Source organism: Talpa occidentalis, unplaced genomic scaffold, assembly GCF_014898055.3.
Source record: "Talpa occidentalis isolate TD23 unplaced genomic scaffold, MPIMG_talOcc4v2.1 talOcc4.12, whole genome shotgun sequence".
NCBI lineage: Eukaryota > Metazoa > Chordata > Mammalia > Eulipotyphla > Talpidae > Talpa > Talpa occidentalis.
The window spans coordinates 4,026,259-4,098,347 of record NW_023601212.1 but is presented as its reverse complement, the minus strand read 5'-3'; the positions used below and the strand labels follow the sequence as shown (position 1 = coordinate 4,098,347).

At 43.0% G+C, this 72,089-nt stretch overlaps 5 protein-coding genes and 2 pseudogenes across 5 annotated transcripts in view; all 7 read left to right on the top strand.

Moving 5' to 3' along the window:
• The window catches only part of LOC119240308 (olfactory receptor 7A10-like), an 8,526-nt gene extending 7,633 nt beyond the window's left edge, over window positions 1–893 (top strand). The window contains exon 3 of the mRNA XM_037504664.2: window positions 1–893. This exon is cut by the window's left edge and continues 41 nt beyond it. Within this exon, the coding sequence (XP_037360561.1) occupies window positions 1–893 (893 nt within the window).
• Window positions 894–5,592: 4,699 nt separating this feature from the next.
• On the top strand, window positions 5,593–11,449 carry LOC119240307 (olfactory receptor 7A17-like; the record flags this gene model as incomplete). Its single annotated transcript, XM_037504663.1, has 2 exons — window positions 5,593–5,624; window positions 10,531–11,449. Coding segments are annotated over exons 1-2 (951 nt in total), but the record flags the coding sequence as incomplete, so codon positions are not given.
• A 7,713-nt stretch (window positions 11,450–19,162) lies between these two features.
• On the top strand, window positions 19,163–20,094 carry LOC129145435 (olfactory receptor 7A5-like; annotated as a pseudogene).
• A 9,306-nt stretch (window positions 20,095–29,400) lies between these two features.
• LOC119239806 (olfactory receptor 7A10-like) lies at window positions 29,401–30,253 on the top strand. The gene is made up of 2 exons (XM_037504199.2): window positions 29,401–29,761; window positions 30,047–30,253. Exons 1-2 carry the CDS (start codon window positions 29,414–29,416, stop codon window positions 30,251–30,253), a joined length of 555 nt encoding a protein of 184 aa, XP_037360096.1. The 5' UTR covers window positions 29,401–29,413.
• A 7,611-nt stretch (window positions 30,254–37,864) lies between these two features.
• On the top strand, window positions 37,865–44,524 carry LOC119240306 (olfactory receptor 7A17-like). The gene is made up of 2 exons (XM_054692924.1): window positions 37,865–37,896; window positions 43,573–44,524. The coding sequence occupies exons 1-2, from the start codon at window positions 37,865–37,867 to the stop codon at window positions 44,522–44,524; spliced, it is 984 nt and encodes a 327-aa protein (XP_054548899.1).
• A 4,630-nt stretch (window positions 44,525–49,154) lies between these two features.
• LOC119240305 (olfactory receptor 7A10-like) lies at window positions 49,155–55,555 on the top strand. Its single transcript, XM_037504660.1, has 2 exons — window positions 49,155–49,186; window positions 54,573–55,555. Exons 1-2 carry the CDS (start codon window positions 49,155–49,157, stop codon window positions 55,522–55,524), a joined length of 984 nt encoding a protein of 327 aa, XP_037360557.1. The 3' UTR covers window positions 55,525–55,555.
• A 7,392-nt stretch (window positions 55,556–62,947) lies between these two features.
• LOC119240304 (olfactory receptor 7A17-like) lies at window positions 62,948–66,469 on the top strand (annotated as a pseudogene).
• Window positions 66,470–72,089: the final 5,620 nt, after the last annotated feature.

The window sequence follows — 72,089 nt, the reverse complement described above, 5'->3', positions numbered from 1 at the left end:
CAGCGTTCACCCTTCTGGGGCTCTCAGAAGAGGCCTCGCTGCAGCCCCTCCTCTTCTGGGCATTCTTGGCCATGTACTTGGTCACGGTCACTGGGAATCTCCTCATCATCCTGGCCATCGTCACGGACCCCCGCCTGCACACCCCCATGTACTTCTTCCTTGCCAACCTGTCCTTTGCCGACATCGGCTTCACCTCCACCACCGTCCCCAAGATGCTGCTGAATATCCAGACGCTGAACAAAGCCATAACCTACGCGGGCTGTCTCAGCCAGATGTTTTTCTTCTTACTCTTTGGAGGAGTGGACAACTTGCTCTTGACAGCCATGGCCTATGACCGGTTTGTGGCCATCTGCCATCCCCTGCACTACATGGTCATCATGAACCCCAAGTTCTGTGGCCTCCTGCTTCTTGCATCCTGGGTGTTAATTCTTCTGGATTCTCTATTACACAGCTTACTGGTTTTGCGACTGTCCTTCTGCTCACAGCTGCAAATCCCTCACTTCTTCTGTGAACTGGACCAGGTGGTCCAGCTTGCCTGTTCTGACACCTTCCTCAATGAGCTGGTGATGTATTTAGCAGTGGGGGTTGTGGGGATGATTCCTCTCAGTGGCATCCTTTTCTCCTACTCTAAGATTGTATCCTCTGTTTTGAAAATCTCCTCAGCGAGCGGCAGGTACAAAGCCTTCTCCACCTGTGGGTCTCACCTCTGCGTGGTCTCCCTGTTCTACGGGACGGCGCTCGGCGTGTACCTCAGCTCTGCTGCTACCCACGACTCCAGGGACAGTGCAATAGCCTCGGTGATGTACACGGTGGTCACCCCCATGCTGAACCCCTTCATCTACAGTCTCAGAAACAAGGACATAAAGCAGGCCCTGGGGAGACTCTTCAGCTGAAGAGCAACCCCAACGTGACGGGGGCCGCTTCCTCAGATTGCCTGGTCGGGAGCAGCGGGGCTCACAGTACTTCCTGGTTATTTGTGCTTATTTTACTCTTTAGGTTGGAAAATTCTCAGGTATGATTTTATTGAAATGTGTCCCTCCTTCTCTCTTCACTTTCTGGATTATCCACTGTCGTTATGTGTCCACTTCTCACCGAGGCTGGGATTTTTGGCAGCATTTCCTTATTTTTCCAGTGTCTGTGTCTATTTCTCTCTGTTTTCCTTATTGGGTGATTTATAGAACTGGATCCTCATTTCCAAATTTATTTTGTTTGCATTTTAATTCTATTTAAAACACTTTCTATATCCGTCTTTGTGAACATGCAGAGACTCTTTTTTGTTCTCTCAATACTGTCCATCTCTTTGGTGAGGCGCTCCCATGTTCTTTTATCTTCTTGCTACTGCCTCGCTGCTGCCTGTCTGCCCTGAGTCACGTCCCATAACTCACCGGTGTATTTAATATTGTTTCATTGACTTCGCGGAGACTCCTCTGCTTCTCTCTGCTGTCTTTATGAAACAGACCTTCTGTTCTACTACTTATTTTATCTTTCTTGTGCTCAAATGTTCCTTGATATTTAACTATTTATGTCATCTCATTTCCAGGTGTATAGCTGGGGTGCTGTGGGTTAGGTTGATTGTTTCTCTTTTAGATTTCCTTGGCTTGAGGTGGAGGCAGTTGTGGGTCTGAGAACTAAATGTTGTCTCAGTTTGTTGAGAAGTGAACTCTGTGACCTCCACCCTCCACCCTCACAGAAACTCCAATTGGTCTTCAGTTGTCCTCAACTCCCTCCCCACCTCCTTCTGGTCACTCCCGCCATGGATTGAGTCTTCTGGTGACTAGAGCTGGGTCTAGTCCACAGGGTTCCATCTTGGACTCAGCTGGTGTGGATATGAAGGGGGCACCTGTGGGCTCAGTGTGCCCATTATACAGCTGTAGCCACAGGCAATGACCACAACACAGCCCCTAGCCCTGCTGTCCATTGAGGGTCCTGGGTTGCAAATGCTGCAAGTCTGCTTCAAACTTTACAAGGAGAGGTTTGTTCTCTCTCACACTGTCCTTTCCTCTGCTCTGGGATCCATTATGAAGCCATCTGGGCTCCGCTGAAAACTCTGATCTCCTCACTCTGGTAGAGGGTGGAGATTTCCTTTCATGTCCTGGTCACTGAGCTCACAGGGGCCCCAACGGAAGAGGAAACACTTATGTTGGTGGAAGGGAAACTTGTGCATCTGTTATGGAAGTAATATGGAAATCCCTCAAAATTTAAGAATATAAGTTCCCTGTGATCCAATTGTCTCATTGTGAGCTTTTAGCTGGAAAATACCCCCATAAACACTTATTCAAAGAGTTGTGTGTCACCCGTGTTCACTGCAATGGTATTTATAATAGCCAAGAGGTAGAATGAATCCAACTGATCAACAACTGGACAAAAGATATGGTTTATGTAGATAATGGAATACTATTTGGATATTAAAAAGATGAAATTGCACCATTTGCAACAACAGAAGGGAAACAACAGAATTATCTTTACTGAAATAAGCCAAGCAGACAGAGTCAAATACCATATGATTTCACTCATATGTGATAAAGAAAACAAACGAACAGATCATGTCCATAAAACAAAGTATACTTTTGGACTATATAAGAAAAATTAGTGGCTAAAAGAAATATTGGGGAAGAGAGTTAGTTAAATCAGAAACAGAGGACAAGGGTATCATGAAAGATAAATTTGAACTTTTAGCAGTGAACTAAATGTTGCATATACTCATGTGGATTAATAATCATGTATACCAGAAATACATATAAGGTTTTAATGCAACATTACTTCAATTTAACAATTAAAAACTAAACTCAAAAGAAATGGAAAGAATTTAATGGGAGTGTCTCCTTTAATTAACAGCTTTGTATTACAATTAATTTACATTTCAAAGTGAATAATGAGGCTATGATACATTTTTAAATATAATGCAAAATTACTGATTTAGAGTAGCAATAAGAAATTCAGCATACATGCGGCATGGGTCCCTTTATACAGAATACACAGGAGATTAGCGAGATTCAACTGCTTTCTTAAATTATGTTTTAAAAAGAAGGCCTTACGTCTGTTTTCTTGCATATAGAATTGTGGGAATAACAAACCAATATTCAGATGGATGTTTTCAGAAATAAATGCCTGTAAATAGTGTTCATTATTTTAGGATGAGTTCCATTTATGTCCAGTTTTTAGGGTTTTCAGGATACGTGGATGTCGGCTCTCACTGAAACAATCAGCCCATTCAGTTAATGTGGCAGGACATAAACACAAACATATCAGCTGCCTTCCTATATATACACAATAGTTAGAGGATAAAAAAGTTAGAAAATGATCCAATTTACAACCACACCAAACAAATGAAAGTTAAATACCTAGTTAGTAAACTTAACAAAGGATGTGAAGGGCCTGAACTAAGAAAACTATAAGATTCTGTCAAAGAAATAATAATGACACATAGAAATGGAAAGTTATTTCTTGCGAATGGATTGGAAGAATCAATGTGGCCACAATGAACATCCTCCACAAAGCAGTCTACAGAGTCAACACATTCACCTGAATTTTTCAATGGCACATTTTAAGAAATAAAACATACATTACAGAACTTTATATATAACCACAAAAGACCCTGGATAGCAAAGCAACTCTGACAAAAAAAGATCAAATGTCTCTACTACAATCACAGACTGCAAACTATACTATAAAGTTATGATAATTAAAACAATACTGGATAAATAAAATGGTCAGAAACTATAACAGACACAGAGACCAATGGTGGGGATAGAATCAAGACCCCAGAAATAAACCAGACTTATAGGAACTGTTAATCTACAAATTTGAGCCAAGAACATACACCAGAGCAAGGAGCCTCTTCAATAAATGGTATTGGGAAAACTGGGCACACACGCAGAAGAGTGAAACTAGATGACTCTCTCTCAAAACACAGAATAATCAATTCAAAATGAACAAAATTTTGATGTAACATCCTAACACATATGAGAAAACTTAGGGAAACTCTCTGCAATAAAAATTTCAGATGTGTTTGTGGATTCATCTCCAGCAGCAAGGGAAACAAAGGAGAATATAAATACTTGGGACTATATCAGCCAAAATGCTCCGTACAGTAAAAGAAAACAGCACTGCAACACTAAGACTGCGTACGTAAGGGAAGGTTATATCTGTACATCATCATTCTGACCATTAAAGAAATAAATAGTAACTGGGATGTTGAGTGTCTTCCTCTCCTGTTCCACACCCACAGAGACATGTCAAGTCCAACGTGAGGTGCCCAGCTGGTTAGGGGACATCTGGTGGACGGAGAGAGGCTGTTACTCCAAGCCCAGAGAGCCATTAGGTGGCCTGATGTAACACTGAGTTATTTCCCAGAATGCACCTAACTTGCATAGACCTGGTACCTGGTACGGGTGTGAGAACATCCCTGTTGAGTTGTGTGGCCACACAGTGGACATTAAAGACAGGAAAGTTAAGGAAAGTTGATCGTCTCCTGAAGAAATTTCAGTACTAAGACGAGTCCATCACAGGTCACTACAAGCCCTTCTCTGGCTGCTGGAAACCAACCGGGACCCTCACTTGGACATCCTTGTCATGCCTACTCTGCCTCCTCATGGACCATGCATTGGCTGTCATGGACCCTGCATTGGCTGTGAAATACGGGCATGATTTAGAGGTTCCTCAGACATCTGAAAACTGCAGGTGGGGATGAGGATGGTGACCTGAGAGGACGGTGATGCCCGTGACAGGAGAGGACTTCTGTTGGAGCTGCCCCCGAGCTGGCAGCGGTGTGGGGTATTAGCACTTCCCGGTGCTGCTAACTTGACATGTGTTCTTGAGGGGCTGAGGAGGTGCACGGGCTTCATAGTGAGGGTGGCAGTTACAAAATGTTTACTCTTTGGCCCTGCATATTTAGCTGGTTAGGAACACAGTCGTTTCCTTCTGGAGATTCAAACATAAGGCTGCTGCAGTCACATCACAATAAAATTAAAAAAAAAAAAAAGGTTCCTATTTACTTTTGCAAGAGTGGCATGAAAACAAGGAATACGGTGGCTAAGGTTTTAACAGAGGACTCGTTATCTGCTGTGAGAGAGGAATAGCATTATTGGACCTACAGGGGGTGTCTGTGCCCCCAACACATTTGTGCCTTGATGATCCAGGACAACAAGTCAAGATGGTGCCACAGGGACACATTTAGAAAACTGAACACAGAGTGAGAATAGAGTTCTGGATGGCGACACCTCTGGAAGGTGCAGGGGTTCATGCAAAAGGAGTAATGAAAACTGGATGCACTTGACATCTAATCTAGTCTCTCGGGATCAGAGAATCATTAAGAAACTTTCCTTCTGTCCAGTCCAGTGTCCACAGGGAAATCATGAGCTCAGAGCTTGGAGCAGGAGAGTGAGGTGTGGCTAATGAGACCGCGTGGAGGGCGGTAAATATCCTGTCTCCCTCGGTCCCTCAGACTGTCCAACCCGGGACCGGAGAGGACATGATTCCTGTCTGTGTAGCCCGACCTCTGCCCAGGGACCAGCCCTTGGCGCCCTCCTGAGATCCTGTCTGTGACACAGCCCAGATCCATCCTCAAGCGTCCAGGAGGGACTAGACGGCTACATGGAGAAGCCCCCCTCACAGCCCCCACCCAGGTGAGTCTCAGAGCCCAGCAGGCACTTGTGACAGATCCAGGGAAAATGCAAACTGAGAAGTTCTGCCTCAGGTCACAGAGACCAAACCAGGCCCAGGGACAAGTGGTTCCCTTGTTCTCTTGCTTGACTGACTCACCAATTTTTAATTAATTTACTTAATTTGTGACTAACCACTGTCCACTGCTCTCAACAATATAGAGATGGTGCTGACAGTGAAGAGACAGGAAGGAAAATCTGTTAGGATGAGACTGAAGGGGGGGTGTTGGGGGCGTAAATGGTTCCAGCAACGTTAGGACCAGCCAAGATGGTCTGGAGTTAAGGCAGCAGGAAAATAAAGTATTAAATGTGATGGGGTCGGCACTGAAGTGAGGGGCTCAGTTTTAGGATGGGGTGTGTGAGCAGGTGAGCTGTATTAGAAAGAGCCAGACTAATGGAGGCAGATGACCTCACAGAGCAGCTGAGGAGAGGAACAGTGTGTAGTGCGTCCACTCTATGAGGTGCTCACAGAAGAAATACTTTTTCTTCAATGTCAGTTGTGGGATACTAACGAGTTTTCTCTGCAACCACTCTATTCCCGGCAAATCTGCATAGTTTTCCTTGTTAGAATTTTGCTTTTTCAATTACAAATTGTGCTCATTCCTACAATTTATTTATGTAGAGCCTGCATTTTTATTCTGGTTTGTGATTCAAATATTCAAAATGAACTGGAGTTTTTCAAAATAAGTGTTTTGCACTTAATTCACCCACATATATACAGGCTTGTGGGAAAAATGCTTAAAAGCTTTCCATTTTGTGTGGGCCTCAGTCGATTTATTGTGTCCCACTATGTATTGAAACATCCGCTGTTTACTGCATTCTTAGTGGTAACAATAAATTACACACATTGTGTTCACGTCACATCTGTTTTCCCTCATTACTATGCCTCCTCCCTTTTGTGATTTGATTACCACTGGAGCACTACCTGTCACCTCCATCAATACACACAATTAATATTTATTTTCATCACGAAATTATTAAGAAGTAATCTCCTGATAACTTTGAATGTTGTAAGAAAATACTGTTGACTCTGTCACAATGGGGTAGATTCCAGAACCTTATTCACCCACCAGTTTCAAGTTTGTGTCCTGATACAGCCTCTTCCAAATTCCCCACCCTGGTCCATGGAAGCTATTTAAGTCTGTTCTAGGACCACACACAGAAGTCATGTCCAGTGTTTGTAGTTCTCTGACTTGTGTCACGTGGCACAACGTTCTTAGGTGCTCGGGTTGTCACAAAGGGCAGGGTGTCCTTCCTTCTCTTGACTGGATATTATTTGATATTTTACTATATAGAACGTATTATAACAACACACTATCCTGAGTATGTATTACACATTATATGTTTAGATAATCCATGTATATTCATTGGACAATTAAGAGCAACTGTATACATGTATTGTGAATATACTTTTATATCTATACATGTACACATTATTTTCTTTACTCATCCACTGATAGACTCATATGTTTTTTCCTAAATTTTGATCAATAAACGGGGTGTGGATAGCTTTTCGATGTCCTGTTTTCATTGCCTTTGTACATATAGGATCAATCTACACTGTAGATCATTGGGGAGTCTATTTTGCTATTTTGAGGCGCCTCTGTTTGGTTATCCACCGTGGCTACAGCAGCATATTAGCCCACGACAGCATCTAGGGTTCTCTGCAACCGACTCCCACTTTGGTCATCTTCCTGGGAGCTCTGTCAGCAGCTGTGAGGTGAGGCTCCTGGTTCGGATTTGCATTTCCCTGGTGAGTGATCCTGAGCACCCCCTCATGTGCATGCTGACCATCTACGTGTCTTCTCTGGCAAAAACATATTTAGGAAAAACATGACCAAACTTCTCAATAAATTAAGACTCTGACACTTTTTTATTAAACACTATTATATTAGTTCACCTAGTCATTTATCTCCCAATAAGCTTATTCCAGCCAGAGTTGAGGGTAACTGGGGCCCTCCAAGAAGCAGACAGTGCAAAGGCACTGACCCTCACAGGACGCTGTTCAGATGCAGGGCAGTGGGCCACACTCGCTGCGGGTGGGAGTGCAGCCTGGTCCAGCCCTTACAGCGAGCAGTGAGGACGCGTCTCACACAGTAAACATGGGTCTCCCACCATGACCCAGTAATTACACTCTCAGGCATTCATCCAAAAAATTAAAAAAAAAATAATTTGAAAGAGAACTTACTCTCCCATGTTTATTGCAGCACTGTACATTATAGCTGAAACATCCTAACATATTAGCAGATCGAGAAGATGCAGTATAAAAAAAAAAGAAGATGTAGTATATAGACACCATGGACACTACTCAGCAATCAAAAAAGATTAGCTATGCCACTTGTGGCAACATGGATGGAGCCTGAAATCATAATGCTAGGGGAAATAAGTCATGAGAGAGATAAATATCAGAGGGTGTGACTGATACGTGGAATATAAAGTAACTAACAGATTAAGACAAGCTGGGAATCTAAGCCTTGATGGCTGACTACAGAGCTGAGACACCAAGTGGGGAAGCCGGGGGAAGCAGAAGAACAGGTGGGAAGGAAGCATAATGGTTTGAGGTGGTGGAATATGAGTGAGTGGGTGTGGGTGCACTATGGTGGCAATACCTGGTGGGGGTACCCTATATTCCCTCAGTTACAAATAAATATGAATAAATAAGGATACAGGCCAAAGTTCTTAGTTTTTAGGTATCCAGTGTCTTAAAATGCAGAGGAAAATAACTTTCTTTAATACATTTCTGGAGAGCTGATTCTTTTTTTTTTTTTTTGTTAATCTAAAAGTGGCCTTTTTATTTTTTTTTTTTAATATTAAATTTTATTTTTATATTCCCCCATACAATTGCAAACGCCCCATTCTGACCCCAATCCTTCCCCTCCGCCCCCCACCCCCAAAAAGTGTCTCTGGTTCATAGTTTTTTGTTGATTTTGATTTTCACTTTCTTATATTCATTTTCCTGGTCCCTTATTTAAGTTTTCTAGATTCCTGCTATGAGTGAGACCATCCGGTATTTTTCTTTTTCTTTTTGGCTTATTTCGCTGAGCATGATCCCTTCCAGCGCCATCCATGTTGCTGCAAATTGCATGTGTTTATCTTTTTTGAATGCTGAGTAATATTCCATGGTATATATGTACCACATCTTCTTGATCCAGTCATCTATTTTTGGGCATTTGGGTTGTTTCCAAAGCTTAGCTATTGTAAACAGTGCTGCTATAAACATAGGAGTGCAGGTGCTCTTTGGAATTGATGTTTCTGTGTCCTTTGGGTAAATACCTAGGAGTGGAATTGCTGGATCATATGGAAGCTCTATGTTTAGTAGGTCCAGAAATCTCCACACAGCTCTCCATAGTGGTTGGACCAGTTTGCACTCCCACCAACAGTGCACAAGAGTTCCTTTTTCTCCACATCCTCGCCAACATTTGTTGTTGCTAGTTTTTTTAATATGTGCCATTTGGAGAGCTGATTCTTTGCAAAGTAAATCACTTCCTATTTTCGTTGTCCATAGTGATGTGATTTCCAATTCTCACCTCAGCCTCAATGCACAGGAAAAAATGCCCTAATCGTGGATCACAGAGGGTGTTGTGTGTGTGTGTGTGTGTGTGAGTGTGGGGTGTGTGTGTGTGTGTGTGTGGCAAAATAAGGGAAATAACCCCTTATGACAGGTAAAGTGAAGCACATTAGACATTTGTCCCACGTTGAAGCTGTCTTCTATAATCAAATACTCAGAATTGAGATGAAATATAAGGGAAGGGAAAGACATTATAGTTTATGGAGGGATTAAATTACAGAAAATTTATAGGTGTGATACATAACACACACACTTAGGCACAGCACATGTAACACAATCTACACTGTAGAAACTCAGCAAATATACCATGTCTCATGCAGGAACTTCCAAGGCATCAGGAGGTCGGGGCCTCCTGCCAACCTCTCTCATCCTACCCCTACCTGGAGGGCCCCTCCTGTCAACTCCAACTTCTGCTTCTGTAACACTGCCAGGAACCTCCTGCACTGACATCTTTTTCTGGTATCTCCCCCAAAGCCAAATGTTCTTTTCATGCATATATTGTTGCCACGTGATATGGCCTTCACATAAAAAATCTCATTGATTTCAGATTTTTTTGTTTAACGTCTCCACATTGGAAGTGATTATATAAGTTTCCTCCTGAGTCTACCTTTACACACAACTCCATTATTTTACTTAACAATAATAATCACCATATGAAATATACAGATACTTAGAAGAAAACTTTTTTTTGGGCTAGGATATTTTGGGTTTCTTTTAAGATTTTGTTTTTTTACTATTTATGTATAGAAGACCTGGGGTGTAGGCCAGAGAGATGCAGGGAGTGAGAAGACTCACCAGAGACAAGAGTGAGGAGCAAGACAGGCAGATCTACTGAAATACACTGCGGAGGGGAGCAGCGGGGAGAGAGGAGAGGTCTGCTACGCCCTGTGTGTCACCTCCCTGGCTGGAGATCAAACGCAGGATGCCTGGGTGATAGCCTGAGACTTAACCCCAGGCCATAAGGGAGGCCCTAGGGCTAGGATATTTCTGCTTTCTCTCCATGATTCCAACAATATTTGGAAAATATCATGGTAAAGTGTATTTAAAAGAAAATCTCAGAAAATTTTCCAAGAAAATATTGAATTGGAAAATTTTGCATTGGTTGTAAGAATGGCTAATTATTTTCAGCATGAGGAGAAGGTGGGCCATTCAACCGCCTTGAAAACTCAGGTAAGAGGCACTAGCTCTATAAGATGAAATTTATTAGCTGAATGTATTTAAAATAAATTCACACCATTTAAACTCATTCCGTGATTGCTCTGCTGTGGTGAAGTTGACATCACTTCTATCTCCATCCCCCAGGCTCACCAGCGACCTGGCGCCAGGAAACCAAACACACGCCACAGCGTTCACCCTCCTGGGGCTCTCAGAAGAGGCCTCGCTGCAGCCCCTCCTCTTCTGGGCATTCATGGCCATGTACTTGGTCACATTCACTGGGAATCTCCTCATCATCCTGGCCATCGTCACGGACCCCCACCTGCACACCCCCATGTACTTCTTCCTCGCCAACCTGTCCTTTGCCGACATCTGCTTCACCTCCACCACCGTCCCCAAGATGCTGCTGAACATCCAGACAAGGAACAAAGCCATAACCTACACGGGCTGTCTCAGCCAGGTGTTTTTCTACATATTCTTCGGAGGACTGGACAACTTCCTCTTGACAGCCATGGCCTATGACCGGTTTGTGGCCATCTGCCATCCCCTGCACTACATGGTCATCATGAACCCCAAACTCTGTGGCCTCCTGCTTCTTGCATGCTGGGTGTTAAATCTTCTGCATTCTCTATTACACAGCTTAATGGTTTTGCGACTGTCCTTTTGCTCACAGGTGCAAATCCCTCACTTCTTCTGTGAACTGAACCAGGTGATCCAGCTTGCCTGTTCTGACACCTTCCTCAATGAGCTGGTGATGTATTTAGCAGCGGGGGTTGTGGCAATCATTCCTCTCAGTGGCATCCTTTTCTCCTACTCTAAGATTGTATCCTCTGTTTTGAAAATCTCCTCAGCGAGCGGCAGGTACAAAGCCTTCTCCACCTGCGGGTCTCACCTCTCCGTGGTCTCCCTGTTCTACGGGACGGCGCTCGGCGTGTACCTCAGCTCTGCCGCTACCCACGACTCCAGGGACAGTGCAACAGCCTCGGTGATGTACACGGTGGTCACCCCCATGCTGAACCCCTTCATCTACAGTCTCAGAAACAAGGACATAAAGCAGGCCCTGGTGAGGCTCTTCAGCTGCAGAGCAACCCCAACGTGAAGGGGGCCGCTTCCTCAGATTGTCTGGTCGGGAGCAGCAGGGCTCACAGTCCATGGACTGAGTCATGATCCTGTCCTCAGTCAGTCAGAGATAATCTGCGGTTTGTCTTATGTACACAGTTTGACGCTAGTTTTTTACGTATTATATATTATAAATATCTTATATTTCCTAAATTATTTTTAATTTTTTGGAATACTCGGTTCAGTATTAAGAAAAGCATAGCATGAGTGAATTTTTCATTAGTAAAATGTTTAATACAGGAAATTGGGTACTTACAAAATAATAGATAGAAAGGGAGGAAAAATATGTACAACTGTATCTGGTAAAAACAGCAGTTTGTGGATTATCTGCAGAAAAGCCGTGTCATATCAAAGCTTCCATGAGCATCAAGGGTTACTGTTCAGCTGTCCCTACTTCTGTCCTTTACTTGCTTCCTTTCAGTGGTTTGTTGTTGACCCATAATACTCCTGGTGATGTCATTTTGCTCAGGGCTTCATGTTTACTTTTTTCTTTCTCATAGAAGAACCCTATTTCAGCTTTTATTTCAGGCAGGCAGACCCGATGGTGATCAACTCCATGGGCTTCTCTGCCTTGGGAAGCTTTTATACACATTCATATTTGAATAATTCTGCAGGGTGGATTATTCTTGGCAGGAAGCCCTTGTATGTAGGATCATGAGCACTTCCTTCCTCTCCTGTCCTGGAGGGTGACTGGGGAATAATGAGAACAGCCTCATTTGGATGCCTTTGCAAATCACTTTTTTCAGGCCTCCTGAAAATTGTTTTCTTTTTTTCTGATTTTTTATACTTTACCAGTGGGGTGTCAGGTGAGGTGTAGGTCATTTTCATGTTGTAATCCGGGTGTCGTCTCTACTTCTGGACATTCATGCTCATTTCATTCTTCAGGTTTGGAAAATTCTCAGCTATGATTTTTTGGAAAAGTGTCCCTCCCCCCTTCTCCTCCATCTTCTGGGTTATCCACTATCCTCATTTTTCCACTTCTGAGTCTGACATTTTTTGCAGCATTTCCTTATTTTGTCCTGTCTGTCTTATTTCTCTCTGTTTTACTTATTGGGTGATTTATACACTTGGATCTACAATTTTTGAAGTTATTTTTGTTTGCCAATTAATTCTCTTTAAAACATTTTCTATATTTGTGGTCATTTACATTAGGAGACTCTTCTGTCTCCTCTTAACATTGTCCATCTCTTTGGTGAAGACTCTGTTTCTTTATCTTCTTTCTAAGGTCTCGCAGCTGCCCGTCGGCCCTGAGTCACCTCCCATAACTCACGGGTGTATTTAATGTTGTTGCTCCACATCACTGAGACTCCTCTGCTTCTCTCTCCTGTATTTATGAGCCAGAACTTCTGTTGTGCTACTGTTTTTCCTTCCTGTGCTCAGGTGTTCCTTGATTTCTCAGTATTTATGTCACCTCATTTCCAGGTGTACAGCTGGGGTGCTGGGAGCCAGTTGTGATTGTTTCTCTTCTAGTTTTCCTTGGGGCGAGGTGAGCAGTGGAGGGTCTGGGATTTCAATGTTGTCTGAGTTTGCTGAGACGTGAACTCTGTCACCTCCACCTCCTCCCCTCTGTCCACAGAAGCTCCAATTGGTCTTCAGTTGTCGTAACCTCCCTCCCCAATCCCTATATTTGTTCCTGCCGTGGATTGAGTCTCCTGGTGACTGGAGCTGGGTCTAGTACACAGGGTTCCATCTCTGGACTCAGCTGGCCTGGATATGAAGGGGGCACCTTTGTGGGCTGCGTGTCCACCGCACACCTGTAGCCACAGGCAGTGACCACAGGCAATGACCACCACAGGCACCAGCCCTGCTGTCCACTGAGGGACCCAGGTCAAATCCCGCAAGTCTGCTTGACACTTCGCAAAGAAGTGCTGTGTTCTCTGTCCCATTGTCCTTTTTCTGCTCTGGGATCCATTATGAAGCCATCTGGGCTCTCCTGAAAACTCTGATCTCCCCACTCTGGTAGAGGCTGGAGATTTCCTTTCCTGTGCTCGTCACTAAAGTCACAGGGTCCCAGGACGGAAGAGGAAACACTTATGTCATGTTGGTGGAAGGGAAACTTGTGCATCTGATATGGGAACAGTATGGAAATTCCTCAAACCTTTAAGAATACAAATTCCATGTGTTCCAATTGTCTCACTTCTGAGTATTTACCTGGAGTATACATCCAAAAACACCACTTGATCATTAGGCAGATAAGAGTTATGGGTCAGCAGACTCTTGTCCCCCGAAGCCCTAGGTGACATTCCTTACTCTCACCTGTTCTTTTCTCCTGTCCTCCTACCCAACGTAGCTGAATCTGTGTGATTGTTCTAACAGCACAAACGGCCAGGATCTCGCTCTTCAGCAGCATTCTGTTCAGGGAGGCTGCTCCACGACTCCTGTTTCATTTTTATCAGTGTGGTGTTGCCCGAGACAACAGTTGCTCAGCCACCCACTTCTCTGGATGCGGACAAGACTTGAGAGGATAGTGATGCCTGGTGTCAGGGTGTGGGGGGGTTGGGGGCTTTTGTGGGAGCTGCCCTGTGCTGGCAGTCCTGTGGCATGTTAGCACTTCCCTGTGCTGCTAAGGACACGTGCCTGGTCTTTGGGGAGGGGGCCTAGGAGTTGCAGGAGTTTCAGAGTGAGTGTGGCTGTTACAAATATCTTCACTCTTTGGCCCTGCATATTAGCTGGTCAGGAACACAGTCGTTTCCTTCTGGAGATTCAAACATAAGGCTGCTGCGACACATCACAATAAAATCAAAATAAGAAATTCCTATTTGCTTTTGCAAAAGTGCCATAAAAACAAGGAGTGTGGGAGCTAAAGTTTTATATAGAGGGCTTGGTTCTCTGCATTATTAGTGAGGAACAGCACTTGTAGGGGAAGGTTAAAGTGTCAGGCCTTTCTGCCCTCCCACCATTAGGATGGATGACGGAACCCTGTGGTCCTGAGTGCGTGCCTGATGGTGGCACCTGGAGTAGGGTGTGGGCATAGGTATATGGGTTTCACTGGGCTAAGACTAAGTTTATAAGGGCGGCGTCACGGGGACACCAGCAGAAGCAGAAAGAGAAGCAGAGAAGTCGAGAGGAGAGAAGCACAGAACACCAGAGAGCACAGAGAGTGAGGACTTGCTGGGGGCTGGGAGAACTGTCAGCCTCCTGGTCCCCAGCACTCCTGCCTGCCGTGTGCCCAGTAAATCTAAATAAAAAAAACTGAAAATCCACTGAGGACTCTGACTCCTCCTTTATCCAGTTTGCTGGGTCAGAAAACCTGCTCAGTGTCCCTGTCCTGCCTTACAGCACTATTGCACATATCAGGGGGTCTGTACCCCCAAAACATTTGTGCCTTGATAGTCCAGGATATCAAGGCAGGGTTCCTCAGGCACAGACATTTGAAAACAGAGTGAGAATAAGGTGCTAGGTGATTGCAGCTCTGGAAGATGGGGGAGTTCATGATAAAGGAGTAATAAAAATGGGATTCACTTGACATCTGATGTAGTCTCTTGCCATCAGAGAATCATTAAAAAAACTTCCCTTTGTCCAGTGCAGTGTCCACAGGGAACTCATGAGCTCAGAGCTTAGAGCAGGAGAGTGAGGTGTGGCTAATGAGACCGCGTGGAGGGCGGTAAATACCCTGTCTCCCTTGGTCCCTCAGACTGTCCAACCCGGGACCGGAGAGGACATGATTCCTGTCTGTGGAGCCCGACCTCTGCCCAGGGACCAGCCCGTGGCGCCCTCCTGAGATCCTGTCTGGGACACAGCCCAGATCCATCCTCAAGCGTCCAGGAGGGACTCAGACGCTCCATGGAGAAGCCCCCCTCGCAGCCCCCACCCAGGTGAGTCTCAGAGCCCAGCAGGCACTTGGGACAGATCCAGGGAAAAAGCAAACTGAGAAGTTCTGCCTCAGATCACAGAGATCAAACCAGGCCCAGGGACAAGAGGTTCCCATGTTCTCTTGCTTCACTGACTCAAAATCTGTTTGGATAAGACTGAAGAAGGAGTGGGAGGCTTCCAATAACATTAGGACACAGCCAGGAAGGTCAGGAGTTGAGGCAGCAGGAAATAAAGTATTAAATGTGAAGGGAATGATGGGGTGGCGGGGTGATGAGCAGGGCATCTGTGTCAGACAGATCCTGGGTATTGGGGGTGGATGACCTCACAGAGCAGCTGAGGAGAGGAACAGTGTGTAGTGCGTCCACTGTGTTAGGTGCTCACAGAAGCAATACTTTAAAGTCAGTTGGGGGAGACTAAAGAGTTTTACTCTGCAACCACTCTGGTACTGGCAAATCCGCATAGCTTTGCTTGTTAGAATTTTGCTTTTTTCAATTATAAATTGTTCTCATTCTTACAGTTTACTTACTTACAGCCTGAGCTTTTATCCTGGTTTTTCTTTCAAATATTGAAATAGAATGAGAGTTTTTCACAATAAATACTTGGCAGTTAATTCTCCCATATATGCAGAGATTGTTTTACAAAATGTTTGAAAGTTTTCAATTTGTGTGTGGGCCTCAGTCGATCCTTTGTGTCCCACGATGTATTTTAAACATAACCGTTTCTTACAATCTTGGTAGTGCTAAGCTCTCATACACATTGTGTTCATGTCACATCTGTTTTGCTTCATTACCATGTCTCATCACTTTTGTGATGTGATCTGTTGTATTTCCATTGATATTAGTTGACATGAAACAGTGTGCAAGTTGGAGACAAACATGTTGAGTGGATATAGTAATCTATTGCAATATGATGACCACTGCAGCACTAGCTGACATCCCCTCAATACACACAATTCATATTTATTTTTGTCACAAAACGATGAAGAAATAATCTCTTCACAACTGGGAAGGTTGCAGGAAAGCACTGCTGACTGTCACATGCAGTAGATGTGCAGAACCTTGTTCATTCAGCAGCTTCCAATGTGTGTCCTGAAACAACTTTTTACAACTGTCCCACCCCAGTCCCTGTCACCAATTCAAGTCTGTTTCAGGACAGCACCCAGAAGTGATAGCAGTATCTGTAGTTCCTCGACTTCTATCACGTAGCAGAATGGTCTTGGGTGCCTGTGTGGTGCCTTCTTTCTCTTGACTGGATATCATGTGATATTTTACTATATAGAATGTGTATTGTAACAACACCATATCCTGTGTGTGTGTTACTCATTTTATGTTTTGCATAATCCATGTATATTCATTTGGACAGTAAGAGCAATTGTATACACATATAATACAGCACATATATATTTTATATCTATGTACACTTTATTTTCTTTATTTGTCCATAATGGACTTACAGGTTATTTCTACATTTTGCTCAATAAACAAGGGGGGGCAGATAGCTTGTCAGTGTCCTGTGTTCTTTTCCCTGTACATGTATGAACACATTACAGGGGAGTCTAACTTTGCTATTTTGAGCACCTCTGTTCTCTTACCCACTGTGCCTGAAGCGGTGTATGAGCCCATCAACAGCGCCCCAGGGCTCTCTGCGCCCCCCTCCCACTGCTGACCTTTGCTCATCTCCCTGGGGCTCTGGCAGCAGCTGTGAGGTGAGGCTCCTGGTTCGGATTTGCATTTCCCTGGTGAGTGACCCTGAGCACCCCCTCATGTGCTTGCTGCCCATCTAGGTGTCTCCTCTGGAAAACACATACTTAGGTGCTCTCTGGTATGCGCACAGGCAACGACTTCCTTGTGACATGAAAAGCAGGAAGCCACACGTGGTGCTACATACACCGAAAAGCTTCTGCGTACAAAAGAGACAAAAGGGACACTGGGCAGACAATTTGTTCCTAAAAACAGCCCCCACCTTCCATCTCCTGGATCACATTCTTCTGTATTCAAATGACAAATGACATTTCCCTCAAGCATACTGGAATCCATTTTTGTTTATCTAGGTAGAAATAATCTTGGATCTGCATTTTTCCCTGCTTGGAAAGAGTGTGATTTACTATTTTTCATTTTAAGTCTTTGCCAATTTATGTTTTAGAGAACCAGTGGATGTGATTCAGTCTTGTTATATCTTCTTTGACAAGGTCTTAGATTTGTGCTCCATTGTGCTTAATGCATTCATGCTGATCCCACTACTTTTAACCAGACTTTACTTTTCCTGTTGTTTCATTTATTTTATTTATTAAATTCCTTGACATAGTCTCTATACAATCAAATAACAAAAGTGGGGAAATTAGCTGACATCCCTGCTCATTTGGATGTTTCATTATGACAGAGAGGGTTGAGCACAAGGAAATAGCGCATGTGGGATATGATGGTCTCAGGAATTAAACAACACAGAGGAAAGGGACAGACTGCTGTGGCACCAGCAATAAACATGGATCTGCCATATGACCCAATAATTCCACTCCTAGGCATCTGTCCACAAAATTAAAAAAAATTAATTTGAAATAAAACTTGCAATCCCGCATTTATTGCAGCACTACATATTATATATCTGGCCTATACACAAGTTCTTGTGTAAATAAAAAAAAAATCTTTAAAAAAAAAGAGAGAATAGATAACAGGCACTATCTCTATAAGATGAAATACATTAACTGAATGTATTTAAAATAAAATCATGCCATTCAAACTCATTTTTTTAATATTTTAAAATTTTTATTTAGTTTTTATATATTTTTACATCGTCCATCATTTTTTTCAGTTTATGCTTTCTCATCTCAGTTACACCTCATGAAATTCCCACCACCAATTCACTCGTGTCCCATCACCATCATCATAGTCCCTTGTGCTCTTCCCACCTGTTTTGATCCAACTACCTTTTCCCCTCCTGCAGAATATCCCTGCTAATAGTTGCTTGTTCATTTTGATTTTAACTTTATTATAACTTTTGTCCCTGATCCCCTTATTTGTATCCTCTACATTCCTCCTGTAAGTGAGACCATCCTGTATTTTTCTTTTTCTTTCTGGCTTATTTCACTGAGCATGATCCCTTCCAGCTCCATCCATGTTGCTTCAAATGGCATGAGTTTATCTTTTTGATTGCTGAGTAATATTCCATTGTGTATATGTATGACATCTTCTTGATCCAGTTGTTGTCAATTTGGGGGAGTTTGGGTTGTTTCCATAGCTTACATACTGTAAATAGTGTTGCTATAAACATAGGGGTGCATAGGTGCTTTGGAATAATATTTTTGTGTCCTTTGGGTAGATACCTAGGAGTAGAATTGCTGAGTCATATGGAAGCTTCGTCTTTAGCAGGTTGAGGAACCTCCCCACAGCTTTCCATAGTGGTTAGACCACTTTGCACTACCACCAGCAGTGCAAGAAAGTTCCTTTAACAAAAACAAAGGGAGAAAATTTTTGCACACAGTACTAATGAGAAGGGACAGATCACAAGGATCTACTAAGAGCTGAGGAAACTGAACAAAAATAGAGTAAACAACCCAAAGAAAAAATGGGAAGAAGAGCTAAAAAGAGACTTTTCCAAAAAGGAAATGCAAACAGCCAGCAGGCATATGAAAAAAATGTTGAACATCACTCATAATCAGGGAAATGTAAATGAAACCACAATGAGATACCATCTTAAGCCAGTGAGAATGGCACAATAAAACGAAAAACAAAAAACAAGCAAAAACAAATATTGGCAAGGAACTGTAGATAAGCTCATTCCTTGATTGCTCTGCTGTGGTGAAGTTGACATCACTTCTGTCTCCATCCCCAGGCTCACCAGCGACCTGGCGCCAGGAAACCAAACCCACGCCACAGCGTTCACCCTCCTGGGGCTCTCAGAAGAGGCCTCGCTGCAGCCCCTCCTCTTCTGGGCATTCTTGGCCATGTACTTGGTCACGGTCACTGGGAATCTCCTCATCATCCTGGCCATCGTCACGGACCCCCACCTGCACACCCCCATGTACTTCTTCCTCGCCAACCTGTCCTTTGCCGACATCGGCTTCGCCTCCACCACCGTCCCCAAGATGCTGCTAACATCCAGACACAGAACAAAGCCATAACCTACGCGGGCTGCCTCAGCCAGATGTTTTTCTCCTTACTCTTTGCAACAGTGGACAACTTCCTCCTGACAGCCATGGCCTATGACCGGTTTGTGGCCATCTGCCATCCCCTGCACTACATGGTCACCATGAATCCCCAGTTCTGTGGCCTCCTGCTTCTTGCATCCTGGGTGGTAAGTCTTCTGCATTCTCTATTACACAGCTTAATGGTTTTGCAACTGTCCTTTTGCTCACAGCTGGAAATCCCTCACTTCTTCTGTGACCTGGACCAGATGATCCAGCTTGCCTGTTCTGACACCTTCCTCAATGAGCTGGTGATATATTTAGCAGCGGGGATTCTGGGGATCATTCCTCTCAGTGGCGTCCTTTACTCTTACTCTAAGATTGTGTCCTCTGTTTTGAAAATCTCCTCAGCGAGCGGCAGGTACAAAGCCTTCTCCACCTGTGGGTCTCACCTCTCCGTGGTCTCCCTGTTCTATGGGACGGCGCTCGGCGTGTACCTCAGCTCTGCTGCTACCCACGACTCCAGGGACAGTGCAACTGTCTCGGTGATGCACACGGTGGTCACCCCCATGCTGAACCCCTTCATCTACAGTGTCAGAAACAAGGATATAAAGCAGGCCCTGGGGAGGCTCTTCAGCTGCAGAGCAACCCCAACGTGACGGGGGCCGCTTCCTCAGATTGTCTTGTCGGGGGGAGCAGCGGGGCTCACAGTACTTCCTGGTTATTTGTGCTTATTTTACTCTTTAGTTTGGAAAATTCTCAGGTATGATTTTTTTGAAAAGTGTCCCTACTTCTCTCTTCACCTTCTGGATTATCCACTGTCGTTATGTGTCCACTTCTCACCGAGGCTGGGATTTTTGGTAGCATTTCCTTATTTTTCCTGTGTCTGTGTCTCATTTCTCTCTATTGAGTTTTCCTTATTGGGTTATTTATGCATTTGGATCCTCATTTCTGAATTATATTGCTTTCCAGTTTAATTCTATTTAAAACACTTTCTATATTTGTCTTTGTGAACATGCAGAGACTCTTTGTGTTCTCTTAATACTGTCCATCTCGTTGGTGAGGCGCTCCCATGTTCCTCTATCTTCTCTCTACTGCCTTGCAGTTGCCTGTCTGCCCTGAGTCACCTCCCATAACTCACTGGTGTATTTAATATTGTTTCATTGACTTCACCAAACTCCTGTGCTTCTCTCTCCTGTCTTTATGAACCAGAACTTCTGTTCTGCTACTTATTTTTTCATTCTTGTGCTCAGATGTTCCTTGATTTCTAAGTATTTATGTCACCTCATTTCCAGGTGTACAGCTGGGGTGCTGTGGGTAGTTTGATTGTTTCTCTTCTAGATTTCCTTGGTTTGAGGTGGAGGCAGCTGTGGGGCTGGGGATTAAATGTTGTCTCAGTTTGTTGAGACGTGAACTCTGTCACCTCCACCTCCTCCCCTCTCTCTCCACAGAAGCGCCAATTTATCTTCAGTTGTCCTCACCTCCCTCCCCACCTCCCTCTGCTTGCTCCTGCCACGGATTGAGTCTCCTGGTGACTGGAGCTGGGTCTAGTCCACAGGGTTCCATCTTGGACTCAGCTGGCCTGGATATGAACGGGGGACCTTCATGGGCTGTGTGCCCATTGCACAGCTTGGCACAGGCAGTGACCACAGGCAATGACCACCACAGCCACCAGCCCTGCTGTCCACTGACACCTGGGTTGCAAATGCTGCAAGTCTGCTTCAAACTTTATAAGGAGTGTTGTGTTCTCTGCCCCACTGTCCTTTGCTCTGCTCTGGATCCTTATGAAGCCATCTGGGCCTCCGCTGAAAACTCTGATCTCCTCACTCTGGTAGAGGCTGGAGATTTTCTGTTCTGTGCTGGTCACTGAGCTCACAGGGGTCCCCGCCGGAAGAGGAAACACTTATGTCATGTTGGTGGAAGGGAAACTGGTGCATCTGTTTTGGAAGCAGTATGGAAATCCCTCAAAATTTAAGAATATAAGTTCCCTGTGATCCAATTGTCTCATTGTGAGTATTCAGCTGGAAAATACACCCATAAACACTAATTCCAAGTGGTGTGTGTCAACTGTGTTCACTGCAATGGTATTTACAATAGCAAAGAGGTAGAATCCATCCAAGTGATCAACAACTGGACAAAAAGAAGTGGTATATGTAGATAATGGAATACTATTTGGATATTAAAAGATGAAATTTAACATTTGTAACAACAGAAGGAAACAACAGAATTATCCTTACTGAAATAAGCCAAGCAGAGAAAGTCAAATACCATATGATTTCACTCAAATGTGATAAAGAAAAAAAATGAACAGAGCATGTCCATAAAACAAAGTATACTTTTGGACTGTATTAGAAATATTAGTGGCTAACCAAAAGATTGGGGAAGGGAGGTGGTTAAATCAGAAACAGAGGACAATGGTATCATGAAAGATAAATTTGAACTTTTAGCAGTGAACTAAATGTTGCATATACTCATGTGGATTAATAATCATGTATACCAGAAATATATATAAGGTTATAATGCAACATTACTTCAATTTAACAATTAAAAACTGAACTCAAAAGACATGGAAAGAATTTAATGGGAGTGTCTCCTTTAATTAACAGCTTTGTATTACAATTAATTTACATTTCAAAGTGAATAATGAAGCTATGATGCATTTTAACATATAAGGCAAAATTACTGATTTAGAGTAGCAATAAGAAATTTAGCATACATGCGGCAGGGGTCCCTTCATACATAATACACGGGAGATTAGCAAGATTCAACTGCTTTCCTAAATTATGTTTTAAAATGATGGCCTTAAGTCTGTTTTCCTGCATATAATATTGTGGGAATAACAAACCAATATTCAGATGGATATTTTCAGAAATAAATGCCTGTAAATAGTGTTTATTATTTTAGGATGAGTTCCACTGCTGTCCAGTGTTTAGGGTTTTCAGGATACGTGGATGTCGGCTCTCACCAAAACAATAAGCCCATTCAGTTAATGCAGCAGGACATAAACACAAACATATCAGCGGCCTTCCTATATATATATACAATAGTTAGAGGATGAAAAAGTTAGAAAATGATCCAATTTACAACCACACCAAACAAATAAAAGTTAAATACCTAGTTAGTAAACTTAACAAAGGATGTGAAGGGCCTGAATTAAGAAAACTATAAGACTCTGACAAAGACATAAAAATGACACAAAGAAATGGAAAGTTATTTCTTGTGAAAGGATTGGAAGAATCAATGTGGCCACAATGAACATCCTCCACAAAGCAGTCTACAGAGTCAACACATTCACCTGAATTTTTCAATGGCACATTTTAAGAAATAAAACATACATTACAGAACTTTATATATAACCACAAAAGACCCTGGATAGCAAAGCAACTCTGACAAAAAAAGATCAAATGTCTCTACTACAATCACAGACTGCAAACTATACTATAAAGTTATGATAATTAAAACAATACTGGATAAATAAAATGGTCAGAAACTATAACAGACACAGAGACCAATGGTGGGGATAGAATCAAGACCCCAGAAATAAACCAGACTTACAGGAACAGTTACTCTACAAATTTGAGCCAAGAACATACACCAGAGCAAGGAGCCTCTTCAATAAATGGTATTGGGAAAACTGGACACACACGCAGAAGAGTGAAACTAGATGACTCTCTCTCAAAACACAGAAAAATCAATTCAAAATGACTCAAACGACTCAAAACTGTAACACATGTGAGAAAACTTGGGGAAACACTCTGCAATAAAAATTTCAGATGTGTTTGTGGATTCATCTCCAGCAGCAAGGGAAACAAAGGAGAATATAAATACTTGGGACTGTATCAGCCAAAATGCTCCGTACAGTAAAAGAAAACAGCACTGCAACACTAAGACTGCGTATGTAAGGGAAGGTTATATCTGTACATCATCATTCTGAAAAATAAATACAAAGTAACTGGGCTTTTGATTTTCTTCCTCTCCTGTTCCACACCCACAGAGACGTGTCAAGTGCAACATGAGGTGCCCAGCTGGTTAGGGGACATCTGGTGGACGGAGAGAGGCTGTTACTCCAAGCCCGGAGGGCCATTAGTTTTCCTGATGTAACACTCAGTTATTTCCCAGAATGTGTCTAACTTGCATAGAACTGGTACGGGTGTGAGAACATCCCTGTTGAGTTGTGTGGCCACACAGTGGACATTAAAGACAGGAAAGTTCAGGAAAGTTGATTTTCTCCTAAAAAAGAACTTTCAGAACTGAGACGAGTGTGTCACAGGTCACTACAAGCCCTTCTCTGGCTGCTAGAAACCAATCGGAGACCCTCACTTGGACATCCTTGTCGTGCCTCCTCCTGCCTCCTCGGGGCTGTCATGGACCCTGCATTGGCTGCGAAATACGGGCATGATTTAGAGGTTGCTCAGGCAACTCAAAACTGCAGCTGGGGATGAAAATGGTGACCTGAGAGGACGGTGATGCCCGTGACAGGAGAGGACTTCTGTTGGACATGCCCCCGATCTGGCAGCGGTGCAGGTTATTAGCCCTTCCCTGTGCTGCTAAGTTCTTGGGGGGCTGAGGAGGTGCACGGGCTTCAGAGTGAGTGTGGTAGTTACAGAAATGTTTACTCTCTGGCCCTGCATATTTAGCTAGTTAGGAACACAGTCGTTTCCTTCTGGGGTTTGAAACATAAGGCTGCTGCAATCACATCACAATAAAATAAAAAAAAAAAGAGGTTCCTATTTACTTTTGCAAGAGTGGCATGAACACAAGGAGTGTGGTGTCTAAGGTTTTATATAGAGGAACTCGGTTATCTGCTGTCAGAGAGGAATAGCATTATTGGACATATAGGGGGTGTCTATGCCCCCAACACATTTGTGCCTTGATGATTCAGGACAACAAGTCAAGATGGTTCCTGGGGACACACATTTAGAAAACTGAACACAGAGTGACAATAGAGTTCTGGGTGGCGACATCTCTGGAAGGTGCAGGAGTTCATGCAAAAGGAGTAACGACAACTGGATGCACTTGACATCTGATGTACTCTCTTGGGAATGGAGAATCATTAAGAAACTTTCCTCTGTCCAGTGCAGTGTCCACAGGGAACTCATGAGCTCAGAGCTTGGGGCAGGAGAGTGAGGGGTGGCTAATGAGACCGCGTGGAGGGCGGTAAATACCCTGTCTCCCTCGGTCCCTCAGACTGTCCAACCCGGGACCGGAGAGGACATGATTCCTGTCTGTGGAGCCCGACCTCTGCCCAGGGACCAGCCCTTGGCGCCCTCCTGAGATCCTGTCTGGGACACAGCCCAGATCCATCCTCAAGCGTTCAGGAGGGACTCAGACGGCTACATGGAGAAGCCCCCCTCACAGCCCCCACCCAGGTGAGTCTCAGAGCCCAGCAGGCACTTGGGACAGATCCAGAGAAAATGCAAACTGAGAAGTTCTGCCTCAGGTCACAGAGATCAAACCAGGCCCAGGGACAAGAGGTTCCCTTGTCAATATATAATTAATTTACTTAATTTGTGACTCAAAACTGTCCACTGCTCTCAACAATACAGAGATGGTGCCGACAGTGAAGAGACAGGAAGGAAAATCTGTTAGGATGAGACTGAAGGGGGAGTGTTGGGGGCGTAAATGGTTCCAGCAACGTTAGGACCAGCCAAGATGGTCTGGAGTTAAGGCAGCAGGAAAATAAAGTATTAAATGCGATGGGGTCAGCCCTGAAGCGAGGGGCTCAGTTTCAGGATGGGGTGTGTGAGCAGGTGATCTGTATTAGAAATATCCATCTAATAGAGGCAGATGACCTCACAGAGCAGCTGAGGAGAGGAACAGTGTGTAGTGCGTCCACTATATTAGGTGCTCACAGAAGAAATACTTTTTGTTCAATATCAGTTGGGGGAGACTAAGGAGCTTTACACTGCAACCACTCTATTCCTGGCAAATCTGCATAGTTTTCCTTGTTATAATTTTGCTTTTTCAATGACAAATTATGCTCATTCCTACAATTTATTTACGTAGGGCCTGCATTTTTATTCTGGTTTGTGATTCAAATATTCAGACAGAATTGGAGTTTTTCAAAATAAGTGTTTGCACTTAATCCTCCCACATATACACAGGCTTGTGGGAAAAATGTTTAAAATATTTCCATTTTGCGTGGGCCTCAATCGATTTATTGTGTCCCACCATGTACTGAAACATTGGCTTTATCTTGCATTCTTAGTGGTAACAATAAATTACACACATTGTGTTCACGTCACATCTGCTCTCCCTCATTACTATGTCTCCTCCGTTTTGTGATTCCATTTGTTGTATTTTCATTGAGATTTAATTGAATTGAAATAGTGTGAAAGTTGGAGAAAAACATGTTGATTTCATATATTTATATATTGCAATATGATGACCCCTGGAGCACTAGCTGACACTTCCATCTATACACACAATTAGCATTTATTTTTGTCACACAATTATTAAGAAATAATCTCCCAATAACTTTGAATGTGGTAAGAAAATACTGTTGACTCTGTCACAATGGGGTAGATTACAGAACCTTATTCATCAACCAGTTTCAAGTTTGTGTCCTGACACAACCTCTTCTAAATTCCCCACCCTGGTCCATGGAAGCTATTTAAGTCTGTTTTAGGACCACACACAGATGTCATGTCCAGGATTTGTAGTTCTCTGACTTGTGTCACGTGGCACAACATTCTTAGGTGCTCTGTTGTCACAAAGGGCAGGGTGTCCTTCCTTCTCTTGACTGGATATTATTTGATATTTTACTATAAAATTTATTATAACAACACACTATCCTGTGCGTGTATTACACATTATATGTTTTAGATAATCCATGTATATTCATTGGACAATTAAGAGCAACTGTATACATGTATTGTGAATATACTTTTATATCTATACATGTACACATTATTTTCTTTATTCATCCACTGATAGACTCAGGTTTTCTCCTAACTGTTGGCTCAATAAGTGGGAGCAGGGGCTCGATGTCCTGTTTTCATTGCCTTTGTATGAACAGATCACGGGGGAGTGTATTTTCTGATTTTGAGGTGCCTCTGTTTGCTTATTCACTGTGGCTGCAGCAGTATATTAGCCCATGACAGCATCTAGGGTTCTCTGCAACCCACTCCCACTTTGGTCATCTCCCTGGGAGCTCTGTCAGCAGCTGTGAGGTGACAGCTCCTGGTTTGGATTTGCATTTCCCTGGTTAGTGATCCTGCGCACCTCCTCATTGCTTGCTGACCATCTAGGTGTCTCCTCTGGAAAACCCATATTTAGGAGAAACATCACCAAACTTCTCAATAAATAGCACGCTTGTGCTATTAAACACTATTGTATTCATTCATCTATTCATTTATCTCCCAAAAAGCTTACTCCAGTCAGAGTTGAGGGTAACTGGGGCCCACCAAGAAGCCGATGGTACAAAGGAACTGACCTGACAGATGCTGTTCAGAGGCAGGGCAGTGGGCCACACTCGCTGCAGGTGGGAGTGCAGCCTGGTCCAGCCCTCACAGAGAGCAGTGAGGACGTGTCTCAAACAGTAAACCTGGGTCTGCCACCTTGATCCATTAATTACTCTCAGGCATTCGTCTTAAATATTCAAAAAAATAATTTGAAAGAAAACTTGCTCTCCCATGTTTATGGCAGCACTACATATTATAGCAGAAACATCCTAACACATGAGCAGATCAAGAAGATGTAGTATATACACGCCGTGGATACTACTCAGCAATCAAAAAAGATTAGCTATGCCACTTGTGGCAACATGGATGGAGCTTGAAATCATAATGCTAGGGGAAATAAGTCATGAGAGAGATAAATATCAGATGGTGTGACTGATACGTGGAATATAAAGTAACTAACAGTTTAAGACAAGCTGGGAATCTAAGCCTTATGGCTGACTACAGAGCTGAGACACCAAGGGGGGAAGCCGGGGGAAGGGAAGAACAAGGCAGGAAGGAAGCACAATGGTCTGAGGTGGTGGAATGAGTGAGTGGGTGTGGGTGCACTATGGTGGCAATTCCTGGTGAGGGTACCCCAACTCCCTCAGTTACAAATAAATATGAATAAATAAGGATACAGGCCAAAGTTCTTAGTTTTTAGGCATCCAGTGTCTTAAAATGCAGAGGAAAATATCAACTTTCCTTAATACATTTCTGGAGAGCTGATTCTTTGCAAAGGAAACCACTTCCTATTTTTGTTGTCCGTAGTGATTTGATTTCCAATTCTCACCTCAGCCTTAATGCACAGGACAAGATGCCAAATAGCGGATCAGAAGAGAGAGAGAGAGTGTGTGTGTGTGTGGCAAAATAAGGGAAATAACCCCTTATGACAGGTAAAGTGAAGCACATTAGACATTTGTCCCACGTTGAAGCTGTCTTCTATAATCAAATACTCAGAATTGAGGTGAAATATAAGGGAAGGGAAAGACATTATAGTTTATGGAGGGATTAAATTACGGAAAATTTACAGGTGTGATACATAACACTCACACTTAGGCACAGCACATGTAACACAATCCACACTGTAGAAACTCAGCAAATATACAATGCCTCATGCAGGAACTTCCAAGGCATCAGGATGTCGGGGCCTCCTGCCAACCTCTCTCATCCCACCCCTACCTGGAGGGCCCCCTCCTGTCAACCCCAACTTCTGCTTCTGTAACACTGCCAGGAACCTGCTGTACTGACATCTTTTTCTGGTATTTCCCCAAAGCCAAAAGTTCTTTTCATGCATATATTGTTGCCATGTGATATGGTCTTCACATAAAAAATCTCGTTGATTTCAGATTTTTTGTTTAAAGTCTCCTCATTGGAAGTGATTATACAAGTTTCCTTCTGAGTCTACCTCTTCATCCAAATCCATTATTTTACTTAACAATAATAATCACCATATAAAATATTATTTAATGAGACCACACAGATACTTAAGAAAACTTTCTTGGGGCTAGGATATTTTTTTTTTTTTTTTTAGATTTATTTATTTATTTATTTATTTATTTATTTATTTATTTATTTATTTATACCAGCGCTGGGTACAGTCAGAAGTGCAGGAGGGTGAGAGAATTCACCAGGGCCAGTGGGGAGCAGAGCAGGCAGAAGGACCGAAGAACACTGCTGAGGGGAGCAGCGGGCGGCAGGAGAGGTCTGCGCACCATGTGGGACCCTCCTCCGGTGGCCGGGGAGCAGCCGGGGATCGAACCGGCGCTGCAGAGGCTGCGGGCAGCTTTGCAACCCAGTGCTCAACCGCTGCGCCACCGGGGAGGCCCTAGGATATATTTTTTAACACTTATATTTGTTACTATTTATGCACAGAAGACCTGGGGTGTAGGCCAGAGGTGCAGGGGGTGAGAGGACTCACCAGAGACAAGATTGGGGAGCAAGACAGATGGATCTACTGAAAAACACTGCTGAGGGGAGCAGCAGGGAGAGAAGAGAGGTCTGCTGTGCCATGTGCGTCATCTCCCTGGCTGGAGATCACTCAGGCTGTCTGGAGATAGCCTGACACTAAAATCCTAGGCTATAAGGGAGGTCCTGGGGTTAGGATTTTTCTGTTTTTTCTCCATGATTCCAACAATATTTGGATAATATCATTGGTAAAACGTACTTAAAAGAAAATCTCAGAAAATTTTCAAAAAAATTTTGAATTGGAAAATATTTTCATTGGATGTAAGAATGGCTAATTATTTTCAGAATGAGGAGAAGGTGGGTCATTCAACCGCCTTGAAAATTCAGGGAACAGGCACTAGCTCTATAACATGAAATTTATTAACTAAACATGTTTTAAATAAAATCAAACCATTTAAACTCATGTCTTGATCGCTCTGCTGTGGTGAAGTTGACATCACTTCTGTCTCCATCCCCCAGGCTCACCAGCGACCTGGCGCCGGGAAACCAAACCCACCCCACAGCGTTCACCCTCCTGGGGCTCTCAGAAGAGGCCTCGCTGCAGCCCCTCCTCTTCTGGGCATTCTTGGCCATGTACTTGGTCACGGTCACTGGGAATCTCCTCATCATCCTGGCCATCGTCACGGACCCCCACCTGCACACCCCCATGTACTTCTTCCTCTCCAACCTGTCCTTTACGGACATCGGCTTCACCTCCACCACCGTCCCCAAGATGCTGCTGAACATCCAGACACAGAACAAAGCCATAACCTACGCAGGCTGTCTCAGCCAGGTGTTTTTCTACATATTCTTTGGAGGACTGGACAACTTCCTCTTGACAGCCATGGCCTATGACCGGTTTGTGGCCATCTGCCATCCCCTGCACTACATGGTCATCATGAACCCCCAGTTTTGTGGCCTCCTGCTTCTTGCATCCTGGCTGTTAAGTCTTCTGGATTCTCTATTACACAGCTTACTGGTTTTGCGACTGTCCTTTTGCTCACAGCTGCAAATCCCTCACTTCTTCTGTGACCTGGACCAGATGATCCAGCTTGCCTGTTCTGACACCTTCCTCAATGAGCTGGTGATATATTTAGCAGCAGGGATTCTGGGGCTTATTCCTCTCAGTGGCATCCTTTTCTCCTACTCTAAGATTGTGTCCTCTGTTTTGAAAATCTCCTCAGCGAGCGGCAGGTACAAAGCCTTCTCCACCTGCGGGTCTCACCTCTCCGTGGTCTCCATGTTCTATGGGACGGTGCTCGGTGTGTACCTCAGCTCTGCTGCTACCCACGACTCCAGGGACAGTGCAATCGCCTCGGTGATGTACACGGTGGTCACCCCCATGCTGAACCCCTTCATCTACAGTCTCAGAAACAGGGACATAAAGCAGGCCCTGGTGAGACTCTTCAGCTGCAGAGCAACCCCAACGTGACGGGGGCCGCTTCCTCAGATTGTCTGGTCGGGAGCTGCAGGGCTCACAGTCCGTGGACTGAGTCATGATCCTGTCCTCAGGTAGACATAACCTGTCGTTTGTCTTACATGCAGTTTGATATCAGTTTTTTATACATTATAAATATGTTTTCCGTGTTTCCTTAATTATTTTTTATTGTTCTGTGTACTGGGTTCAGTGTTACCAAAAACATCGTGAGAGCAAATTTTTCTTTAGTAAAATGTTTAAAAGAGGAAATTGGGTACCTACAAAACAATAGAAAGAAATGGAAGAAAAATGTACAACTGTATTATGTAAAAACAAGCAAATTAATGATTATCTGCAGAAAACTCTTGTCATATCAAACTATACATGAGCATCCAGGGCTAATCCTCAACTGTCCCTACTTCTGTAACTTCCTTCCTACCTTTAAGTGCTTTGTCATTGACCCCTAATATTCCTGCTGATGTCATTGTGCTCAGGATTTGTGTTTCATTTTTTCTTTATTGTGGAAGAACCCTTTTGGCTTTTATGGTCAGGCAGGCACCTGACAGGGATAAACTCCATTCACTTCTTTGGGAAGCTTTTTTTTTTATTCACTTCCATAATTGAATAATTCTGCAGGACAGAGTATTCTTGGTTGGAAGTCTTTGTATTTAGGATTATTAGCACTTCACTTCTCCCCTGTCCTCGAGAGTGACTGGGGAAAAATCTGACGAAAGTCTACTTTCGATGCCTTTGTAAATTCTCTTATTTTCAGGCCTTTTTAAAATTCTTCCTCTTTTTCCTGATTTTCTGTAATTTAACAGTGAGGTGTTATGGTGTAGTTCATCTTCACTTTGAATTTTGGGTGTTATCACTACATCCTGCACATTCATACTTATTTCATTCTTTAGGTTTGGAAAATTCTCAGCTGTGATTATTTTGAAAAGCATCACTCCTCTCTTGCCTCTTCATCTTCTGGGTCATCCACTATTCTTACGTGTCCACTCTTCACTGAGTCTGACATTCTTTGTAGCATTTCCTTATTTGTCCTATGTCTGTCTTATTTCTCTCTGTTTTCCTACTTGGGGGATTTCTACACTTGGGCCCTATATTTCTGAAGTGATTTGTGTTCTCTCAATATTGTCCAGTTCTTTGGTGAAGACTCTCCAGTGCTTTGATCTACTTTCCAAGGTCTCGCAGCTGCCCGTCTGCCCTAAGTCACCTCCCATAACTCACGGGTGTATTTCATGTTGTTGCTCCATGTCGCTGGGACTCCTCTGCTTCTCACTCCTGTATTTATGAGCCAGAACTTCTGTTCTGCTACTTTTTTCCCTTCTTATGCTCGGATGTTCCTTGATTTCTAAGTATTGATGTCACCTCATTTCCAGGTGCACAGCTGGGGTGCCGGGGGTTAGTTTGTTTCTCTTCTAGTTTACCTTGGGGTGAGGTGAGAAGTGGGGAGTCTGGGACTTAAATGTGTTAGTTTGTTGAGAAGTGAACTCTGTTACCTCCAACTCCTTCCCTCTCTCACAGCAGCTCCAATTGGTCTTCAGTTGTCCTCACCTCCCTTCCCACCTCTGTCTGGTACTTCCTGCCACAGGCTGAGTCTCCTGGTGACTGGAGCAGGGTCTAGTCCACAGGGTTCAAGCTGTAGAATCAGCTGACCCTGATATGTAGGAGGCACCTATGTGGGCTTGTGCCCACTGCACACATGTGGAAACAGTTAATGACCACCACAGGCACCAGCCCTGCTGTCCACTGAGGGACCCTGGTTGCAAATGCTGCAAGTCTGCTTGATACGTTGCAAAGAAGTGCTGTGTTCTCTGTCCCACCCATCCTTTTCTCTGCTCTGGGATCCATTATGAAGCCATCTGGGCTCTGCCTGAAAACTCTGATCTTTTAATTCTGGAAATGGGTGGAGATTCCTTTCCTGTGCTGTCACTGAGCTCAAAGGGTCCTGGGGCAGAAGAGGAAACACTTATACAGTGTTGATGGAATGTAAACCTGTGCATCTGTTATGGAAAGCTGTATGGAAATTACTCAATCATTGAAGAATATGTTTCCTATGACGCAAATGTCTTACTTCTGAGTATTTAGCTGCTAACTACACATAAAAAGCACTAATTCCAAGAGGTGTTTTCCATCCATGTTCACTGCAATAGCCAAGAGGTAGAAAAAATCCAAGTCTCCACTGATTGACAAATGTCCAGAAAGATGTGGTATATGTAGATAGCGGAATACTATTTATATTTGGAAGAACAAAAGGATAAGAACAGAATGATCCTTTCTGAAACAAGCCAAACAGAGGAAGTCAAATACCATGTGATTTCACTCATATGTAATAAAGAAAACAAATTAGCAGATCATGTCAATAAAACAAAATATTCTTTTGGACTATATAAGAACAATTAGTGGCTCACAGAAAGATGGGAGAAGGGAGGCAGTTCAATCAGAATGAGGACAAGGTATAATGAAAGATAAATTTAAACTTTTAGTAGTGAATTTAATGTGGCATATACATATGTTGATTAATAATCATGCATACCTGAAATTCATATAACGTTATAATGTAAGGTTACATCAGTGTAATAAATGGAAATGTAAACTCACAGGAAATGGAATGAATTTCATGGGAGTGTCTCCTTTAATAAATAGCTTTGTATTAAAATTAACTTACGTTTCAAGGGAGAAAGACACATATAAATTGGATTATAAATGAAAGAGGAGAAATCACAACAGACTCAGTAGAAATCAAGAGAATAATCAGAGATTACTATGAACACTCTTATGCAAACAGTTTGGTATTGGAACAAAAGCAGACACACAGACCAATGGAACCAAATAGAGAGCCCAGAAATAAAGCCACAATTATATGAACAACTAATCTTTGACAAAGGAGCAAAGAATATGCAATGGAACACAGACACTTTGTTCAATAAATGGTGTTGGGAAAACTGGACCTCCACATGCAAAAGAAAATGTAACTAGACCACCACCTCTCACCGTGCACAAAAATCAGCTCAAAATGGATAAAAGAACTGGACATAAGACCTGAAACCTTAAAATATATAGAAGGAAACATAGGGAAAACACTACAAGACATACATCTCAGAAACATCTTTAAAGACTCATCACCCAAAGCAGTGATAGTGAAACAAACAAAAACAAAATAAACAATCCAGTCAAGAAATGGACAGAAGAACTTGAAAGACATTTCTCCAAAGAGGAAATGCAAATGGCCAACAGGCATATGAAAAAATGTTCAACACCCCTTATCATCAGGGAAATGCAAATCAAAACCACACCAAGATACCATCTTACAGCAGTGAGAACAGAACATATCAAAAACACATGCAACAACAAATGTTGGTGAGGATGTGGTGAAAAAGGAACTCTTCTTCATTGCTGGCGGGAGTGCAAACTGGTCCAACCACTGTGGAGAGCTGTGTGGAGGCTTCTCAATCTACTAAAAATGGAGCTACCATACGACTGGCAATTACACTCCTAGGGATCTACCCAAAGGACACAAAAACACTGATTCAAAAGACCACCTGTACCCCTATTTTTATTGCAGCACTATTTACAATAGGTAAAACCTGGAAACAACCCAAATGCCTAGAAATAGATGACTGGATCAAGAAAATGTGGTACATATACACAATGGAACATTATTCAGCAATCAAAGAAGATAAATTCATGCCATTCACAGCAACATGGATGGAGCTAGAAGGAATGATGCTCAGTGAAATAAGCCAGAAGAAAAAAGAAAAATATTGGATGGTTTCACTTATTACAGGAATATAGGGGACCCAAATAAGACATCAGTGTGAAAAAAATAATAACAGTACAAAACACAACAAAGCAAAAACAGACAATTACAAATCAGAGACGTCCTGCAGGGGAGGAGGAGGGAAAGGGATAAGAGGGAGGGAGGGAGGAGCTCAGGGGACTGTGGTGATGGTGCACGGGTGTCTTAGGGAAGGAAATTCTATGGGGACTCAATCTGAGGGGATCGGGGAGAAGCAAATACTGTTCAAAAATAAATAAGAAAAAGTATTAAAAAAAGAAATAAAATTCCTATATAAGACATTAAAAAAAGATTGAGTCCATTTTATTTTATTTTATTTTTAAAGATTTATTTTTATTTATTTATACAAGCACTGGGTACAGTCAGAAGCGCGGGAGGGTGAGAGAATTCACCAGAGCCAGAGCGGGGAACAGAGCAGGCAGAAGGACCTAGGTACACTGCTGAGGGGAGCAGCGGGCGGCAGGAGAGGTCTGCGCGCCATGTGGGACCCTCCTCCGGTGGCCGGGGAGCAGCTGGGGATCAAACCGGCGCTGCAGAGGCTGCGGGCAGCTTCGCAACCCAGCGCTCAACCGCTGCGCCACCGGGGAGGCCCTCTGAGTCCATTTTAAGTGTTCTAGAGAATGCTGATTGTTTTCCCAGTGGACAGGCAACCTGGCTATGGTTGGATAACTTAAATGGTGCTGGGAAAACTGGACCTCCACATGCAAAAAAATGTAACTAGACCTTTACCTCTCACTGTGCACAAAAATCAACTCAAAATGGATAAAAGAATTGGACATAAGATCTGACAATATAAAATACGTAGAAGAAATACAGGGAAAACACACAAGACATACATCTCATTATACACGCTCTTCACATCCTTTGTTAAGTTTACTAACTTAAAAATTAAGTAATGTTTCAAAGTGAATAATGAAGATATTTTGCATTATAAAATGAAATGTTAAATTACTCAATTATAGGACTCATAAAAAATTAGGCATACTTGGGCCTCCCCGGTGGCGCAGCGGTTGAGCGCTGGGTTGCGAAGCTGCCCGCAGCCTCTGCAGCGCCGGTTCGATTCCCGGCTGCTCCCCGGCCACCAGAGGAGGGTCCCACATGGTGCGCAGAAGCAGTATACTTCTGTCCTTCTGCCTGCTCTGCTCCCTGCTCTGGCTCTGGTGAATTCTCTCACCCTCCCGCGCTTCTGACTGTACCCAGTGCATGTATAAACGAAACAAACGAACAAATAAATAAATAAATAAACATGCCTCTATAAAAAAAAAAAAAAATTAGGCATACATACTGTATGGATCCCTTTATACATAATACACAAAACATGATACAAGCTTCAACTGCTTTCTTATATTATTTTTATAAAAGATGCCCCTGAATCTGTTTTCTTGTGTCTATTAGTGTGGGAAGAATAAACCAATATTCAGCTGGGTGTTTTGAAAATTAAATACATAGAAATAGTTTTTATTATTTCAGGATGAGTTCCATTTATGTCCAATTTTTAGGCTTTTCAGCATACATGGATGTTGGATCTAACTGAAACAATAAGCCAGTTCAGTTAAAGTGGCAGGATATAAACAAACAAAATCAGCTGTTTTCCTATATATAAACAATGAGTTAGAAGAAGAAAAATTAGGGACCTCCCTGGTGGCGCAAAGGGTTAAGACGCAACTTATGAAGCTATCTGCAGCCACTGCAGCATGCGTCTGATCCCTGGCCGGCCAGGGAGCAACCCACATGGTGCAGCAGACCTCTCCTGGCAAGCCCCTGCTCCCCTCAGCAATGTATTTCAGCAATTGGCCTGTTCTGTTCCCCACTCTGTCTCTGGTGAATCCTCTCACCCCTTACACTACAGGCCTGTACCCAGCTCTTGTATGCATACATAAATAAATATTTTTTTAAAAATGAGAAAATGAAAATTATGCAATAGATCCCATTTGCAATCACACCAAAATAAATAAAAGTTAAATATCTAGTTAGTAAACTTAACAAAGGATGTGAAGGGTTTGTATAATGAAAATTATAAGACTCATTTAAAATTAATAGAATAAGACACAAAGAAATGGTAAGTTATTTCTTGCTCATGGATTAGAAAAATCAGTGTGGTCTCAATGAACATCCTACACAAAGCATCATCCAGAAAATGAAAAAAAAAGACCCAAAATCATAACACACATAGAAGAGAACTCTGCAACATAAATTTCAGATGTTTTCCTGGAATCATCTCCAGCAGCAAGGGAAACACAGGAGAACATAAATAATTGGGCCTATAGCAACCCGAATGCTCTGTACAGTCCAAGAAAACAGCACTACAGCAACAAGACACCTGCTGAAGGGGAGGGTGGAATTGAACAGCATAATTCTGAAAATTAAAGACATAGGAAGAATCTGAGCTGTTGAGGTCCTTCCTCTCCTGTTCCACAACAAAAGAGACAGACGGGTCCAGTTCACTGGGAGGTGCACAGCTGGTTGGGAGACATCTGTACGGAGAGAGAGGCTGTCAGGCCAAGCCCAGGGTGCCACTGGATTGTCTGATGTCACATCCAGTTATTTCCCAGAACGTGCCTAACTTGCAAGGAGACCTGCTGGGGTGTGAAAACATCCCTATTGTGTTGTGTGGCAACAAAGTGGACACTGAGGACAAGAAAGTGGACAGTAAGAATAAGGAGATTTTCAGTACTGAGGCGATTCTTCACAGGTCACCACAAGCCCTTCCTCTGGCTGCTAGATGTGCAGAAGGCTACCCTCACTTGGAGTTCATTGTAGCGCCTGCTTCTGCCTCACTGGGGCTGTCAAGGACCCTGCTTTGGCAGTGAAGTCTGGGCACGATTCAGAGGTTGCTCAGACAACTGCTGCTCGGATGATGTGGTGACCTGTGAGGATGGGACGCTCGGTGTCAGGAGTGGACTGTTGTGGGTAGCACCTCACGCTGGAAGCAGTGAAGTGTGTTAGCAGTTGCCTGTGCTGCTAAGCAGGACACGTGCTTAGTCTCGGGGGTCAGAGGAGGCGCACGGGCTTCAGAGTGAGTGCGGAGCTACCAAAATCTTCACTTTTTGGCCCTGCACATTTAGCTGGTTAGGAACACAGGTGTTTCCTTCTGGAGTTTCAAACATAAGGCTGCTGCAGTCACATCACAGTAAAAACAAAGAAGAAATTCCTATTTGCTTTTGCAAAAGTGCCATGAAAACAAGGAGTGTGGTGGCTAAGGTGTTATATAGAGGGCTCGGTTCGCTGCTTTATGAGAGGGAAATAGCACCACTAGACATATGATGTGGGGTCTTTGCCCCCAACACATTTGTGCCTTGATGATCCAGGCACCAAGTCAAGTTGGGTTCCTCAGCACAGATTTTTAAAAAAAAAAAAATTATCTATTTTTTACATCATTTTTCCTTTTTTGCACAATGTTTGCATTTTCATCTTGATTTTTGAAAACTTGAACATGGAATTAGAAAAGGGTGCTGGTTGGTTACAACATGAAGGCCGGGGAGTAAAAAAACTGGATGCACTTGACATCTAATCTAGTCTCTCGCGATCAGAGAATCATTAAGAAACTTTCCTTTTGCCCAATCCAGTGTCCACAGGGAAATCATGGGCTCAGAGCTTGGAGCAGGAGAGTGAGGTGTGGCTAATGAGACCGCGTGGAGGGCGGTAAATATCCTGTCTCCTTCGGTCTCTCAGAATGCCCCACCCGGGACCGGAGAGGACATGATTCCTGTCTGTGGAGCCCGACCTCTGCCCAGGGACCAGCCCTAGGCGCCCTCCTGAGATCCTGTCTGTGACACAGCCCAGATCCATCCTCAAGTGTCCAGGAGGGTCTCAGACGCTACATGGAGAAGCCCCTGTCACAGCCCCCACCCAGGTGAGTCTCAGAGCCCAGCAGGCACTTGGGACAGATCCAGGGAAAATGCAAACTGAGAAGTTCTGCCTCAGGTCACAGAGATCAAACCAGGCCCAGGACAAGAGTTTCCCTTGTTCTCTTGCTTGACTGACTCGTCAATTTATAAAGTTACTTAATTTGTGACTCAAAACTGTCCACTGCTCTCAGCAATACAGAGATGGTGCTGACAGTGAAGAGACAGGAAGGAAAATCTGTTAGGACAAGACTGAAGGGGGAGTGGGGGGCTTAACGTGGTTCCAGCAAAGTCAGGACACAGCCAAGTTGAGGCAGCAGGAAATATAGTGTTTAATGGGAAGGGGATACGGGAGTGGACGGGGTGATGATCAGGGCATCTGTGTTGGAGAGATCCAGGGTAATGGGGGCGGATGACCTCACAGAGCAGCTGAGGAGAGGAACAGTGTGTAGTGTTCCCTCACAGCAGGTGCTCACAGAAGTCATCCTTTTTCTTTACTGTCCGTTGGGGGAGACTAAAGAGTTTAACTTTGCAACCACTCTAGCACTGGCCAATCTGCATGGCTTTGCTTGTTAGAATTTTGCTTTTTTCAACTACAAATTGTGCTCATTCTAACAGTTTATTTACTTACAGCCTGAGGTTTTATCTGGTTTTCTTTCAAATATTGAAATAGAATAGGAGCTTTTCACAAAAAATACTTGGCAGTTAATTCCCCCATATATGCAGAGATTGTTGTACAAAATGTTTGAAAGTTTTCAATTTGTGTGTGGGCCTCAGTCGATCCTTTGTGTCCCATGATGTATGTTAAACATAGGCTGTTCTTGCAGTCTTAGTACTAAACCTATCAAACACATTGTGTTCACATCACGTCTGTGTTTCCTCATTACTATGTCTCTTCACTTTTGTGATGTGATCTGTTGTATTTTCATTGATATTAGTTGACATGAAACAGTGTGAAAGTTGGAGACAAACATGTTGACTGGATATATAAATCTACTGTAATATGATGACCCCTGCAGCACTAGCTGACACCTCCTTAATACACAAATTAATATTTATTTTGTCAGAAAATGATTAAGAAATAATCTCTTCACAACTGGGAAGGTTGCAGGGAAGCACTGCTGACTGTCACATGCAGTGGATGTGCAGAACCTTGTTTATTCAGCAGCTTCCAATGTGTGTCCTGAAACAACTTTTTACAACTGTCCCACCCCGGGTCCCTGTAACCAATTCAGTCTGTTTCAGGACCGCACCCAGAAGTGATAGCAGTATCTGTAGTTCCTCGACTTCTATCACGTAGCAGAATGTTCTTAGGTGCCTGTGTGGTGCCTTCTTTCTCTTGACTGGATATCATGTGATATTTTACTATATAGAATGTGTATTGTAACAACACCATATCCTGTGTGTGTGTTACTCATTCCATGTTTTACACGATCCATGTATATTCATTTGGACAGTAAGAGCAATCGTGTACACATATAATACAGCGCATATATTTTTATATCAACATATGTACACATTATGTTCTTTATTTGTCCATTATGGACTTATAGCTGATTTCTACATTTTGCTCACTAAGCAAGGGGTTGCTAATAGCTTTTCAATGTCCTGTGCTCATTTCCTTTGTACATGTATGAACAGATCATGACGGAGCACATAGAAATAGCGCATGTGGGATATGATAGTCTCAGGAATACAGGACATGGAGGAAAGGGACAGACTGTTGTGGCACCAGCAATAAACATGGATCTGCCATATGACCCAGTAATTCAACTCCGAGGCATCTGTCACAAAATTCAAAAATTAATTTGAAATAAAACTGCACTCCAGCGTTTATTGCAGCACTACATATTACAGCTGAAACATCTGAACATATGAACAGAGCAAGAAGATGTAGTATATACACACGGTAGAATACTACTTAGTCATGAAAAAGATAAACATATGCCATTTGTGGCAACATGGATGGAAAGTGAACTCATAATGCTAAGTGAAAATGTGTTTTGAGAATGTTAAATATCAGGTGATGTGATCACTATCTGGAATAAAGTAACTAAATGAACAGATTAAGATAAGGTGGGAATCTGACCCTTGAGGGTTGACCACAGAACTGTACCACCAAGCAGGGAGGGCTGGGGGAAAGGGAAACAGCAAAGAGGGAAGATTGCACAGTGGTCGGTGGTGGTGGAACATGGGTGAGTGGGTGTGGGTGCACTATGGTGGCAATACCTGGCAGTGGTACCCCAATATTCCTTCAGTTACAAATAGATATGAATAAATAAGGATACAGGGCAAGGTTCTTGATATTTAGGTAACCAGTGTCTTAAATTGCAAAGGAAAATAACAACTTTCTGTACAACAGTTCTGGGCAGCTGATTCTTTGAAAAGTAAAACACATCTTACTTTCGCTCTCCATAGCGATTTCCAATTCTCAGCTCTGCCTCAATGAAAAGGACACAAGGCCCTAAGCGCGGATCAGAAAGTGTGTGTGTGGCTGAAATCAGGGAAATAACCATTATTACAGGTAAAGAGAAGCACAGATGAGACATCTGTCCCAGTGAAGCTGTCTTCTGTAATCAAACATTTGGAATTTAGGCGAAATGTGAGGGAAAACATTGTATTTTATGTAGGGATTCAATGACGGATCATTTATGCATGTAATACATAATGTTCACACTTAGGCTCAGCACACGTAACACAATCTACATCTAGAAGATCAGCAAATGTACAACGTCATGTGCAGGGACCTCACTCAGCAGCAGGGTGTCAGGGCCTCCTGCCCACTCTCTCCTCTCACCCCCAAACTGGAGCGCCCCCTCTTGTCACACCCCTGCTTCTGGGGTCTGAAACTGTGCCAGGAATGCTCTGTACTAACATCTTTTTCTGGCTATTTCCCCAAACCCAAATGTTCTTCTCATGCATACATTGTTGCCATGTGATATCTCCTTTATATAAAAAATCCTGGTGACTTCACATTTTTTGTTCAAAGACTCCTAATTGGAAGTGATTATACATGTTTCCTCAAGATTCGACCTCTTCATCCAACTCCACTATTTTACTTAACATTAATAATCACCATAGGAAATATCATTTACCGAGATGACACACATACTTAGAAGAAAACTTGTTTGGGGCTAGGACTTTTCTTTAAAAAAAAAATAGATTTATTAATTATTTATACATAGAAAAATTGGGGTGCAGGCCAGAGGTGCAGGGGGTGAGAAGACTCACCAGAGATAAGAATGGGGAGCAAGACATGTTGAGCTACTGAAAGCCACTGCTTCGGGGAGCAGCGGGGAGACAGGAGAGGTCTGCTGCACCTTGCGGGTCAGCTCCTTGGCTGGGGATCAAACTCAGGCAGTCCTGGTGGTTGCCTGAGACTTAACCCCTAGGACACTAGGGAGGCCCTAGGGCTAGAATTTTTCAATGTAGTCTCACTGCTTTTTCTCCTTGATTCCAACAATATTTGGATAATGTAACTGGTCCAATGTATTTAAAAGAAAATGTTAGGACATTTTCAAAGAAATTTTGACTTGGAAAAATGTTTGGATTAGATGTAAGAATGGCTAATTATTTTCAGCTTCAAGAGAAGGTGAATCATGAATAGCCTTGAAAATTTCAGGTAAATTGGGCCTCCCGGATGGTGCAGGGGGTTAAGCACAGCACTGTCAAGCTATCCTTGTCCACCTCAACATGAGTTTAATCCCTGGCCAGGGAGCTACCCACATGGCACAGCAGACCTCTCCTGTCTCCCCACTGCTCCCATCAGCAGTGGATTTCAGTCAATCTGCCTGATTTGCTCTCTACTCTTGTCTCTGGTGAATCCTCTCACCCCCCCACATCTCTGGCCTGTACCCCAGCACTTGTATGTATAAATATATGAATCTTTAAAAAAAAGAAAATTTTGGGGCCTCCCCTGTTGGCGCAGGCAGTTGAGTGCTGCACTCTGACGTTGTCCGCAGCTTCTGCAGTGCCGGTTCGATCCTGGCCGGCCGGCAAGGGTCCCACATGGCGCAGCAGACCTCTCCTGTCACGCCCGCTGCTCCCCTAAGCACTGTGTTTTGTCAGCCTGCATGTTCTGTTCCCCCTCTGTCTCCAGGGAATCCTCTCACCTCCTGTTCATCTGGCCTGTACGCCTGTTCTTGTATAAATAAATAAATCTTTTTTTTTTAAAGTCTTTTTTTTTTTTAATAGAGGCATGCTTTATTTATTTATTTTACTTGTTTGTTTGTTTGTTTTATACATGCACTGGGTACAGAAGCGCGAGAGGGAGAGAGAATTCACCAGAGCCAGAGCGGGGAGCAGAGCAGGCAGAAGGACCGAAGTACACTGCTGAGGGGAGCAGCGGGCGGCAGGAGAGGTCTGCGCACCATGTGGGACCCTCCTCTGGTGGCCGGGGAGCAGCCGGGGATCGAACCAGTGCCGCAGAGGTCACGGGCAGCTTCGCAACCCAGCGCTCAACCGCTGCACGACCGGGGAGGCCCTAAATAAATAAATCTTTAAAAAAAAAAAAAGAAAGATAATTTCAGATAACAGGTACTATCATGATGAGATGAAATACATTAACTGAATGTATTAAAATAAAATCATGCCATTTAAACTCTTTTTTTATATTATAAATTTTTATTTATTTTTTATATATTTTTACATCGTCCTTCATTATTTTCAATGTATGCTTTCTCATCTCAGTTACAGTCCCCATGAAATTCCCACCATCAATTGACTCGTGTCCCATCACCACAGTCCCTTGTGCTCTTCCTACCCGTTTTGATCCAACTACCTTCTCCCCTCCTGCAGAATGTCTCTAGTTTATAGTTGCTGGTTCATTTTGATTTTCACTTTATTATAAAAACTTTTGTCCCTGATCCCCTTATTTGTATCCTCTACATTCATCCTGTAAGTGAAACCACTCTGTATTTTTCATTTTCTTCTGGCTTATTTCAAGAGCATGATCCTTTCCAGCTCCATCCATGTTGCTGCAAATTGCATGAGTTTATCTTTTTTGATTGCTTAGTAATATTCCATTGTGTATATGTACCACATCTTCTTGATCCAGTTGGCTACTTTGGGGCATTTGGGTTCTTTCCATAGCTTACATACTGTAAATATTGCTGCAATAAACATAGGGGTGCATAGGTGCTTTGGAATAATATTTTTGTGTCCTTTGGGGTAGATACCTAGGAGTGGAATTGCTGGATCATATGGAAGCTCCTTCTTTTAGCATGTTGAGGAAACTCCACACAGCTTTCCATAGTGGTTGGCCACTTTCACTCCCACCAGAAGTGCAAGAGAGTTCCTTTAACAAAAACAAAGAGATGGGCTACTGATTGGGAGAAAATTTTTGCACACAATACTAATGATAAGGCAGAGAACACAAAGATCTACAAAGAGCTGAGGAAACTCAACAAAAATAGAGTCAACAACCCAGTCAAAAAATGGGCAGAGAGAAAAAAAGAGACTTTTCCAAAGAGGAAAAGCACATACCCAGCAGGCATAGAAAAAATATTGAACATTACTTGTAATCAGGGAAATGAAAATCAAACCACAATGAGATACCATCTTACCCCAGTGAGAATGGCACATATGTAAAAAACAAGCAACAACAAATGTTGGTGAGGATGTGGAGACAAACTCATTTCTTGATTTGTGGTTAAGTTGACATCACTTCTGTCTCCATCCCCCAGGCTCACCAGTGACCTGGCGCCAGGAAACCAAACCCACGCCACAGCGTTCACCCTCCTGGGGCTCTCAGAAGAGGCCTCGCTGCAGCCCCTCCTCTTCTGGGCATTCTTGGCCATGTACTTGGTCACGGTCACTGGGAATCTCCTCATCATCCTGGCCATCGTCACGGACCCCCGCCTGCACACCCCCATGTACTTCTTCCTCGCCAACCTGTCCTTTGCCGACGTTGGCTTCACCTCCACCACCATCCCCAAGATGCTGCTGAACATCCAGACGCAGGACAAAGCCATAACCTACGCGGGCTGTCTCAGCCAGATGTTTTTCTCCTTGCACTTTGGAGGACTGGATAACTTCCTCTTGACAGCCATGGCCTATGACCGGTTTGTGGCCATCTGCCATCCCCTGCACTACACGGTCATCATGAACCCCCAGTTCTGTGGCCTCCTGCTTCTTGCATCCTGGGTGGTAAGTCTTCTGGATTCTCTATTACTCAGCTTAATGGTTTTGCGATTGTCCTTTTGCTCACAGCTGCAAATCCCTCACTTCTTCTGTGAACTGAACCAGGTGATCCAGCTTGCCTGCTCTGACACCTTCCTCAATGAGCTGGTGATATATTCAGCAACGGGGATTCTGGGGATCATTCCTCTCAGTGGCATCCTTTACTCTTACTCTAAGATTGTGTCCTCTGTTTTGAAAATCTCCTCAGCGAGCGGCAGGTACAAAGCCTTCTCCACCTGCGGGTCTCACCTCTCCGTGGTCTCCCTGTTCTACGGGACGGGGCTCGGCGTGTACCTCAGCTCTGCTGCTACCCACAACTCCAGGGACAGTGCAATCGCCTCGGTGATGTACACGGTGGTCACCCCCATGCTGAACCCCTTCATCTACAGTCTCAGAAACAGGGACATAAAGCAGGCCCTGGTGAGACTCGTCAGCTGCAGAGCAACCCCAACGTGACGGGGCCGCTTCCTCAGATTGTCTGGTTGGGAGCAGCAGGGCTCACAGTACTTCCTAGTTATTTGTTCTTATTTCACTCTTCAGGTTGGAAAATTCTCAGGTATGATTTTTTTGAAAAGTCGTTATGTGTCCACTTCTCCCTGAGGCTGGGATATTTGGCAGCATTTCCTTATTTTTCCTGTGTCTGTGTCTCATTTCTCTCTGTTTTCCTTATTGGGTGTTTTATAGAACTGGATCCTCATTTCCGAATTTATTTTGTTTGCATTTTAATTCTATTTAAAACACTTTCTGTATCTGTCTTTGTGAACATGCGGAGACTCTTTTTTGTTCTCTCAATACTGTCCATCTCTTTGGTGAGGCGCTCCCATGTTCCTTTATCTTCTTTCTACTGCCTCGCAGCTGCCTGTCTGCCCTGAGTCACCTCCCATAACTCACTGGTGTATTTAATAATGTTTCATTGACTTCGCCGAGACTCCTCTGCTTCTCTCTCCTGTCTATATGAAGCAGAACTTCTGTTCTGCTACTTATTTTATCCTTCTTGTGCTCAGATGTTCCTTGATTTCTAAGTATTTATGTCACCTCATTTCCAGGTATATAGCTGGGGTGCTGTGGGTTCGGTTGATTGTTTCTCTTCTAAATTTCCTTGGCTTCAGGTGGAGACAGTCGTGGGTCTGGGAATTAAATGTTGTCTCAGTTTGTTGAGACGTGAACTCTGTCACCTCCACCCCTTCCTCCACAGAAACTCCAAGTGATCTTCAGTTGTCCTCAACTCCCTCCCCACCTTCTTCTGGTCGCTCCTGCCACGGATTGAGTCTCCTCCTGACTGGAGCTGGGTCTAGTCCACAGGGTTCCATCTTGGACTCAGCTGGCCTGGATACGAAGGGGGCACCTTCGTAGGCTCAGTGTGCCCATTGCACTGCTGTGACCACAGGCAGTGACCACACCACAGCCCCAAGCCCTGCTGTCCACTGAGGGACCCGGGTTGCAAATGCTGTAAGTCTGCTTCAAACTTTACAAGGAGTGCTCTGTTCTCTGCCCCACTGTCCTTTGCTGTGCTCTGGATCCATTTAGAAGCCATCTGGGCTCCCCTGAAAACTCTGATCTCCTCACTCTGGTAGAGGGTGGAGATTTCCTGTTCTGTGCTGGTCACTGAGCTCACAGGGGTCCCTGCCGGAAGAGGAAACACTTATGTAATGTTGGTGGAAGGGAAACTTGTGCATCTGTTATGGAAGCAGTATGGAAATCCCTCAAAATTTAAGAATATAAGTTCCCTATGTTCCAATTGTCTCATTGTGAGCTTTTAGCAGGAAAATACCCCCATAAACACTTATTTAAAGAGTTGTGTGTCACCCGTGTTTACTGCAATGGTATTTACAATAGCCTAGAGGTAGAATGAATCCAACTGATTGATAACAGGACAAAAAGATATGGTTTATGAGATAATGGAATACTATTTGGATATTAAGAAGATGAAATTGCACCATTTGCAACAACAGAAGGGAAACATCAGAATTATCCTTACTGAAATAAGCCAAGCAGAGAAAGTCAAATACCATATGATTTCACTCATATGTGATAAAGAAAACAAACAAACAGATCATGTCCATAAAACAAAATATACTTTTGGACTATGTAAGAATAATTAGTGGCTAACAGCAAGATTGGGGAAGGGATGTGGTTAAATCAGAAAGAGGACAACGGTATAATGAAAGATAAATTTGAACTTTTAGCAGTGAACTAAATGTTGCATATACTCATGTGGATTAATAATCATGTATACCAGAAATATATATAAGGTTATAATGAAACATTACTTCAATTTAACAATTAAAAACTGAACTCAAAAGACATGGAAAGAATTTAATGGGATTGTTCCTTTAATTAATAGCTTTGTATTACAATTAATTTACATTTCTTAGTGAATAATGAGGCTATGATGCATTTTAAAATATAATACAAAATTACTGATTTAGAGTAGCAATAAGAAATTTAGCATATATGCGGCATGGGTCCCTTCATACAGAATACACAGGAGATTAGCAAGATTCAACTGCTTGCTTAAATTATGTTTTAAAAAGATGCCCTTAAGTCTGTTTACTTCCATATAACATTGTGGGAATAACAAACCAATATTCAGATGGATGTTTTCAGAAATAAATGCCTGTATATAGTGTTCATTATTTTAGGATGAGTTCTGTCTATGTCCAGTTTTTAGGGTTTTCAGGATACATAGATGTTGGTTCTCACTCAAACAATAAGCCCATTCAGTTAATGTGGCAGGACATAAACACAAACATATCAGCGGCCTTCCTATATATACACTAACAATAGTTAGAGGACGAAAAAGTTAGAAAATGATCCAATTTACAACGACACCAAACAAATAAAAGTTAAATACCTAGTTAGCAAACTTAACAAAGGATGTGAAGGGCCTGAATTAAGAAAACTATAAGATTCTGTCAAAGAAATAATAATGGCACAAAGAAATAGAAAGTTATTTCTTGTGAAAGGATTGGAAGAATCAATGTGGCCACAATGAACATCCTCCACAAAGCAGTCTACAGAGTCAACACATTCACCTGAATTTTTCAATGGCACATTTTAAGAAATAAAACATACATTACAGAACTTTATATATAACCACAAAAGACCCTGGATAGCAAAGCAACTCTGACAAAAAATGAAAAATCAAATGTCCCTATTACAATAGCATATTTCAAACTACACTATAAAGGTATGATAATTAAAACAATACTGAATAAATAAATGGTCAGGGAACTATAACAGACACAGAGACCAATGGGATAGAATCAAGACCCCAGAAATAAACCAGACTTACAGGAACAGTTACTCTACAAATGTGAGCCAAGAACATACACCAGAGCAAGGAGCCTCTTCAGTAAATGGTATTGGGAAAACTGGGCACACACGCAGAATAATGAAACTAGATGACTCTCTCAAAACACAGAATAATCAATTCAAAATGAATAAAATTTTGATATAAGACCCAAAATTGTAACACATATGAGAAAACTTGGGGAAACACTCTGCAATAAAAATTTCAGATGTGTTTGTGGATTCATCTCCAGCAGCAAGGGAAACAAAGGAGAATATAAATACTTGGGACTATATCAGCCAAATGCTCCGTACAGTAAAAGAAAACAGCACTGCAACACTAACACTGCGTACGTAAGGGAAGGTTATATCTGTACATCATCATTCTGACCATTAATGAAATAACAAGTAACTGGGCTGTTGAGTGTCTTCCTCTCCTGTTCCACACCCAAAGAGACATGTCAAGTCCAACGTGAGGTGCCCAGCTGGTTAGGGGACATCTGGTGGATGGAGAGAGGCTGTTAGTCCAAGCCCAGAGAGCCATTAGGTGGCCTGACGTAACACTGAGTTATTTCCCAGAATGTGTCTAACTTGCATAGACCTGGTAAAGGTGTGAGAACATCCCTGTTGAGTTGTGTGGCCACACAGTGGACATTAAAGACAGGAAAGTTAAGGAAAGTCGATCGTCTCCTAAAGAGGAACTTTCAGTACTGAGACGAGTCTGTCACAGGTCACTACGATCCCTTCTCTGGCTGCTAGAAACCAATCGGAGACCCTCACTTGGACATCCTTGTCATGTCTGCTCCTGCCTCCTCGGGGCTGTCATGGATCTTGCATTGGCTGTGAAATACGGGCACGATTTAGAGGTTGCTCTGACAACTCAAAACTGCGGCTGGAGATGAGGATGGTGACCTGAGAGGATAGTGACGCCCGTGACAGGAGAGGACTTCTGTTGGAGCCGCCCCCGAGCTGGCAGCGGTGTGGGGTGTTAGCACTTCCCCGTGCTGCTAAGTACTTGGGGGAATGAGGAGGTGCACGGGCTTCCGAGTGAGGGTGGCATTTACAAAATCTTTACTCTTTGGCCCTGCATATTTAGCTAGTTAGGAACACCGTTGTTTCCTTCTGGAGATTCAAACATAAGGCTACTGCAGTCACATCACAATAAAATAAAAAAAAAAGAGGTTCTTATTTACTTTTGCAAGAGTGCCATGAACACAAGGAGTGTGGTGTCTAAGGTTTTATATAGAGGAACTCGGTTATCTGCTGTCAGAGAGGAATAGCATTATTGGACATATAGGGGGTGTCTGTGCCCCCAACACATTTGTGCCTTGATGATCCAGGACAACAAGTCAAGATGGTTCCTGGGGACACACATTTAGAAAACTGAACACAGAGTGACAATAGAGTTCTGGTTGGTGACATCTCTGGGGAGTGCAGGGGTTCATGCAAAAGGAGTAATGACAACTGGATGCACTTGACATCTAATCTAGTCTCTCGGGATCAGAGAATCATTAAGAAACTTTCCTTTGTCCAGTGCAGTGTCCACAGGGAAATCATGAGCTCAGAGCTTGGGGCAGGAGAGTGAGGTGTGGCTAATGAGACTGTGTGGAGGGCGGTAAATATCCTGTCTCCCTCGGTCCCTCAGACTGTCCAACCCGGGACCGGAGAGGACATGATTCCTGTCTGTGGAGCCCGACCTCTGCCCAGGGACCAGCCCTTGGCGCCCTCCTGAGATCCTGTCTGTGACACAGCCCAGATCCATCCTCAAGCGTCCAGGAGGGACTCAGACGGCTACATGGAGAAGCCCCCCTCACAGCCCCCACCCAGGTGAGTCTCAGAGCCCAGCAGGCACTTGTGACAGATTCAGGGAAAATGCAAACTGAGAAGTTCTGCCTCAGGTCACAGAGATCAAACCAGGCCCAGGGACAAGAGGTTCCCTTGTTCTCTTGCTTGACTGTTCATCATTATAATTAATTTACTTAATTTGAGACTCAAAACTGTCCACTGCTCTCAACAATACAGAGATTTTGCTGACAGTGAAGAGACAGGAAGGAAAATCTGTTAGGATGAGCCTGAAGGGGGGGTGGGGGGCATAAATGGTTCCAGCAACGTTAGGACCAGCCAAGAAGGTCTGGAGTTAAGGCAGCAGGAAAATAAAGTATTAAATGTGATGGGGTCGGCACTGAAGTGAGGGGCTCAGTTTTAGGATGGGGTGTGTGAGCAGGTGATCTGTATTAGAAAGAGCCAGACTAATGGAGGCAGATGACCTCACAGAGCAACTGAGGAGAGGATGTGTATAAGAGACAGCGTGTAGTGTGTCCACTATATGAGTTGTTCACACAAGTAATATTTTTTCTTCTATGTCAGTTGGGGGAGACTAAGGAGTTTTACTGCAACCACTCTATTTCCGGCAAATCTGCATAGTTTTCCTTGTTAGAATTTTGCTTTTTCAATTACAAATTGTGCTCATTCCTACAATTTATTTATGTAGGGCTCGGATTTTTATTCTGATTTGTTATTCAAATACTCAAACAGAATTGGAGTTTTTCAAAATAAGTGTTTTGCACTTAATTCTCCCACATATACACAGGCTTGTGGGCAAAATGTTGAAAAGCTTTCCATTTTGTGTGGGCCTCAGACGATCTACTGTGTCCCACTATGTATTGAAACATCGGCTGTTTCTTGCATTCTTAGCGGTAATAATAAATTACACACATTGTGTTCACGTCACATCTGCTTTCCCTCATTACTATGCCTCCTCACTTTTGTGATTCCAAAAGTGAGGAGACATTGAGATTTGATTGACATGAAACAATGTGAATGTTGGAGAAAAACATGTTGATTTCATATATTTATATATTGCAATATGATGACCCCTGGAGCACTAGCTGACACCTCCATCTATACACACAATTAATATTTATGTTTGTCACAAAATTATTAAGAAGTAATCTCCTGATAACTTTGAATGTGGTAAGAAAATACTGTTGACTCTGTCACAATGGGGTAGATTCCAGAACCTTATTCACCCACCAGTTTCAAGTTTGTGTCCTCAAACAGCCTCTTCCAAATTCCCCACTCTGGTCCATGGAAGCTATTTAAGTCTGTTTTAGGAGCACACACAGAAGTGATGTGCAGTGTTTGTAGTTCTCTGACTTGTGTCACGTGGCACAATGTTCTTAGGTGCTCGGGTTGTCACAAAGGGCAGGGTGTCCTTCCTTCTCTTGACTGGATATTATTTGATATTTTACTATATAGAATGTATTATAACAAAACACTTTCCTGTGTGTGTATTATACATCACATGTTTTAGATAATCCATGTATATTCATTGGACAATTAAGAGCAACTGTATACATGTATTGTGAATATACTTTTATATCTATACATGTACACATTATTTTCTTTATTCATCCACTGATAGACTCATAGGTTTTTTCCTAACTTTTGGCTCAATAAACGGGGTGTGGATAGCTTTTCGATGTCCTGTTTTCATTGCCTTTGTACATGTATGAACAGATCACGGGGGAGTCTATTTTGTTATTTTGAGGTGCCTCTGTTTGCTTATCCACTGTGGCTGCAGCAGTATATTAGTCCACGACAGCATCTAGGGTTCTCTGCAACCCACTCCCACTTTGGTCATCTCCCTGGGAGCTCTGTCAGCAGCTGTGAGGTGACAGCTCCTGGTGTGATTTGCATTTCCCTGGTTAGGGCTCTTGAGCACCTCCTCATGTGCTTGCTGACCATCTAGGTGTCTCCTCTGGAAAACACATATTTAGGAGAAACATCACCAAACTCCTCAATAAATTAAGACCCTGACACTTGTGCTATTAAACACTATTGTATTCATTCATCTATTCATTTATCTCCCAATAAGCTTATTCCAGTCAGAGTTGAGGGTAACTGGGGCCTGCCAGGAGGCAGACCGTGCAAAGGAACTGACCCTGACAGGATGATGCTCAGATGCAGGGCAGTGGGCCACACTTGCCTTGCGGGGGAGGGAAGCCTTGTCCAGCCCTTACAGAGAGCAGTGAGGACGTGTCTCAGTAAACCTGGGTCTGCACCATGACCCAGTAATTACACTCAGGCATTCATCCTAAAAATTCAAAAAAATAATTTGAAAGAAAACTTGTTCTTCCATGTTTATGGCAGCGCTACATATTATAGCTGAAACATCCTAACATATGAGTAGATCAAGAAGATATAGTATATACACGCCATGGATACTACTGAGCAATCAAAAAAGATAAGCTATGCCACTTGTGGGAACATGGATGGAGCTTGAAGTCATAATGCTAGGGGAAATAAGTCATGAGAAAGATAAATATCAGATGGTGTGACTGATATGTGGAATAAAAGTAACTAACAGATTAAGACAAGCTGGGAATCTAAGCCTTGATGGCTGACTACAGAGCTGAGATACCAAGGGGGGAAGCCAGGGGAAGCAGAACAGGTGGGAAGGAAGCACAATGGTCTGAGGTGGTGGAATATGAGTGAGTGGGTGTGGGTGCACTATGGTGGCAATACCTGGTGGGGATTCCCCGGATTCTCTCAGTTACAAATAAATACAAATAAATAAAGGTACAGGCCAAAGTTCTTAGTTTTTAGGCATCCAGTGTCTTAAAATGCAGAGGAAAATAACAACTTTCTTTAATACATTTCTGGAGAGCTGATTCTTGGCAAAGGAAACCACTTCCTATTTTCGTTGTCCGTAGTGATGTGATTTCCAATTCTCACCTCAGCCTCAATGCACAGGAGAAAATGCCCTAATTGTGGATCAGAAAGGGTGTTGTGTGTGTGTGAGTGTGTGTGTGTGTGTGAGTGTGGGGGTGTGTGGGGGTGTGTGGCAAAATAAGGGAAATAACCCCTTATGACAGGTAAAGTGAAGCGCATTAGACATTTGTCCCAAGTTGAAGCTGTCTTCTATAATCAAATACTCAGAATTGAGATGAAATATAAGGAAAGGAAAGGACATTATAGTTTATGGAAAGATTAAATTATGGAAAATTTACAGGTGTAATACATAACACTCACACTAGGTACAGCACATGTAACACGATCTACACTGTAGAAACACAGCAAATATACAATGTCTCATGTGGGAACTTCCAAGGCATCAGGAGGTCGGGGCCTCCTGCCAACCTCTCTCATCCCACCCCTACCTGGAGGGCCCCCACCTGTCAACCCCAACTTCTGCTTCTGTAACACTGCCAGGAACCTCCTGTACTGACATCTTTTTTCTGGTATTTCCCCAAAGCCAAGTGTTCTTTTCATGCATATATTTATTGTTGCCACGTGATATGGCCTTCACATAAAAAATCTCGTTGAACATTTTTTCATATGCCTGTTGGCCATTTGCATTTCCGCTTCAGAGAAGTTCCTTTTTAGCTCGTTTGCCCATTTTTTGACTGGATTATTTTCTTTGTTGTTGTTGAGTCTCATCAGCTCTTTGCAGATTTTTGTGATCAGTCCTTTATCATTAGTGTTGGGTGCAAAAATGTTCTCCCAGTCGGTGGGGTTTCTCTTTGTTTTTGTTATTGTCTCTTTTGCTGTGCAGAAGCTCTTTAATTTCATGTAATTCCAGCTGTTGATCTTTGCCTTCACTATCACTGCCTTAGGTGATTTGTCTGTAAAGATGTCTTTGATGTGAATATCACGTAGTGTTTCACCTAGATTTCCTTCTATGTATTTTATGGTTTCAGGTCTTATGTCTAGTTATTTAATCAGGGAAATGCAAATCAAAACTACCATGAGATACCATCTTACACCAGTGAGAATGGCACATATTAAAAAAACTAGCAACAACAAATGTTGGCGAGGGTGTGGAGAAAAAGGAACTCTCCTGCACTGCTGGGGGGAGTGCAAACTGGTCCAACCACTGTGGAGAGCTGTGTGGAGATTTCTGGACCTACTAAACATAGAGCTGCCATGTGATCCAGCAATTCCACTCCTAGGTATTTACCCAAAGGACACAGAAACATCAATTCCAAAGAACACCTGCACCCCTATGTTTAAAGCAGCACTGTTTACAATAGCTAAGCTTTGGAAACAACCCAAATGCCCAAAAGTAGATGCCTGGATCAAGAAGATGTGGTCCATATACACCATGGAATATTACTCAGCATTCAAAAAAGATAAACACATGCAATTTGCAGCAACATGGATGGCGCTGGAAGGGATCATGCTCAGCAAAATAAGCCAGAAAGAAAAATAAAAATACTGGATGGTCTCACTCATAGCAGGAATCTAGAAAACTTAAATAAGGGACCAGGAAAATGAATAACTATAAGAAAGTGAAAATCAAAATCAACAAAAAACTATGAACCAGAGACACTCTATGGGGGGTAGGGGGCGGGAGGGAAGGGATTGGGGTCAAAATAAGGGGGTTGCAATTGTATGGGGAATATAAAAATAAAATTTATTATTTGAAAAAAAATCTCGTTGATTTCAGATTTTTTTGTTTAAAGTCTCCTTATTGGAAGAGATTATACAAGTTTCCTCCTGAGTCTACCTCTTCATCCAACTCCATTATTTTACTTAAAAATAATAATCACCATATGAATATTATTTAATGAGACCACACATATACTTAGAAGAAAACTTTGTTGTGGCTAGGATATTTTGGAGTTTTTTTAATTTCTTTTTTTTTTAATATTTATGCATAGAAGACCTGGGGTGTAGGCAAGAGGAGCAGGGGGTGAGAGGACGCACCAGAGACAAGACTAGGGAGCAAGACAGGCGGATCTACTGAAAAACACTGCTGAGGGGATCAGCAGGGAGAGAGGAGAGGTCTGCTGCACCATGTGGGTCATCTCCCTGGCTGGAGATCAAACGCAGGATGCCTGGGTGATAGCCTGAGACTTACCCCCAGGCCATAAGGGAGGCCCTAGGGCTAGGATTTTTCTGCTTTCTCTCCATGATTCCAACAATATTTGGAAAATATCATGGTAAAGCCTATTTAAAAGAAAATCTCAGAAATTTTTCAAAGAAAATTTTGAATTGGAAAATGTTTGCATTGGTTTTCAGAATAGCTAATTATTTTCAGCAGGAGGAGAAGATGGGCCATTCAAACGCCTTGAAAATTCAGGTAAGAGGCACTAGCTCTATAAATGTAATTTATTAACTGAATGTTTTAAAATGAAATCACCCCATTTAAACTCATTCCTTGATTGCTCTGCTGTGGTTAAGTTTACATCACTTCTCCAACCCCCAGGCTCACCAGCGACCTGGTGCCAGGAAACCAAACCCACGCCACAGCGTTCACCCTCCTGGGGCTCTCAGAAGAGGCCTCGCTGCAGCCCCTCCTCTTCTGGGCATTCTTGTCCATGTATTTGGTCATGTTCACTGGGAATCTCCTCATCATCCTGGCCATCATCACGGACCCCCACCTGCACACCCCCATGTACTTCTTCCTCGCCAACCTGTCCTTTGCCGACATCGGCTTCACCTCCACCACCGTCCCCAAGATGCTGCTGAACATCCAAACTCGGAACAAAGACATAACCTACGTGGGCTGTCTCAGCCAGATGTTTTTCTTCACATTTTATGTAGGTGTAGACAATTTCCTCTTGACAGCCATGGCCTATGACCGGTTTGTGGCCATCTGCCATCCCCTGCACTACATGGTCATCATGAACCCCAAGTTCTGTGGCCTCCTGCTTCTTGCATCCTGGGTGTTAAGTCTTCTGCATGCTCTATTACACAGCTTAATGGTTTTGCGACTGTCCTTTTGCTCAAAGGTGCAAATCCCTCACTTCTTCTGTGAACTGAACCAGGTGGTCCAGCTTGCCTGTTCTGACACCTTCCTCAATGAGCTGGTGATGTATTTAGCAGTGGGGGTTGTGGCGATGATGCCTCTCAGTGGCATCCTTTTGTTCTACTCTAAGATTGTGTCCTCTGTTTTGAAAATCTCCTCAGCGAGCGGCAGGTACAAAGCCTTCTCTACCTGCGGGTCTCACCTCTCCGTGGTCTCCCTGTTCTACGGGACGGCGCTCGGCGTGTACCTCAGCTCTGCTGCTACCCACGACTCCAGGGACAGTGCAACAGCCTCGGTGATGTACACGGTGGTCACCCCCATGCTGAACCCCTTCATCTACAGTCTCAGAAACAAGGACATAAAGCAGGCCCTGGGGAGACTCTTAAAAAGCAGAGCAGCCCCAACGTGACAGGGGCTGTTTCCTCAGATTGTCTGGTCGGGAGCAGCAGGCCTCACAGTCCGTGGACTGAGTCATGATCCTTTCATCAGGTAGTAATAATCTGTGGTTTTTCCTACGTGTAGTTTGATACCAGTTTTCTATACATTATGAATGTGTTTTCCGTATTTCCTTAATTATTTTTTACTGTTCTGTGTACTGGGTTCTGTATTACCAAAAGCATCATAAGAGTGAATTTTTCTTTATTAAAATGTTTAAAGGAGGAAATTGGGTACCTCCAAAATAATAGAAAGAAATGGAGGAAAAATGTACAACTGTATCATGTAAAAACAAGCAATTTATGATTATTTGCAGAAAAATCTTGTCATATCAAACTATCCACGAGCGTCCAGGGGTAATCCTCAGCTGTCCCTACTTCCGTAAACTTCCTTCCTTCCTTTCAGTGCTTTGTCGTTGACCCATAATATTCCTGGTGATGTCATTTTGCTCAGGATTTTTGTTTAATTTTTTCTTTCTCGTAGAAGAACCCTATTTCAGCTTTTATTTCAGAGTTGATGGTGATCAACTCCATGGGCTTCTCTGCCTGGGGAAGCTTTTATTCATGTTCATATTTAAAAAATTCTGCAGGGTGAGTATTCTTGGCAGGAAGTCCTTGTGTTTAGGATTATGAGCACTTCCTTCCTCTCCTGTCCTGGAGGGTGACTGGGGAAAAATCTGAGGAAAACCTAATTTAGATGCATTTTCAATTCTCTCTTTTTTTCAGGTGTTCTATAAATTCTTCTCCTTTTTCTGACTTTTTATAATTCAAAGGTGGGATGTCACAGTGAAGGTCATTTTCACTTTGAAATTTGGGTATTATCACTACATCCTGCACATTCATGCTTCTTTCATTCTTTAGGTCTGGAAAATTGTCAGCTGTGATTATTTTGAAAAGCATCACTCCTCTCTTGCCTCTTCATCTTCTGGGTCATCCACTATTCTTACGTGTCCACTCTTCTCTGAGTCTGACATTCTTTGTAGCATTTCCTTATTTGTCCTATGTCTGTCTTATTTCTCTCTGTTTTCCTAATTGGCTGATTTCTACACTTGGACCCCATATTTCTGAAGTGATTTGTGTTCTCTTAATATTGTCCAGTTCTTTGGTGATGACTCTCAGGTGCTTTTATTTACTTTCCAAGGTCTCGCAGCTGCCCGTCTGCCCTGAGTCACCTCCCATAATTCATGGGTATATTTAATGTTGTTGCTCCAAGTCACTGAGAAGCCTCTGCTTCTCTCTCCTGTATTTATGAGCCAGAACTTCTGTTCTGTTACTTTTTCTTCCTTCTGTGCTTGATGTTCCTTGATATCTAAGTATTTCTGTCACCTCAATTCCAGTTTTAGAGCTGGAGTGCTGGGGGTCAGTTTTGATTGTTTCTCTTCTAGTTTACCTTGGGGTGAGGTGGGCAGTGAGGAGTCTGGGACTTAAATGTTGTCTCAGTTTGTTGAGAAGTGAACTCTGTCACCTCCACCTCCTCCCCTTTGTCCATTGAAGCTCCAATTGGTCCTCAGTTGTCCTCACCTCCCTCCACACCTCTTTATAGTTGTTTCTGCCATGGATTGAGTCTCCTGGTGACTGGAGCTTGGTCGAGTCCACTGGGTTCCATTTCTGGACTCAGCTAGCCTGGATATGAAGGGGCCACCTTCGTGGGCTGTGTGCCCATTGCACCGCTGTGGCCACTGAAAATGACCCTAGGCAATGACCACCACAGCCACCAGCCCTGCTGTCCACTGAGGGACACTGGTTGCAAATGCTGCAAGTCTGCTTGATACTTTGCAAAGAAGTGCTGTGTTCTCTGTCCCACCGTCCTTCTCTCTGTTCTGGAATCCATTATGAAGTCATCTGGGCTCCCCTGGAAACTCTGATCTCCTCACTCTGGTTAGAGGGTGGAAGTTTCCTTTCTTGTGCTGGTCACTTGAGCTCACAGGGTCCCAGGACAGAAGAGGAAACACTTATGTAATGTTGATGTAAACTTGTGCATCTGTTATGGAAATCTTTATGTAATTCCCTCAACAATTTAAGAATATAAATTCCCTGTGATCCATTTGTGTCATTTCTGAGTATTATCTGGAAAATACACACAAAAATCACTAATTGAAGAGTTGTGTGCCTCCCATGTTCACTGCAGTGGTTTTTACAATGGCCAAGGTAGAAACAATCCAAGTGATAAACAGAGGACAAGAGATGTGGTACATGTAGATAATGGAATACTATTTAGGTATTAAAAAGATCACATTGTGCCACTTGCAACAACAGAAGGATAACAACAGAATTATCCTTATTGAAATAAGCCAAACAGAGATAGCCAAATACCACATGATTTCACTCATATGAGATTAAGAAAACAAATAAACAGATCATGTCAATAAAACGAAATATACTTTTGGGCTACATGAGAACAATTAGTGGCGAACAGAAAGATGGGAGAAGGGAGATGGTTAATCAGAAACCGAGGACAATGGTATAATGAGAGATAAAGTTAAACATTTAGTAGGGAACTTTATGTCACGTATACATACGTTGATTAATATTCATGCATACCTGAAATTTATATAATGATATAATGCAAGGTTACTTCAATTTAAAAATAAAAGGCGGGCCTCCCCGGTGGTGCAGTGGTTGCGTGCTGGGTTGTGAAGCTGCCTGCAGCCTCTGCAGCGCCGGTTCAATCCCCGGCTGCTCCCCGGCCACCAGAGGAGGGTCCCACATGGCGCGCAGACCTCTCCTGCCGCCCGCTGCTCCCCTCAGCAGTGTACTTCGGTCCTTCTGCCTGCTCTGCTCCCCGCTCTGGCTCTGGTGAATTCTCTCACCCTCCCGCGCTTCTGACTGTACCCAGTGCATGTATAAACAAACAAACAAACAAACAAACAAATAAATAAATAAATAGAAATACATGCCTCTCAAAAAAAAAAGTTAAAAAAAAATGAAAATAAAAAATAAAAGGCTAAACTCAAAGGAAATGGAAAATAATTTAATGGGAGTATCTCCTTTAATAATTAGCATCATGTTAAAATTTACTAATGTTTCAAAGTGAATAATGAAGTTATTTTACATTATAAAATAATATGTACAATTATTAGAGAAGCCATAAGAAATCAGATTACACATGCTTCAATTGCTGTCATGTTGTTTTTATAAAAGATGTACCTAAATCTATTCTCTTGTGTCTAATAGTGTGGGAAATATAAACCAGATTTCAGATGGATATTTTGAGAAATAAATGCCTAGAAAAAGCTTTTTTTATTTTAGGATGAGTTCCATTCATGTCCAGTTTTTAGGCTTTTCAGCATACATGGATGTTGGATCTAACTGAAATAATACACCAGTTCAGTTAAGTCTTTTTTTTTTTTTTTTTTAATAGAGGCATGCTTTATTTATTTGTTTGCTGGTTTGTTTGTTTGTTTTGTTTATACATGCACTGGGTACAGTCAGAAGCGCGGGAGGGTGAGAGAATTCACCAGAGCCAGAGCGGGGAGCAGAGCAGGCAGAAGGACCGAAGTACACTGCTGAGGGGAGCAGCGGGCCGCAGGAGAGGTCTGCGCGCCATGTGGGACCCTCCTCCGGTGGCCGGGGAGCAGCCGGGGATCGAACCGGCGCCGCAGAGGCCGCGCGCAGTTTCGCAACCCAGCGCTCAACTGCTGCGCCACCGGGGAGGCCCCTACACCAGTTCAGTTAAAGTGGCAGGAAATAAACACAAACAAAACCAGCTTCTCCCTATATATGAACAATGAGTTAGAAAGGGAAGAAAAATAAGAAAATGATCCCATTTACAATCACACCAAAATAAACGAAAGTTAAATACCCAGTTAGTGAACTTAACAAAGGATGTGAAGGGCCTGTATAAGGAAAACTATCATACACTGTTAAAAGAAACAGAGAAAGACACAAAGAAATGGAAAATTGTTCTTGCTCATGGACTGGAAGAATCAAAGCACTACACAGAGTCAATGCAACACATGAAATTATCCACGGCACCTTTACGGCATAAAACACACATTACTGACTTTCATATGGATTCACCAAAGACCCAGGAAAGCAAAACAACTCTGACCAGAAAGAGAAATACTATTACAATAGCAGGCTTCAAACAATACTATAAAGTTATGGTAATCAAAACAATACTGGATAATTAAAATGGTCGGAAATGGTAACAGACACAGAGACCGATGGGATAGAAGCAAGATCCAACAATAAATCAGACTTACGGGAATATTTACTCTACAAAATAGGAGCCAAGAACAGACACCAGAGCAAGGAGCCTCTTCGGGAAATGACATTGGAAAACTGGACACTCTTGAAAAAGAATGAAACTAGATGACTCTATCTCAAAACACACAAAAATCAATTCAAAATGAATAAAAGACTTTGAAGTAAGACCCAAACCATAACACACACAGAAGACAACTTGGGCAAAACACTCTACAATATACATTTCAGATGTGTTTGTGGATTCATCTCCAGCAGCAAGGGAAACAAAGGGGAACATGAATAACTGGGATTGTATCAACCAAAATGCTTCTGTGCAGCACAAGAAAACAGCACTACAACACTAAGACAGCCTTCTACAGGGAGGACATATTTGCACAGCTTAATTCTGACAATTAAAGTCATACAAAGAACCTGGGGTGTTGAAGTCCATCATCTCTTGTTCCACACCCACCGAGAGGTGTCAAGTTCAACATGAGGTACACCCCTGGTTAGGACACACCTGGTGGACAGAGAGAGGCTATTAGTCCAAGCCCACGTGCCATTAGATTGTGTGTTGTGACACCATGTTATTTCTAAGAATATGCTCAACTTGCATAGAGACCTGGCACGGGTGTGTTGTGTGGCATCAAAGGGGCCTCCCTGGTGGCACAGGTGGTTGAGCGCAGTGCTGTGAAGCTGTCGGCAGACCCTGCAGCACGGGTTCAATCCTGGCCAGCCACGGAGATACCCACACAGCACTGCAGACCTCTCCTGTCTCCCCTGCTGCTCCCATCAGGAATGTATTTAGTCAATCTGCAGGTTCTGTTCCCCACTCTGTCTCTGCTGAATCCTCTCACCCTCCCACACATCCGGCCTGTACGCTAGTTCTTGTATGCATGAATAAAATCTTTTTTTTTTTTTTAAAAAAAAAAAAAGGTCGGGAAAGTGAAGGAAAAATTATTGTCTTCCAAAAGATTTTTCAGTACTGAAACAAGTCGTCAAAGGTCACTACAAGCCCTTCCTCTGGCTGCTAGAAAAGCAAAGGGAGACCCTCACTTGGTGTTACTTCTCCTGCTGTGGCAGTGCAGTGTGTGCATAATATAGAGGTTGCTCAATAATCACTACCAGGGATGAGGACAGTGACTTGTAAGGAAGGTGACGCCTGGTGTCAGGAGTCAATTTCTGTGGCAGTGCCGGGTGCTGGCAGCAGCGAGCATGTTAGCACTTCCCTGTGCCGCTAAGCAGAACACGTGCCTAATCTTTGGGGGGCCGTGCAGGTGCTCAGGCTTCAGAGTGAGTGTGGCAGTCACAAAAATCTTTAGTCTTCAGACCTGCATATTTAGCTGGTAGGGAACAGTCATTTCCTCTGGCGTTTCAACATAAGGCTGGGCAGTCACATCACAATAAAATAAAGGAATTCCTATTTGCTTTTGCAAAAGTGCCATGACAGCAAGGAGTGTGGTGTCTAAGGTTTTATATAAAGGAACTCAGTTCCCTGCTTAATTAGAGTGGAATGACACTATTGGGCATATGGGGGGTCTGTGCCCCCAAAATATTTGTGCCTTGAGGATCAGGGTATCAAGTCAAGATGGGTTCCTTAGGCACAGACATTTGGAAAACTTGGACACAGAGTGAGAATAAGGCGCTGGGTGGTTACAGCTCTGGAAGGTGCAGGATTTCATGATAAAGGAGTAACAAAAACTGGATGCACTTGACATCTGATTTTTCTCTTGGGATCAGAGAATCATTAAGAAACTTTCCTTTGTCCAGTCCAGTCCACAGGGAAATCATGAGCTCAGAGCTTGGAGCAGGAGAGTGAGGTGTGGCTAATGAGACTGCGTGGAGGACGGTAAATACCCTGTCTCCCTCGGTCCCTCAGACTGTCCAACCCGGGACCGGAGAGGACATGATTCCTGTCTGTGGAGCCCGACCTCTGCCCAGGGACCAGCCCTTGGCGCCCTCCTGAGATCCTGTCTGTGACACAGCCCAGATCCATCCTCAAGCGTCCAGGAGGGACTCAGACGCTCCATGGAGAAGCCCCCCTCACAGCCCCCACCCAGGTGAGTCTCAGAGCCCAGCAGGCACTTGGGAAAGATCCAGAGAAAATGCAAACTGAGAAGTTCTGCCTCAGGTCACAGAGACCAAACCAGGCCCAGGGACAAGAGGTTCCCTTGTTCTCTTGCTTGACTGTTCATCAATTTATAATTAATTTACATAATTTGTGTCTCAAAACTGTCCACTGCTCTCAACAATACAGAGATGGTGCTGACAGTGAAGAGACAGGAAGGAAAATCTGTTAGGATGAGACGGAAGGAGGAGTGGGAGGCTTAAAGTGGTTCCAGCAACATCAGGACAGAGCCAAGAAGTTCTGGAGTTAAGGCAGCAGGAAATAAAGTGTTAAATGTGAAGGGGTCGCACGGAGGTGGATGGGGTGCGCGAACAGGTGATTTGTATTAGACGGATCTCGAGTAGTAGGACATGTTACCTCACGGAGATGCTGATGAGATGAACTGTGTGTAGAAATTCCCGCAGCTCCGGTGCTCACATAAGTAATATTTTCATTTAATGTCATTGGGGACAATGAAGACTTTTTCTTTGCAACCACTCTATTACTGGCAAATCTGTATAGTTTTGCTTGGTAGTATTTAGCTTTATTCAATTTTAAATTAATTGTGCTCTCTGTTTATTTACTTACTAGGGCCTGAGTTTTTATTTGGGTTTGGGATTCAAATATTCAAACAGAGTGGGAGATTGTCAAAATAAATCTTTTGTACTGAATTCTTCCACATATGTAGAGATTGTTGGGCAAAAAGCTTCAAAAGTTTTCAATTCTGTTGGGCCTCAGTTGATCCTGTTTTGTCCCACCATGCATTTTAAACATCGGCTGTTTCTTGCAGTCTTAGTAGTAGTAACCTATCATACACCTTGTGTTCATGTCACATCTGTTTTTCCTCATTACTATGTCTCCTCAGTTCTGTGATTTGATCTCTTGTATTTTCACTGAGATTTAATTGACATGAAACAGTGTGTAATTTGGAGAGAAACCTGTTGTTTTGATATATTTAAATATTGCAATATGATTATCACTGTAGCACTAGCTAACACCTCCATCCATACACACAAGGAATATTTACTTTTTCACAAAATGATGAAGAAATAATCTCTTAACAGCTTTGAAGGTTATATGAAAGTACTGTTGATGATGTCACAATGCAGGAGATTCCAGAACTGTATTCATCCAGCAGCTTCAAGTTTGTGTCCTGGAACAACTTCTTCCAAATTCCCTACCCTGGTCCATTTAACTAATTTAATTCTGTTTAAGGACCACTCACATAAGTGATATCCAGGATTGGTAGTTCTCTGACTTCTATCACTTAGCTCAGTGTTCTTAGTTGCTAGTGTTGTAGCAAAAGGCAGGGTGACCTTCTTTCTCTTGACTGGGTAATATTTTATATTTTATTATATACAATGTGAATTCGAACAACACAATATTCTGTGTATTACACATCACATGCCTTACGTAATTCATGTACATTTATTTTGGACAATCAAGAACAATCATATATATATATATATATATATATACACACACACACACGCACATTCAGAGAGCAGGCATATATATTTTATATCTGCATATGTACACATTATTTTCTTTATTCATCCACTGATGGACTCATAGGTTATTTCTAAACTTTTGTTCAGTAAACAAGGGTGTATGGACAGCTTTTCAATGTTCTGTGTTCATTTCCTTTGTACATGCATGAACACATCACATGGGGGTCTATCTTTGCTATTTTGAGGAGCCTCTGTTCTGTTTTCCACCGCGGCTGCTGCAGTGTATGAGCCACTGACAGCACCCCAGAGTCTCTGCGCCCCACGCCCACTGCTGACCTTTGGTCATCTCCCTGGGAGCTCTGTCAGCAGGTGTGAGGTGACATTAGGATTTGCATTTCTCTGGTGATGAGTGATTCTCCTTTTGTGCTTGCTGACCATGTAGGTGTCTCCTCTGGAAAATACACATTTTGGAACTCTCTAGTATTTGTACAGGCAATGACTTCCTGTGTGACATCAAAAAAGCAAGAAGCACATGTGGTGATCCATAACCTGAAAAGCTTCTGGGACAATGGGAAGGCAATTCATTAAAAAAAAAAAAGGCACCCACCTTCCCATCTCCTGCAACACACTCTTCTGTATTCAAAGGACAATATTGAACTTTTCCTCAGCATATTGGAATCCATTTTTGTTTAGCTAGAATTAAGAGCTTTGGATCTGATTAATCAATGCTTTGGGAAAAGTGTTACTTCTCATTTGCATTTTCAAGTTTTTGACAATTTACTTTTTAAGAGAACCACGTGGATATAATTAAGTCTTGTTACATCTTTTCTTCACAAAGTCTTAGGTTTGTACTCCATTGTGCTTAATGCATTAAAGGTGATCCCGGTATATGTAACCAGGCTTTATTTTTCTGCTATTCCACTGACTTTATGAACTACAATTCCTTGACATAGCTTCTATATGATGAAATCACAAAAGTGAGCAAACTAGCTGCAGTCCCTGCTCATGTGGATGTTACGTTATGACAGAGAGGGTTGAGCACAAGGAAATAATGCATGTGGGATATGAAGGTCTCAGGAATAACACGGAGGAAAGGGACAGACTGTTGGGGCATGAGCAGGATTTTATGGAATATTGTCTGGGGAGGACACTGCTTGTCGGACAAGGAGAAAACAAGGACCAGTTTATCTGTGTCAAAGAGAGATCAAAACCTAAAGCCCAAGAAAAACATAGAATCAATTTCACAAAAACAAAAACCAGAGGAGGGACAATCTCAGCCACTACTGCATCATGTCACAGTGTGTGGTCACATAAGTGGGAACAGGTACAAAAACAACAATCAGATCAGGATCCCACTGTCAACCCCATTACAGGCGAGTGGAGTGACAGCGGGTCCGTCGGCCTGGGGGCCCTGGTGTCCAAGGAACTGTTCTTCACCCGGCCTGGCTCTTCAGTTGGGGCCTCCTCACATGGTCTTTCCTCATTAGCAAGAACTGACCTTTCAAATACTTCTCTCCTGGATGTGATGGATGCCAGATACTCTGAGGTTGCCTAAAGTCAGACCTGCCTTTTACTCTGTGATGAAACATACCTACTCACACACACATACAAAAATGACACACACGTACACACGTAAACTCAACTGATGGAAGAGAACTGTAAATCAATGTCCACGGTGTGTTCAGACATTGCAATGTGACCATATTCTTTCTATAGCTCATGTAATATGTATTTATTTGGTTACTATTGCCAACTAATCTAAGCCAGGGTGTCAGAATATAGTGAATACATTAATTTCTCACGTAATATCATGCCTAGATTCTTGGAAACTGCAACTTTAAGTGAAATCATACATAGAAAAACCAACTTTATCGTAAGTTTGTCGATATAAATGAGAACTAAATTTCCTATGGCAGATTTCTGGTCACAACAATATGCAGATAATATAATTGTTCAAACATATTTAAAAGAAAACTCAGGAAATTTTCAAAGAAAATTTTCACTTGAAAAATGTTTGCATTCGATGTAAGAACGGCTAATTATTTGCAGCATCAAGAAAAGATGGGTCATTATCAGCTTTGAAAATTACAGGTAATGGGCACGAGCTCTATGAGATGAAATTTATTAACTGACTGTACTTCAAATGTTATCATCCCATTTAAACCCCATTCTTGATTGCTCTGCTGTGCTTAAGTTTACGTCACTTCTGTCACCATCCCCCAGGGTCAACAGTGACCTGGCGCCAGGAAACCAAACCCACGCCACAGCGTTCACCCTCCTGGGGCTCTCAGAAGAGGCCTCGCTGCAGCCCCTCCTCTTCGGGGCATTCTTGGCCATGTACTTGGTCACGGTCACTGGGAATCTCCTCATCATCCTGGCCATCGTCACAGACCCCCGCCTGCACACCCCATGTACTTCTTCCTCTCCAACCTGTCCTTTGCCGACATCGGCTTCACCTCCACCACCGTCCCCAAGATGCTGCTGAACATCCAGACACAGAACAAAGCCATAACCTACGCGGGCTGCCTCAGCCAGATGTTTTTCTTCATACTCTTTGGAGGACTGGACACCCTCCTCTTGACTGCCATGGCCTATGACCGGTTTGTGGCCATCTGCCATCCCCTGCACTACATGGTCATCATGAACCCCAAGTTCTGTGGCCTCCTGCTTCTTGCATCCTGGGTGTTAAGTCTTCTGGATTCTCTGTTACACAGCTTACTGGTTTTGCGGCTCTCCTTCTGCTCACAGCTGCAAATCCCTCACTTCTTCTGTGAACTGGACCAGGTGATCCAGCTTGCCTGTTCTGACACCTTCCTCAATGAGCTGGTGGTATATTTAGCAACGGGGATTCTGGGGATCATTCCTCTCGGTGGCATCCTTTACTCTTACTCTAAGATTGTGTCCTCTGTTTTGAAAATCTCCTCAGCGAGCGGCAGGTACAAAGCCTTCTCCACCTGCGGGTCTCACCTCTCCGTGGTCTCCCTGTTCTACGGGACGGCGCTCGGCGTGTACCTCAGCTCCACTGCTACCCACAACTCCAGGGACAGTGCAACAGCCTCAGTGATGTACACGGTGGTCACCCCCATGCTGAACCCCTTCATCTACAGTCTCAGAAACAAGGACATAAAGCAGGCCCTGGGGAGGCTCTTCAGCTGCAGAGCAACCCCAACGTGATGGGGGCCGCTTCCTCAGATTGTCTGGTCGGGAGCAGCAGGGTCACAGTCCACGGACTAAGTCATGATCCTGTCCTCAGTTAGTCAGAGATAATCTGTGCTTTGTCTTATGTGCTCAGTTTGATATCAGTTTTTTATAAATTATATATATGTTTATGGTATTTCCTTATTTTGAACTGTTCTGTATGCCGGGTTCAGTATCAAGAAAAACATAGTCTGCATGCATATTTCTTTGGTAAAGTGTTTAAAATAGGAAATTGTGTACTTAAAATGTAATAAAAACGAAAGGGAGGAAACTCTGTGCAGCTGTATGAGACAGCCATTTATGAATTAACTGCAGAAAAATCTTGTCATATCACAGTACCCATGAGTGTGAAAGGCTAATATTCACTGTCCCTTACTCGGTACTTCCTTCCTTCCTTTTGGTGCTTTGTTGCTGACCCACAATATCCTGTTCATGTCATTTTGCTCAGGGCTTTGTGTTTTATTTTTTCTTCCTTCTAGAAGAACTCTTGTCAGCTTTTATGGTGAGGCAGGCAGACCTGACAGTGATAACCTCCACTGGTTCTCCATCTGGGAAGCTTTTATTCAATTCGAATAATTTTCCAGGATTGAGTATTCTTGGCGGGAAGTCCTTGTGTGCAGGGTTATGAGCACCACATTCCTCTTCTCTCCTGGAGAGTGACTGGGGAAAAATCTGAGGAAAGCCTAATTTGGATGCCTTTGTAAATTCTCATTTTGTTCAAGCCTCCTGTAAATTCTTCTCTATTTTCTGATTTTTTTTATAATTTGGGGTGTCAGGTGTAGATCATTTTCACTTTGAAATTTGGCTGTTTTCTCTACATCCTGGACATTTATGGTTATTTCACTCTTCAGGTTTAGAAAATTCGCAGCTATGATTTTTTTTTTTGAAAGGCGTCCCTCTTCCCTGCTCCTTCATCTTCTGGGTTATCCACTATGCTTCTTTTTCCATTCCTAATTGCGTCTGAAATAGTTTGTAGCATTTCCTTATATTTCCTATATCTGTCTCATTTCTCTCGTTTTCCTAATTGGGTGATTTATATATTTGGATCCTCTATTTCCGAAGTTATTTTTTTGCCAGTTTAATCCTATATAAAACACTTTGTATATTTGTGTTCATTTACATCCAGAGACTCTTTTGTGCTCCCTTAATATTGTCCATCTCTTTGGTGAAGACTCCCTGGTTCGTTATCTTCTTTCTAGGTTCTCGCAGCTGCCCGTCTGCCCTGAGTCACTTCCCATAACTCAGGGGTGTATTTACTGTTGTTGCTCCACGTCACTGAGACTCCTCAGCTTCTCTCTCCTGTATTTATGAGCCAGAACTCCTGTTCTGCTACATTTTTTTCCTTCTTATGCTCAGATGTTCCCTGATTTCTAAGTATTTGAGTCACCTGATTTCCAGGTTTATAGTTGGGATGCTATGGGTCAGTTTTTTTAAAAAAAGATTTATTTATTTTTAATTTAATTTTATATATTTTTAAATCATTTTTAATTTTTGCACAATGTATGCATTTTCATCTTGCTTATATTCCCTATACAATTCCCACCCCCCTTATTTTGACAGTAATCCCTCCTACCTACCCCCCACCTCTGCTGTAGTGTGTCTCTGGTTTATAGCTGCTTGTTGATTTTGATTTTTACTTTTTACTAGTCTATGATAGTTTCTTTTCTAGTTTACCTTGGCGTGAGGTGGGCTGTGAGGAGTCTGGGACTTAAATGTTGTGTCAGTTACTTGAGAAGTGAACTCTGTCACCTCCACCTCCTCTCCTCTGTCCACAGAAGCTCCAGTTGGTCTTCAGTTGTCCTCACCTCCCGCCCATCACCTTCTGGTCGTTCCTGCCATGGATTGAGTCTCCTGGTGACTGTGCTGAGTCTAGTCCACAGGGTTCTATCTCTGGACTCAGCTGGCCTGGATATGAAAGGGGCATCTACGTGGACTGTGTGCCCATTGCACCGCTGTGGGCACAGGCAATGACCACCACAGCCACCAGCCCTGCTGTCTGCTGAGGGACCCAGGTTGCAAATGCTGCCAGTCTGCTTGGGACGTTGCAAAGCAGTGCTGTGTTCTCTGTCCCACCCGTCCTTCTCTCGGCTCTGGGATCCATTATGAAGCCATCTGGGCTCCCCTGAAAACTCTGATCTCCCCACTCTGGTAGAGGCTGGAGATTTTCTTTCCTGTACTGGTCACTGAGCTCACAGGGCCCCAGGCCAGAAGAGGAAACACTTATACAGTGTTGATGGAATGTAAACGTGTACTTCTGTTATGGAACCAGTATGGAAATTTCTAAAAATTTAAGAATATAAATTCCCTGTGATCCATTTGTCTCATTTCTGAGTATTATCTGAAAAACAGACTCAAAAATCACTAATTCAAGAGTTGTGTGCCACCCATGTTCACTACAGTGATATTTACAATGGCCAAGGTAGAAACAATCCAAGTAATGGACAAATGGGCAAGAGACCTGATATATGTAGATAATGGAATTCTATTTAGGTATTAAAAAGATGCCATTGTGCCACTTGCAACAACAGAAGGATAACACCAGAATTGTCCTTATTGAAGTAAGTCAAACAGAGAAAGCCAAATACCATATGATTTCACTCATATGTGATGAAGAAAACAAACAGATCAGGTCAATAAAAGGAAATACACTTTTGGGCTATATGAGAACAATCAGTGGCGAACAGAAAGATGGGGGAAGGGAGGTGGTTAATCAGAAACCGAGGACAATGGTATAATGAGAGATAAAGTTAAACATTTAATAGTGAACTCTATGTCTCCTATACATGTGTTGATTAATATACATGCATGCCTGAAATTTGCATAATGATATAATGCAAGGTTACTTCAATTTAAAAAATAAAAGGCTAAACTCAAAGGAAATGGAAAATAATTTTTTTTAAATGTTTTTTTTTTAAGATTTATTTATTTATTTATTTATTCATACAAGCACTGTGCACAGTCAGAAGCGCGGGAGGGTGAGAGAATTCACCAGAGCCAGAGCGGGGAGCAGAGCAGGCAGAAGGACCGAAGGACACTGCTGAGGGGAGCAGCGGGCGGCAGGAGAGGTCTGCGCGCCATGTGGGACCCTCCTCTGGTGGCCGGGGAGCAGCCGGGGATCGAACCGGCACTGCAGAGGCTGCGGGCAGCTTCGCAACCCCGCGCTCAACCGCTGCGCCACCGGGGAAGCCCGGAAATGGAAAATAATTTAATGGAAATGTCTCCTTTAATAATTAGTGTTGTGTTAAAATTAACTAATGTTTCAAAGTGAATAATGAAGTTATTTTGCATTATAAAATAATATGTACAATTATTGTATTAGAGGAGCCATAAGAAATAAGATCACACATGCTTCAATTGCTGTCTAATGTTGTTTTTATAAAAGATGTCCCTAAATCTGTTTTCTTGTGTCTAATTGTGTGGGAAATATAAACCAGGATTCAGATGGATATTTTGAGAAATAAATGCCTAGAAAGAGCTTTTTTTTTTTATTTTAGGATGTGTTCCATTCATGTAGAGTTTTTAGGCTTTTCAGCATACATGGATGTTGGATCTAACTGAAATAATAAACCAGTTCAATTAAAGTGGCAGGAAATAAACACAAACAAAACCAGCTCCTCCCTAAATATGAACAATGAGTTAGAGAGGGAATAAAAAAAGAAAATTATGTCATTTACAATCACACCAAAATAAACGAAAGTTAAATACCTAGTTAGTAAACTTAACAAAGGATATGAAGGGCCTGTATAAGGAAAACTAGTAGATGCTGTTAAAAGAAACAGAGAAAGACACAAAGAAATGGAAAATTATTCTTGCTTATGGGCTGGAGAATCAATGTGGCCACAATGACCATCCTCCACAAAGCACTACACAGAGTCAATACAACACACGAAATTATCCACGGCACCTTTAAGGCATAAAACACACATTACTGACTTTCATATGGATTCACCAAAGACCCCGGAAAGCAAAGCAACTCTGACCAGAAAGAGAAATACTATTACAATAGCAGGCGTCAAACAATACTATAAAGTTATAGTAATCAAAACAATACTGGATAATTAAAATGGTCAGAAATGATAACAGACACAGAGACCGATGGGATAGAAGCAAGACCCAGCAATAAATCAGACTTACAGGAATATTTACTCTACAAAATAGGAGCCAAGAACATACACCAGAACAAGGAGCCTCTTCAGGAAATGACATTGGAAAACTGGACACTCTTGAAAAAGAATGAAACTAGATGACTCTATCTCAAAACACACAAAAATCAATTCAAAATGAATAAAAGACTTTGATGTAAGACCCAAACCATAACACACACAGAAGACAACTTGGGCAAAACACTCTACAATATAAATTTCAGATGTGTTTGTGGATTCATCTCCAGCTACAAGGGAAACAAAGGGGAACATGAATAACTGGGATTGTATCAACCAAAATGCTTCTGTGCAGTAAAAGAAAACATCACTACAACACTAAGACAGCCTTCTACAGGGAGGACATATTTGCACAGCTTAATTCTGACAATTAAAGTCATACAAAGAACCTGGGGTGTTGAGGTCCATCCTCTCCTGTTCCAAATCCACCGAGAGGTGTCAAGTTCAACGTGAGGTACACCCCTGGTTAGGACACATCTGGTGGACGGAGAGAGGCTATTCGTCCAAGCCCACGTGCCATTAGATTGTGTGATGTGACACCAAGTTATTTCCAAGTACGTGCCTAACTCGCATAGAGACCTGGCACAGGTGTGTGAAAACATCCCTACTGTGTTGTGTGGCATCAAAGGGGCCTCCCTGGTGGCAAAGGTGGTTGAGCGCAACACTGTGAAGCTGTCCACAGATCCTGCAGTGCAGGTTTGATCCTGGTCGGCAACAGAGATACCCACATGGCACGGCAGACATTTCCTGTCTCGCCCGCTGCTCCTCTCAGGAATGTATTTAGTCAACCTGCAGGTTCTGTTCCCCACTCTGTCTCTGCTGAATCCTCTCACCCTCCCACACATCCGGCCTTTACCCTGGTTCTTGTATGCATGAATAAAATCTTTTTTTAAAAAAAAAGGTCAGGAAAGTGAAGGAAAAATTATTGTCTTCCAAAAGACTTTTCAGTACAGAGATGAGTCATCACAGGTCACTACAAGCCCTTCCTCTGGCTGCTAGAAAAGCAAAGGGAGACCCTCACTTGGTGTTCCTTGTCACGCCTGCTCCTGCTGTGGCAGTGCAGTGTGTGCACGATATAGAGTTTGCTCAACAGTCACTGCCTGGGATGAGGACAGTGACCTATAAGGATGGTGACGCCCGGTGTCAGGAGTCGATTTCTGTGGCAGTGCCCCATGCTGGCAGCAGCGAGCATGTTAGCGCTTCACTGTGCTGTTAAGCAGGACATGTGCCTAATATTTGGTGCACGGGTTTCAGAGTGAGTGTGGCAGTTACAAAAATCTCTAGTCTTCTGACCTGCACATTTAGCTGGCAAAGAACACAGTCGTTTCCTTCTGGAGTTACAAACATAAGGCTGGGCAGTCACATCACAATAATAACAAAAAAAGAAATTCCTATCTGCTTTTGCAAAAGTGCCAGGAAAATAAGGAGTGTGGTTG

Coding starts and splice junctions, on each gene's coding strand:
- LOC119239806 (XM_037504199.2), top strand. CDS start 29,414: ATGTACTTGGTCACGGTCACTGGGAATCTCCTCATCATCCTGGCCATC. Junction 29,762..30,046: donor TCCTGCTTCTTGCATCCTGG/CTGTTAAGTCTT, acceptor TGCGGGTCTCAC/CTCTCCGTGGTCTCCATGTT.
- LOC119240306 (XM_054692924.1), top strand. CDS start 37,865: ATGGAGAAGCCCCTGTCACAGCCCCCACCCAG. Junction 37,897..43,572: donor CTGTCACAGCCCCCACCCAG/GTGAGTCTCAGA, acceptor TCCATCCCCCAG/GCTCACCAGTGACCTGGCGC.
- LOC119240305 (XM_037504660.1), top strand. CDS start 49,155: ATGGAGAAGCCCCCCTCACAGCCCCCACCCAG. Junction 49,187..54,572: donor CCCTCACAGCCCCCACCCAG/GTGAGTCTCAGA, acceptor TCCAACCCCCAG/GCTCACCAGCGACCTGGTGC.